At 40.0% G+C, this 72,089-nt stretch overlaps 1 protein-coding gene across 1 annotated transcript; it reads left to right on the top strand.

Annotated features, from left to right (window-relative positions):
• The first annotated feature begins 17,844 nt into the window (after positions 1-17,844).
• On the top strand, positions 17,845-71,154 carry USP26 (ubiquitin specific peptidase 26). The gene is made up of 4 exons (XM_019824317.3): positions 17,845-17,954; positions 21,638-21,733; positions 22,351-22,396; positions 65,891-71,154. Exon 4 carries the CDS (start codon positions 66,154-66,156, stop codon positions 68,914-68,916), a length of 2,763 nt encoding a protein of 920 aa, XP_019679876.1. The 5' UTR covers positions 17,845-17,954; positions 21,638-21,733; positions 22,351-22,396; positions 65,891-66,153; the 3' UTR covers positions 68,917-71,154.
• Positions 71,155-72,089: the final 935 nt, after the last annotated feature.

Here is a 72,089-nt window from a genome sequence, read left to right as displayed (position 1 = left end):
GACGGTGCTTTCAGACCACACTCTGGGGTGTGGTGTGGGGGAGCAGAAAGTGGGCTCTGGGGCCCCGTTTCCACTGAATTAGCGATGGCGCCTGGGCAAATTTTTCCTGGGAGTCCATGTAACTTGGTGCAGTGTCTACAAGCATGCCGTCTGCATTTTCTTTGCGCATCAAAATAACTTGCAAAGGTTTAAAATAAAGTGCAATGGAAAGGCCTTCTTTTCAGATGAATCAGAAGATTTTAATGATAGACAATTCAGAAATTCCAACCTAGCAGGGTGGTTAAGTAACATAACGTTTAGGAATGTGGACTGCCAAGCTAGACTATCTGGGTTCAAGTCTGGATGCTCACATTCACTGGCTGTGTGACCATGGGCAAGTTACGCAACCTCTCTGTGCCTCAGTTTTCTCATCTGTACTGCAAAGGCAATTATAATGTCTATACCCATGGGATTGTTATGAGGATTGAGTGAGTTAATATTTGTAAAGTGTTTAGAATAGTACCTGCATAGTAAGCATTATGTAAGTATAAAATGAATAAACTAATAATTATCTATTCACTGCCTGCTAGGTCTTATGACGTAGATTTTTCTCTTTTGTTTTACTTGACTACACTGAAACATAAGCATCGTTATTCTTCATTTATTGATATGGAAATTGAGCCTCAGACAGGTTACGGGACTTCACACAGGTCGTATGTTTCAGACCAAGGTTCAAAATCAAATGTGCCTCCTTGAAAAGTGAAGGCTCCTATCACACACGGATAACTTTCACTTTGTACCTCCATGAGGTTTTGCTGCCCACCTTCTTGAAAGATGTGGACCTTGAACGAACTTCTGATACCAGCTTTTCTAGCTCTTCTGGCTGCCACATAGCTAAGTATGGGTTTTCTCTGGTTTTGTTACTTCTCATTTTAGGAGCACGCTTCTGGAAAGCCCTGAGTTCTCAGAGTAGGCACACATGAATGAACTGACTGTATCTTCTTTCATTCCCTAAAAGAATTTGGATAGTTGTGTCTGGCCTGACTTCTCAGAGAAACCACGCTGTCCTCCTCAATCAGGTTACATTTCATTACCAGCTCATTATAGCTTTTCCGAATTTTGCCCGTCGGCTTTGCGTTCCGCAACCTATATAATCCCAGCTGCTATTCCTCCCTTTCCTTGTAGACCTCTGAATCCATACTTCCCTTCCATATCTTAGCAACTAAGACCCCTACTCTAGGCCTCGCACTTCAGGGAACCCCCTCCCTGACCACCCTCAGGTGCCATCTCTCCTAATGGGATAAGGGTTCTGCGGGGCCACTCTTTGCATAGCAAGAGTATAGTGGACATAGGGATTTTGGAGTTGGACATACCTGAACTTTAAGCCCCTGTCCACTGACTGAATAGCTGTGATCACTGGGCACGTTCACCTAATCTTTCTGGACCTATATTTCTCCAACTGAGGAATGAAGACAATAAGACAGACCTCAGAGTGTTGTGAAAATTAAAGAAGCTAATGAATGGAAAATATTCAGAATGGTACCTGGTACTGAGACACTTCAGAAAACTTGAACTCCTTTTTGCATAATAACCTTCCAGAATCACAGACTATGCATTGTGACAAACATCACTCCAATTTCTCTCTTGATTTCCTTAAAATCCTCAGATGGCTATTGCCTGGTCCCGTTCCCCTTGATTGAACTACACTGGCATAGTTCATAAATTAAGATCAGAACATCCTGTGTATTTAGCACAGTCTAGTCTGGTACATCTATGTGATCTGATTCAAAATCCAATATGTGAGGAAAACGAGAAAGAAAGCAGCAAAGGGGGGAAAATGATACATTTCTTGACTGTGATAGAATATTTTCCAAAGCTGGCTGTAACATCATTTCCCATCCCACGTGCCCATTTGCACTGTGGTCTTACCATTCCTCCTTTTTCTTTTTTTTTTAAAGTTTATTTATTTTTGAGAGAGAGACACACACACACAGACAGACAGGGGGAGAGGGAGAGAGAGAGAGAGAGAGAGAGACAGAATGTGAGCAGGGGAGGGGCAGAGAGAGAGAGAGGGAGACACAGAATCCAAAGCAGTCTCCAGGCTTCGAAGTGTCAGCAAGCAGCCCAAGGCAGGACTTGAACCCATGAACTGTGAGATCATGACCTGAGCTGAAGTTGGACGCTTAAGTGACTGAGCCACCCAGGTGCCCCACCGTTCCTCCTCTTAACAGACAAATCTGGACAAGCCCCGTGACCTGTTTTGACCAACAGAATGTGGCAAGAGTAACAACTGAAACTTAAGAGATCTTTAGCTTCTGCCTTCTTTTAGCTTCTGGATTCTTCTTGTTGGAACCCAGCCATCATATTGTGAGATAGCCCAAGAAGGCTCACAGGGAGGCTCGCACAGAGGAACATCAAGGTCCCCAACCGATAGCTTCAGCTGAGCTCTTAGCTGGGATCCAGCACCGATTGTCAGCTTTGTGAATAAGGCCATTTTGGACCTTCCAGCCATCCCAGAGACCCAGCAAACACCCCCCCAGGAAGTAGCAGAACCATCCAAACCATCCACATAAGAAATAATAAATTGATGTTGTTTTAAGCCATGAAATTTGTTGTTTGTTATACAGCAATAAGTAACTGAGGCTAGAACATTTTGTAATGATGGTGTATACTATTTACCTGAAAGCATCTTTCAGTGATTAAAAACACAGGGAGAAGGAAACATATCATATTACCTTGTAACAGATTTGAGAAGAGAGCCTCCTAGAAAAATTAATGGCACTTCTGTATTAGGAGTGCATAGACCTGTTCTTCACATCTATAGAAATGATTTTTTTTTTACTATTTTACTGTAATGTTTTAAACAGATATGCATAGTGGTCAGTGTGAAGGACATATATCTGGTTCCTAATTGTGTTTCAAATTGTCAACCATCAAGAAAAAAGCCTGTTGCTGATATGAAGTGGCAATGATTGAGTTCCCATGTGACATTCATCTAGAGGCACAGAGACCTGCTGGGGGACAAGGTATGTTTTTTGCAATGACTTTGGATGCCATGATTTATTTTCTTTATTTTTGCATCACAATGTTATTTCCTGTTTATGTATCGCCTTCAACTGGTGCCAGGCATTGCCTGCTAATGCCAGACAGGTTCTTCTTCTCTCAGGGCTCAACTAGTTTTTTAGTGCAAAAACCCTGAAACTTTAATATACTGCAGTAAGACCAAATATTTCTTGCTTCCACCATTATGGAGCCATTAATGGCTCCACCATTATGGGAGTCCTCAGTCCAAGGTCTTATTGTCTTGAATCTACAATTGTGCAAATGCAAGCCAGTATCTTGAACAATTAAGGTAAAGATGTTCCACAGTATGTTGAAGCTGAGATCATCATTTGGCACTGAACTCTGTGATGACCTAGGTAAGGGGGCTTCTCCTTAGCTATAGCATCTAGCCACCTAAACCTCTAATTCTGCATCCAGCAACTGAGATGCACAAAAGGAAATGGAAATAGTATGTTGTAGATCTACCCTAAATAAGAACCTTCTCTTGGAAAACACAATCCGAATCATGCCTTATTGTTCAGTTCATTATATTTGTATTGGGAAGGTACCTGATCAGAGGTAGCCAGAGTTTTCGATTGCTGTTAACAAATTCTGAATAAGAGTAAATTTGTTTTCAAGGCAAAGGAGCAAATGCTCACTTGATTCAATGTTGCAAATAAATAGAGTATTATACTGGAAAGTAAAGGATTCACAGTGAAAAGGCATTTAAATACTGACCGTGCTTGGTACAAGCCCTAGGCTGGACTGTTTCTTCACTTTGGCTTGTCTCTCTGGGCTACTTCTTTCTCTCTAAAGGACATTTTCCCCAAATGACAGTTCTCAAAGCGTAGATAAAGCAGGTCTGTGATGCAGGCCGTTGCATCCCAATTTCATTTAAACTACGATCCATTATTTTCTTCCTACACTTATTCAAGAACTCATTGTTCATTATTTTTCCACCACTGTGTGATTAGAACAATTTGTATGTGTCTCTTGTACATTGGCCAGATAATGAAATAATCATTTGTGCATCTACGCGGTATTTTATACTTATTGTTCAGTCTAATTCACTCTATAAAGCCATTTTATCATTCTCTAACAAGGATGGGAATCTCTGAGGCATCTGGTCAATGGGGACAGTTCATTTATTCATTCAACAAATACTTATTGGGTAGCTATTATGTGCTAGGCACCCTCTTCTTAGCACTGGAAAAACAGACCAGAATCCTTGTCTTCATGGAACTCACATGCTAAAGAGGAGAGGCAGGCAATAAACAAATAAAGAAGTAAAGTACATGGTGTGTAGGAGGGTAAAATGTGCTATATAAAGATAAATGAAAAAGGAGGAAAGGCGTATGGCCACAAATGTGTGTAAGTTTCAACAGGGTTGTTGAGGAATGCCTAATAATAAGATGGCATTTGAGCAAAGACCTGAAGGATGTGAGGGAGCCAGTAAGCTTTGTGGCTACCCGGAAAGGAGCTCTCCTGGGAGGGAGAATAACAAGTGTAAAGGCCCTCAGGCAGGAATATGCTTGGGTGTGTTTGAGGACGTCCTCTGTCTGTAATGGAGTGAGAGAGGGGAAGAATAGGAGGCAAATTACAAAGATAATGGGCAAGGGTGCAGGCCTTTGTTTTTTAGATGAGTGAGGGAAAACCTTTAGATGATGAAAGCCTAGGGGTGATAGAATCTGACAATTTAGCTGTTTGCCTGTTGAGAATTGACTACAAGGTGGTAAAATCAGTAGCAGGGAGACTAATAAAGAAGTGACTGCAATAATCTAGGGACCAGTTGATGGTGTTTTGGACCAAGGTGGTGGCAGTGGGTGAGGTGAGAAGGGATGGCATTCTGCATGTATTTTGTACATAGGAACCACACGGTTTGCCAACAAATTGGGTGGAGGGCGTGAGAGAAAGAGCATTCGGGGATGACTCCAAAGTTTTGGTCTGAGCAACTGTAAGTATTGGGTGTACTAAGATGGGCAGACTGGTGAAGGAGTCAGTTTTGGTAAAAAGAGGAGGAGGTTCTTTTGGGACATATCAAGGATGAGGCACCTATCAGACTTTCAAGAAGAGATGTCTAGTAGGCGGTTGGGTATCTCTGACGCAGAGAGATCTGGCCTGGGGAGATCTATTATGGAGTCGTCATTGCACAGATGGCTTTTAAACTATGAAAACAGAGGAGATCACTACAGGGGTAAAAGGTGGATGGAAAGACACAAGGTCTGAGCCCTGTGCCCTCCAAGCAAGAGAATCGGGAACCAGCAAGGAGTCCTAAAAAGTATAGCTAGTTGCAGCTGTTTGGATGTTAACACTTATGAATGGACAAAACTATTTATGACTAGAATCTCTTGGTACATCTAACTGATGCTCTAGCAAAGACCCTCTAACATAAGGGAAATGAAAGAAAGGAAGCGACTGATTCTTTGTATTGAATGCCTCAACTCAAAGGAAGCTTAGAAATGATCTAGTTCAACTCTTTAAATGTGTACATGGGGAAACTGAGGTCAAAGTCATAGGGCTGACAGGTGCACAGCTGGAACGCAAACCAAAGGCTCATGGCATCCTTGCACACACTCTTCAGTACATAGCTAGTCCTCTCCCCCCGCCCCCCAGAGCGAATGGGTGGGAATGTTCAAATAGATGCAAACTTGGGGGAAGCAACATATAAAAATTTCCTCTCAGTGTCAAGAGCTGAGGTAAATAAAAGAATGGTGACATCAGAGAGGAAGATTACCTGTTGGTGCTTCCGTTTCCTCTTTATAACAGAGGATTATAAAAGAGATTTCTAGTCAATTAATTAAAAAGACAAAAGTTTTGCTTTCCAGATACCACATATCAGTATGTAAAGGCCGGCTTAGTTCTTACTTAAAAAAAGGTCAGAGTCTGAATCTCAATGCTCTAGTCAGCTATGATTTCCCTCAGAAGCTTTGTAATCACTAATTCATTGAGATCTTATGATGTTAAGACGTTTCAAGGTCACAAGATGAGATGTCAGTGTCTGCTGAGAAATTGCCCACGAATGACAATCTCAATTTATACTTGTTCTTTTTTGAATTTAATTTTTGTTTTCTTTTTTCCTTCCTTCTTTCTTTTTGTTTGGTGTGAAAAATAAGATATGGATTTCATCCCTTTATTCAGCCAAATGGCTAGCCTGTCGTCCCAGGAAATCTGTTTAATCAACCAGCTTCCTTCCTCACATTTCAAACTATCTAACAGTACATTTTGTTCAATGTACATTTGGGCCTACTTGGAGAATTTTTATCATGTTCCATTAATTTGTTAGTATATTCTTGGTAAGTAACACATAGTTTTTATTGCTATATTCTTTTTTTCCCAGAACTAATCACATTTAATACGATGAATGTAAGATAAACATAGCTGTTGAGAATGCTCAAGTATTTCAGCATGCAAAACCTAAGATAATTTCTTCCGTACCTCATCTTTTAACGTTTATTTATTTTTGGGACAGAGAGAGACAGAGCATGAACGGGGGAGGGGCAGAGAGAGAGGGAGACACAGAATCGGAAACAGGCTCCAGGCTCCGAGCCATCAGCCCAGAGCCCGACGCGGGGCTCGAACTCACGGACCGCGAGATCGTGACCTGGCTGAAGTCGGACGCTTAACCGACTGCGCCCCCCAGGCGCCCCCCAGGCGCCCCCCGTACCTCATCTTTTAGAAAATGGGTACTAGGGGTGCCTGGGTGGCTCAGCCGTTTAAGTGTCTGACTTCAGCTCAGGTCATGATCTCACGGTCCGTGGGTTCGAGCCCCGTGTCGGGCTCTGTGCTGACAGCTCGGAACCTGGAGCCTGCTTCAGATTCTGTGTCTCCCTCTCTCTCTGCTCCTCCCCCTTTCATGCTCTGTCTCTCTCTGTCTCAAAAATAAATAAACGTTAAAAAAAATTTAAAAAAAAAATGGGTACTAAACACAGTAGTTCTCATTATATGTGGTAGTTACATTCTCCAAGGTCACCATAAACACTGAATTGGTGAATACTGGAATCCTTGCTTTTTTTTTTTTTCTGCCCTCTTGAATTTCGCACTTTGCTTATTTGCACAGCTATTTGTAATGTCTTTTTTAAAATTTAGGGGCCCCTGGGTGGTTCAGTCGGTTGGGCGTCTGACTTTGGCTCAGGTCATGATCTCACAGTTCGTGAGTTCGAGCCCCACATCGGGTTCTGTGCTGACAGCTCAGAGCCTGGAGCCTGCTTCAGATTCTGTGTCTCCCTCTCTCTCTGCTCCTCTTCTGCACTCTCTCTCTCTCTCTCAAAAGTAAATAAACATTAAAAATATTTAAAAAATAATAAATCAAATTTCAAGTTAGCATACAGTGTAGTATTGCTATATTCTTCTGATGCCTTTTAGTATCCAAAGGTGCTAGGACACTCTCATTTTTTTTTTTTCAAAATTGTTCTGGCAGTTTCCTCATGCTTATTTTCCAGGTAAATTTTGGAATAATATATTCAGGTTCCAAAGTGAAATATTATGTTAATATTTGTTGAGATTACATTGAATATTCTGATTAATATAATTGATTTTGTTAAACCATTTATATCTTCTCATAAAGAATAAAGTATGCCTTTTCACTTATTAGAATCCTCTTTTATGAATATCGGTAGAGTTTTACAATTTTGTTTCATTCATAAGGTCTTGTCCATATCTTGTTATTTCTAGGAAATTAATTTTTATTATTACTTTTACAAATGAGATATGTTTTTCCATTTAACTTATATTAATCACTACGTGGCAATAAGAAAGAATGAAATATGGCCTTTTGTAGCAACGTGGATGGAACTGGAGAGTGTGATGCTAAGTGAAATAAGCCATACAGAGAAAGACAGATAGCATATGTTTTCACTCTTATGTGGATCCTGAGAAACTTAACAGAAGACCATGGGGGATGCGAAGAAAAAAAGAGAGAGGTTAGAGAGGGAGAGAGCCAAAGCATAAGAGACTTAAAAACTGAGAACAAAACTGAGGGTTGATGGGGGGTGGGAGGGAGGGGAGGGTGGGTGATGGGTATTGAGGAGGGCACCTTTTGGGATGAGCACTGGGTGTTGTATGGAAACCAATTTGACAATAAATTTCATATTAAAGATAAATAAATAAAATAAATAAATAAACATATTAATGTAGTATGAGTGTTATTGAATTTTTATTAACAATTCTAACCAATTACTTTATAAATTATCTTCTAACTTAAGTCACTTCTCTGAGATTTAATGGTATATAGCTATTTTCTGTGTTGATAATAAGTTTTCTTCTTTTCTCTTTTATATATCTTATTTTCTTCTCTCCTCTAAATGCTCATACTTCCAGAACAACATGAAATAATAGTCACCACACTGTTTGCCTTGTTCTTGATTTCAGTGGAAATCTATTGTTTCAAAATTAGAAATGTTCTGTTTGACAGGGGGTTAAGAAAGTATCCACCTCTTGGGGCACCTGGGTGGCTCAGTCGGTTAAGCTTCTGTCTTCGGCTCAGGTCATGATCTCGCGGTTCGTGGGAGCCCTGCATGGGGCTCTGTGCTGACAGCTCAGAGCCTGGAGCCTGCTTTGGATTCTGTGTCTCCCTCTCTCTCTGCCTCTCCCCCACTTTCTCTGTCTCTCTCTCACTCTCTGTCTCTCTTAAAAAATAAACATTAAAAAAGAAAGTATTAATCTCTTTCATATTTTAAATATTCATGTTTTATTTTCAAAGAAATCAGTATAGATAAACTTATTCATTCACCTGTTTATTGAAATAACCACATGCTGAGTCTTTATTCTTTTGATTTATTAAGATATCAAACATTAATATAATATAAATAACATAATATAATACAAACTAGCCAATACAATACAAATATTAATATAATATAAATATTAATTTAATATTGAATATTGAATAGTGTTTTACTTCCTAGGGAAAATTCCACTTGGTTACATTATGTCAATGTATTAATTCATGTGAAGACAGATTCTATTTGCTAAAGATTTAGGGTTTTTAAATCAATATTCAGAGATCGGCTCTATCTTCAGTTTTCTATTTTGTCCTTATTATTTGGTTTGGGGAACAATATTGTCTTTTTCCAGTCACCTCCCCCACCTTCACTCAACACACACAAACACACATACACTTTTTTTTGAGTAGCAACTTAGTGGATAGTCTAACTACCCCCCCCCCCCGCCAAACAACTACCTTTCCCTTTTTATCACTATAAAAATATTTGCTTCATCAACAAACAAATAGGAAAATTTATTTTTGCCCACTTGAGAAGCTCTGCGATGGATTGCTGGGGATCTTCACGTATGAGAAATTGGTGTTCTTTTTTTTCCTCTTTACTTGTTGACCCCCTTCGCCCACTTCTCCCATGCCCCACCCAATGTACACTTGTTGTTTTGACAGTTGTTGAGGGAGATGGTTCAGGCCTTCTGCCTCCCAAGAAAAATGGAACTTCTCTTGACAAGTCCAAGCTGGCGTCTTCTGGAACACACAGTGAAGTAAGTGGGGTGGAGCTCCCCCTGCCCACCTCCTCCTCCAGAGTAGCACGTGGTTTTAAATTGGGAAGAGAGCTTCGATGTTCAGAAATAGAGACAGCATAGATGGGTCCCAGTGTTCAGGTCTAGAAATGAACTGAGCTAAGAAAGGCAAACATATGTGGCCTGGGGGTTCCATATGATTTTTGCTTTCTTTCCACATAGTGCTGACCTAGCCATGAGTAGTCCTGAACAATTCTGAAACAGAAGTTTTGAAGTCACCGAATTTTCTCTTTTGGAGATATCAGATGGAGCTGGCCATGGCCTCTTCAGCCCTATCTCCCAGAGAAAGGGATGAGTTAGCCCGAATTCCCTGGGGAGTTATTGCTGTGAACTCCTTGTCAGAACTAGGTCAGAGCTGAGTCTCTGCTGACCAGTGGTCATCTGTCAACTGTAACAGACACTGGAATAGGCCAGGTGAGGGCAGCAAAGGGCTGATCACGGACCATGATTTGTGCCCAGTGTCAAATAATTAACCCAGAAGGCTGATGCAGAGAAGCGCATGCTTGATCAAGTGTATTTATTAGGAAGGCCAAGGTTGCAAGGATTAGATGAGAGTGAGAGGGAACAGAGGGTGTTCCAGAGAAAAAGAAATTCGGGGGTACACGCTGGTAGAAGGAAACTATAAGTGCATGGGAACCAAATTAAGACCAGGAAAGGAGGGAAGGAACTTTCTGGCACCTGTTTTGAGCCAGATGCTTTATCTGTAATTATAACTATCATTTAGTTAAGAATGGATACAGGGGCACCTGGGTGGCTCAGTCAGTTAAGCTTCGGACTTCGGCTCAGGTCATGATCTCACGGTTTGTGAATTCGAGCCCTGTGTTGGGCTCTGTGCTGACAGCTCAGAGCCTGGAGCCTGCTTCAGATTCTGTGTCTCCCTCTCTTTGTTCCTTTCCCACTCGTGCTCTGTCTCTGTCTCTCAAAAATAAATAAACATTAAAAAATTTTTTAAGGGGAGCCTGGGTGGCGCAGTCGGTTGAGCGTCCGACTTCAGCCAGGTCACGATCTCGCGGTCAGTGAGTTCGAGCCCCGCGTCGGGCTCTGGGCTGATGGCTCGGAGCCTGGAGCCTGTTTCCGATTCTGTGTCTCCCTCTCTCTCTGCCCCTCCCCAGTTCATGCTCTGTCTCTCTCTGTCCCAAAAATAAATAAAAAACGTTGAAAAAAAAATTAAAAAAAAATTTTTTTTAAAGAATGGATACAATTTTCAACTAGTCACTATGTGTTAGGTACTATGTTAGGTTGTTAAGTGTTTATATGCATGTATATGAATATATGTACACATATACATACGCACATGTTATATATGTAAATATATTTTTATATATAGTATTGAAGTCGTGATATCAATACCTGGATAAGAGTAGATAGAGAAGAGTCGCAAGGCTTGAGCCCTGGACAATACATTGTTTAGAAGTGAGAGAGAGAATGAGCAAGAAGCCCAAAAAAGCAATAACCACTTGCTGAAGTGTAAAAAAAAAAAAAAATATATATATATATATATAAAATGATATAATCTATATTATATTACATATAATATATAATGCTTCATTATATGTAATGTAATTTATAATTTAGCATTATACATAACATGTAATTTAACAGCTGAGGAAACTGAAATTCAGAGGCCATTTGCCCATGTTCACGGTATATAGTTCAGCTGACCCACCAACTCATAACTTACTGATACAAAACCAACGCTCTTTCTCCAATATTATACTGTCTCTTATGATGGATATAATGAACAGACGCAACAAAATGCAGTGAGGTGAGTATTAATAAATTTGCATTTACCAATGAAGAAACCAGAAGACCTCATCGGTAATATAGAAGTAATGATATCCAAATCATTGGGCTTTTGTGTATATTAAGTTATTTTATTTGATAGACACTTATTGTGTTCTTTTTGTGTGTGTGTGTCCCAGGGACGTACAGATCAGAGGTATAGACACAGTTAAAAAGGACACTTATATTCTTTTTAAAATCACTGAAGACACAGACTGCTCTGAATGTGTCTCTTCCCTTCTGCCTTCAAAGAGTTAATCAACCCAAAGACACTAAGCTGGTTAGCAATAGGCTATGGCTCGAAACCCTGTCGAGATAGTACAAGAGGACATAGGTCAAGGCCACTAGGTTGACAGCAAAAATTAATGAATGTTCAGAAAGCACAGAATTGGTGAAGCATGGCCACTGAGATATCTGCTTCTGGGTTGAGCCAGAACTTGCAGATCAACTCTTACCTGCCTTCTGTTAAAAGACAAGAACAAATAAGGGATCTCTCATCTTGAGATCACTAAGCTTATTCTCAGGAAAATAATGGAAAGTGTGTGTGTGTGTGTGTGTGTGTGTGTGTGTGTGTGTGTGTATTATATTTATTCACTTATTAGGGCAAACTTCACAAAACATAAAATTTACCAATTCAGCTCTGCCATTTTACATTCCCACCAGCAATGTATGAGGTTTCTAATTTCTCCACAACCTCACTGAACACTAGTTTCCATGTCTTTTTAAATTTTTTTAATATTTTTATTTAAATCCAAGTTACTTAACATAAAGTATAATGATGGTTTCAGGAGTAGAATTTAGTGACTCATCACTTACATACAATACCCAGTGCTCATCGCAACAAGTGCCCTCCTCAGTGCCCATCACCCATTTAGCCCATCCCCCTCACCCATCTCCCCTCCAGCAATCCTCAGTTTGTTCTCTGTTATTTAAGAGTCTCTTTTGGTTTGCCTCCCTCTCTGTTTTTATCTTAGTTTTGTTTTCCTTCCCCTATGTTCATCTGTTTTGTTTCTTAAATTCCATATATGAGTGAAATCATATGATACTTATCTTTCTCTGACTGAATTATTTCACTTAGCATAATAGACTCTAGTTCCATCCACATTGTTGCAAATGGCAAGATTTCATTCTTTTTGATTACCAAGTAATATTCCATTATATATTATATAATATATATAATATATCATAATATAATATATGTTATGTTATGTATATTAATATGTTATATATAATATATACACCTTTTTGATTCTAGGCATCCTAGTGAGTACGAAATGGTACCTCATTGTGGTTTTGATTTACATCCTCCTAATGACTAATGGTGTTGAGCATCTGTTTATGTGCTTTTTGGCCATTTGTATATATCCTTTGAGGAAATGTCTCCCTTGCCCATTTTTATTTGGTTATTTCTCTTTTTATCATTGAGTTGCAAGAGTTGTTCATATATTCTGGATCAATTTGTTTATCAAAAATATGATATGCAATGTCATGTTATATGATTTGCAAATGCTTTCTCCCACTCTCTGGGATATCTTTCCATTTTCTTGATAGTGTCTTTTGAAACAGAAAAGTTTTTAATTTTGATAAAGTCCAGTTTATCTGGTTCATAGGCTTGTGCTTCAGGTTTCGTAACTCAGAAACCATTGTTAATCCAAGGTCATAAAGATTTACACCTATGTTTTCTTCTAAGAATTTTATCATTTTAGCTCTTACTTTCAGGTCATTGATCTATATTGATTTAATTTTTGTATATGATGTGAAATAAGAGTACAAATTTATTACTTTGAATGTGGGTATGCAGTTATTCCAGTATCATTTGTTGAAGAGACTACTCTTTCATCCTTGAATGGTCTTGGCTCTTTTACCAAAAATCAATTGACCATGGTTATACGGATTTATTTATGTACTCTCCATTCCATTCCATTACTCTATATGTCTATATTTATGTCAGTACCACATAGTCTAGGTTACTGTAGATTTTCATTAAGTTTTGAAATCAGGAAGTGTCAGTCCTCTAACTTTGCTGTTCTTTTTGAAGAATATATTGACTGTTTTGGGTACCTTGCATTTGCATAGATATTTTGGAATCAGCTTGTCAATTTGTGAGGGAAAAAATAGCTTGGGAATTTGATAATAACTGGGAATTTGATAGTGATTGCATTGAATCTGTAGATCAATTTGGGGATTAAAAATATTAAGTTTTCCAATCCATGAACATGGAATGTGTTTCCATTTATTTAGACCATCTTTAATTTCCTTCAAAAATATATTACAGGGGCACCTGGCTGGCTCAGTCAGTAGAGCATATGACTTTTGACCTTAAGGTCATGAGTTTGAGCCCCATTTTGGGTATAGAGATTACTTCAAAAATGTACTACAGTTTTCACTATACAAGTATCTCACTTTTTGTTAAATTTGTTCCTAGGTATTTTATTCTTTTTTTAAATTTCTTAATGTTTATTTTTGAGAGAGAGAGAGACAGACAGACAGAGTGAGGATGGGGCAGAGAGAGAGAGAGAGAGGGAGGGAGACACAGAATCCGAAGCAGGTTCCAGGCTCTGAGCTGTCAGCGCAGAGCCCAATGCGGGGCTTGAACTCATGAACCAAAAGATCATGACCCGAGCTGAAGTCAGACACTTAACTGACTGAGCCACCCAGGCGCCCCAGTATTTTATTCTTTTTAAATGCTACTTTCAATGGAATTTTCGTCTTTCATTTTTAGATTATTTTTTGCTAGCTTATAGAAATGCAGTTGATTTTTGTATCCTACAGACTTTTAAATTCATTTCTTGTAATAATTTTTTTCTTTTTCCTTTTTATTTTTAGAAGAACTCCTTATATTTTTTCTTTTTAAACATGCTTATTTATGAGAGACAAAGAGAGAGCGAGGGAGGGGCGGGGGAGGGGGGCAGAAGCTCTGAAGCGGGCTCAGTGCTGACAGTAGAAAGCCTATTGCAGGGCTTGAACTCACACACCGTGAGATCATGACCTAAGCCGAAGCTGGACGCTTAAGCAACTGAGCCACCCAGGCGCCCCTAGTCAGGTCATTTTAAAATCTGTTTTGCCCATATTTGCCTTTTTATTGCAATGTTTAATCTACTTACAAATAACTTAATTATTTGTGAGTTAGGATATATATTTTTCATTTTGTATTTACTTTCTATATGCCTTTCTGCCTTTTTGTTCTTCTATTCCTCCATTGTGTTTTCTTTTGTATGAAATAGACATCTTCTAGTATACATCATTTAAATCTTTTTCACTTCTTTTACCACATATTTTTTTAGTTACTTTCTTAGTGGTTGCCCTGGAGATTACAATTAACCTCTTAGCTTATAACAATATAGTTCTGATTAATACCAACTAAATTTCAGTAACATACAATGGGGAGTGATTGCTTAATAGGTACCGAGTTTTTGTATGTGATGATAAAAAAAAAAGTTTGGAACTCAATAGTGGTGATGGTTGCACAACATTATGAATGTACTTAATGCCACTGAATTGTATGCTTTTAAATGGCTAAAGTGTTAAATTTAAGTTATGCTTCCTCCACTACAACAAAGAAGAACAAAAAACGGAGGAGAAATTAAGACATTCCCAGATAAACAAAAACAAAGAATTTGTTGCTAGCAAACCTGCTCTACAAGAAATACAAAGGCAGTTCTTTGTGCTAAAATTAAAAGATATCAGGCAATAACTTGAATTCACATGAGAAATAAAAGCATCAGTAAAGAGATCAAAGAAAGTATACATGTACTCTTTTTGTTGGTAGCTTTATTTTTTTTCCTATCTGATTTAGAAGCATAAACCAATAATTAAGAGTATGTGCTAATGACTACAATGTAGATGAACTTCAAAAACAGTAAGCTAAGTCAAAGGAGCCAGACATAAAAGGTCACATGTTGTGTGATCTCATTTATACAAAATGTCTAGAACAGGCAAATCCATGCACACAGAAAGCAGATTGGTGGTTGCCAGGGGCTGGGGGGAGGGGAAATGGGGAGCCACTGCTTAACAGGTACTGGCTTTCCTTGGGGCTGATGAAGATGTTTTGGAACTACACAGAAATGGGGGTTGCGCAACATTGTGAGCATACTAAATGCCACTGAACTGTTCACTTTAAAATGTCAATTTTATGTTACGTGAATCCCACTTCAATAACAACAAAAAAGCAGCTCCCCTACTGATACGGATTCTGGCAATTTAGGAACCACACTTTGGCCAACCACTTTTCATCACGTAATTTGGGCCTCCAAGGGATGAGGATTTCACTTTTTCTAGGTTTTCTTCACTTGGAGGCCTCTGAAGACTCAGGTAGAAAGAACCAAAATTGCAAAGCATACCATCCCCTTCATACCCCCTAACCACAGGCGTGCACTTGCCTGGTTTCCTTGTCTCACTCGCTCCACCTTGCCAGTGTCCTGTCTTGGTAGTATTTTCCTGTTCAGCCTGAAATATGGTTACCATGTAGGTTGATTTCCTAGTTTTGACTAATCCCAGTAGCTGTTGCCTATTACTTTCTTCATCAAGTTTCCTTTCAACTTGTAGTTTTCATTTAAACTGCTCTGTCCAATCAGGAGACAGCTATGGGTTGTTTTATTGTTTACCTTGAACTCTCCAGAATTTCTACAACCACAACACAAGTGCAGACTTCCAAGTACAAGCCTTGGGGCCGGCCCAGTGCTGACTGATTCCAGAGCCCCCAAAATTCCCCTGGACCCTGGCTCTGCAGTTTTCCCATATTCCCCACCCCACAAGAGCAGAAGAGAGCCTATTGCCTGTGGGAGTAGGATCAGGAAGGCTTCATGCAGGAGGCTGCATCTAGGCTGGCCCTGAGGGGTGGGCATTGCAGGGAAAGGGCATTCCAGGAAGAGGCAACCGCACAAAAGGTGTGATTAGTCTCGTACAAGAGGCCTAAACTATGGACATCGGCGCTAGAGAGCTAGGAATTCAAAGTCTAGTCTGGCTATTTCCTAGTTCTTTTCACGATCCCATTCCTCAGGCCTCTCTCGCTCCTACACGCATCCTCCCTGTTCTGTGAATGCTCTCCTAACTGCCCGTGCACAGTTACGGAGTTGCCTATTCTGTGTATCCGCTATTCAATGACTCGACAACTCCCCACTTAATACCCCTGATGCGTATGTGCATTTGTGAGCTGGGCAGCTGTTTGGGCTCACTTTTTTTTTTTTTTAATTTTTTTTTCAACGTTTATTTTATTTTTGGGACAGAGAGAGACAGAGCATGAACGGGGGAGGGGCAGAGAGAGAGGGAGACACAGAATCGGAAACAGGCTTCAGGCTCCGAGCCATCAGCCCAGAGCCTGACGCGGGGCTCGAACTCACGGACCGCGAGATCGTGACCTGGCTGAAGTCGGACGCTTAACCGACTGCGCCACCCAGGCGCCCCTGGGCTCACTTTTTACTCCACATAGATCCCTGGCAGGCTCCAGGCTCTGAGCCATCAGCCCAGAGCCTGACACGGGGCTCGAACTCACGGACCGCGAGATCGTGACCTGGCTGAAGTCGGACGCTTAACCGACTGCGCCACCCAGGCGCCCCGGGCTCACTTTTTACTCCACATAGATCCCTGGCAGGCTCCAGGCTCTGAGCCATCAGCCCAGAGCCTGACGCGGGGCTCGAACTCACGGACCGCGAGATCGTGACCTGGCTGAAGTCGGACGCTTAACCGACTGCGCCACCCAGGCGCCCCTGGGCTCACTTTTTACTCCACATAGATCCCTGGCAGGCTCCAGGCTCTGAGCCATCAGCCCAGGGCCTGACGCGGGGCTCGAACTCACGGACCGCGAGATCGTGACCTGGCTGAAGTCGGACGCTTAACCGACTGCGCCACCCAGGTGCCCCTGGGCTCACTTTTTACTCCACATAGATCCCTGGCAGGCTCCAGGCTCTGAGCCATCAGCCCAGAGCCTGACGCGGGGCTCGAACTCACGGACCGCGAGATCGTGACCTGGCTGAAGTCGGACGCTTAACCGACTGCGCCACCCAGGCGCCCCTGGGCTCACTTTTTACTCCACATAGATCCCTGGTATCACCCCTATGTCTCTTTCCCAATTTTAGTAAACGTGATATCCAAGTGAGCACTCCCAAATATACTTGCTGTAGGGGTTGAATTCCCTGCCACGGCCAATCAAGTATCTGGTTCGAGTTCGATCCCAAGACCAAAGATGGTGGAGAGAACTTTCCAGAAGGAAGCAGTGACATGAAAATCTGAAAATAAAATGGTTGAGGCATTGTTTGAATTCACACTGGGACCAATCAGGGAGTCTGGTTTGAATTTGAAGTGGCTACTTCATTCCGTACTTGGAATTCTCGCAACCCCGACTCAAACACACACAATGCCAAGCGAGAACCCTTCCCACCAATAAGGAGCTGACATCTGGAACATAGAGGTTTTTCCACAGAATGAGAAGAGTGAGTGGATAGCATCCCCGTCAATCATTCCCACACTAACCAATCAGGACCTTTGGGGGCGGAGCCATAGGCTGGCTATAAAAAGGGCCCAAGGGGTTGCTACAGTCCCCATTTTGCCTCGGGTCGTGTGGTGCGGCTGGCGTTGGTCCTTCTCCTCAGGGGCGAGGGAACGTGGCGGCTGGTCCCACACAGAATCGGAAGAACGTAAGATTGATTTAATTCTGAATTGTCACGCTAGTGGCCTATTTGTAGTACACCTTTTATAGGTGGGGGTATGAAATGTGGTACTATGTTTTGCTAATTAAGAATTTATTTTAATAGTCTAGCGGGCTTTATGCCTGTGACAGGGTGGGTCCCGTAGGTGAATTTGGGCACAGTATTGTGCCCTGTGATGTTTTTACCCGTTTAAATACTGGTCTTGGTCCCCTCTTCTATGTGGCGTCAAGGTTCTCTATGGTGTTTGAAACTTAAAAATGAGGAGATGGCGCTGCCGCCTGAGCGGTCGCGGGACAGCTTCGTCCGTCGCTGCCTGGGAGCTGGTTTAGCCTCCTGTTTTGCATTTTGGGGTGCTTATTGCCTGTGTGAATTTGTTTGATTCGTGGCCCTAGTCCCTTTGTCTCGGTTATTTTCCGCCTGACGAGAAATTTCACACGCTGAGGGATCGTGCGTGGGATTAGGGCAGTTGGGGGGGGGGGCGGCGGCTTCCTTCCAGGGTCATTTGGCGGGGGGGGGTTTCCCCCCTTAAATATCGTTCGTGTGGTGAAATTTCGGAATCGCTCGTGTCGTACGCTAACTTAATTTAAAAAGAAACAGAAAGTCCCGCGGTGTCGTCGACTTGAACGTGAGCAAATTGACGACCCGATTCACCTCAGGACTTGTGCTTTGACGGCCTTAATGGCCTTAAACGCCAAGAGCCTTCAGGAACCTTAACGCCGGTTTGCATTTTGCTATCGTGATACTGAACCGAGAGCGGGCCTGGCCCTTCTCCCGTACCTCGCTTTCCAAGTTTGGTCTTGTTTGCGCCGGCTGTTTTCCAAACGCTGTGGGTGCTCGTGAGCCTCCGGTCAGCCCATACTGGGTGTCCTTCCACGTTTAATTTTGGAGAACAGTTGCTCGTTCAGCCTCGTTGCGTTCTGTTAAATTTCGGTATCGGGGGCTCCGCGGGTCTCTTATGGGAAGTGGGGGAATTAAGGGTCAGATCGAGTGCCTTTTAGTTGGTAATATACTTGCAGATTTGGTATAGATTTATTTGGTTTGGATCCTGGTTTTGTTCTCACTTCATGAATTCTTAAAAAATATATATATATAAATATATGTATGAATATATATAAAAATATATAAAATATATATAAAATAAAAATATATATAAAATATATACATTAAATATATAATAAAAATATATATAAATATATATATATATTTATATATATATATATATTTTTTTGAGGTGCTCCGAATTTACAAGTGCAGAATTTAACCCTCTGGCTCAGTCCTGTAAGTTTCACGACAGTGAATGCAGTGGAGGGTCTTGTCCGGGCGGTCATTTAACACAGTTTGGCACTTGGTTTTACAGAGAAATTGTAGGTCTAGTATCATTTTATTACATTAAAAGCAGCTCTTGGTCTTTTTCGTAAGCTTTGTGTAAAAGAGTTGGGTGTTATCTTTGATTCGCAAATAGGGTAAAGAGTTTTCTAAGGGAAGGAAGGTATTGTGGTATTTTCGGTGTGAAAATGCACACCACTTTCACAATCTGCATGGCCGAGAGTGTATTTTAGGACAACGGATGCCCCAGAGTGCCGGTCACTGGCCACCACGAAATGCTGTTTGCGATTTTGTTTTCACGTTATTGAATTCATTTCTGCTAGTCTTTTGCATGCATTTCCCTTGACAAATGTGAGATATTTCAGTGTATAAATTTGGAAAGGAACGTCGAGACTGCTGTGTTTCTGGAAGTGAACAGCCATTGGAAATCATGTTGCGTAGTTCTGAATCTTACTTTACAGTAGAATTGTGTATTTAACATAATGGGAATGTACAATTTTACCCCTAGCTCCTCTTTCCCGAGTGTTTTTCCACAGAAAAGCCAGATTTCTATGGTCTCCAGTTACGAACAAACAACATTGTTTAGTAGCAAGTTAGCACCGAAACTGGCGGGAATACAAGGCTCCGCCTCCTGCTGGCGCGTGCTGGCCCCGCCTCTAGCCCACGCGTGCCTAACTCTGCAGTAAGCTGGGTTAAACCTTTAAATGGCAAGTGCAGGCTTTTGAAATGGATAGAGATGGCTTATTTATATCCATGCTTCTATTTTGTGAAATGTAATGTGTATTAACTAAATGAAAGGAAAACTCTGGTCTCTCTCAAAGATCTGAGAACCCTAACCGCCAAGAGGAACCTGATTCTTGCCTGAGGTAAAGTGGTGCTGGTTGAATTTGTCTGGTTCATCCTTAATTTTGACTTGAATTGTGCATATTGTTTACTATGTAAATGACTTATTGATACCTTTATTGGTGGAACGTTGTTATTCTCCAAATATTATCTTCCTGGACTATATTGAGAAACCAGAAAGATCGATTGTTGGTAGGATTGAAGGCTGCCTCTGCTTTTGTTGCCATGAGGAACCAAGGTTTGGGGAATGGGGACATTAACTAGCTTCACAAATACTACTGTTTGAAGCAGAGCCCTAACCCTTGAACAATTTCCAACTGTGGGATTTAGGTCCAGGTGTGGAGTTTGAAGGCATTTTATTGTATCCACCTTTCTCAAGAGAATCCCAGAGGGAGAGGGGACATTTTCTAAAGACCACATCCACAAAAGCCAATATTAGTAACTGTCAGATTTCTTCCATTGTTACTTGCTGTGCTCAGTGTCAGATGGTAACACTGCTGCTTAATGGTTGAAATTATTCATGAAATTACTCTAAATGATACTAGCTTAATTCTGATGTCCATGATTTTGTAAGTTACTGCATTACCAACTACTGACACTAATACACCATGAAGTGCTGTTGTGTAACCTGGTGAACAGCCCTGCCAAGGGTTTTATTACCCAAGGTATTGAATAGAATAAACGGATTCATTTGAGACCCACCCCTAAAGGAATTAAGAGATGCTGTGTATCAGTCTAACATTTCATAATGCCCCCGTGATGTTTGATTAAAGCAGAGTAACTGGATCATTTTGAAGGGTCAATAGAAAATCTGAAGCAGTAGTCTTATCTTGTAACCACAGGATGAGTGTAGGTGCTGTTTTACATTGTCTTTCATTCTTTATGATTGGGTATCCTAACCTCACCAACCGTTTTCAGAAGTTCCTCTGGATAAGTGAAAGAGTATAGGTGTCCCATCCACCCACCCGAGTTTCCAAGTTAAGTAACTCTCTGCCCACAGGCAGATCTCCTTGCAGATTCATCACCTCCTTCAGGACCTGTGATAGAAAAGTCCAGTATTGATCAGTCTGTGGGCCTGTAATGTGAAGAAAGTGGAAATAGAACCCATAGTCAGAACCAGCCAGATGAATAAGTGCATCTCTGTGTAGCATGAGCTGAGGGGTATTGGGCAGAGAGTGGCCCCCCTCTGCTGTCCTCGTGTCATCATTAAAGATGGTGTTGAAATGTTATCCCCAGGTCTTTAAAAGGTAGGCATGGTGGCAGGGTCACTCCTGGGCACTGCCGCCTAACTCCACGGTAGAGACCACGACCCTTTATTAGGCAGGACCATCTTTTCTCCCACACATATTTGTGTTCTTCTCTACACTGTGGTTGCTACTGTTAGAGTTTGGCATAATTAGACTGCGCCACCCAGGCGCCCCTAGACTGTTGTGATTTTAAAGAAACTTCACTTTGACTTTTTAACACCAGAGTTTTAATCTTTCTTTTTATTCTTTTTTCAGATCCAATAACACACCGGAACGAAGGAACGAACTAGATTGTAGAAAACAAACTTCGGAAGTCAAAGCCAAGTGGGGTGCTTAGCTTTGTTTCAACAGGTATGAGAACATGGATCTGAATATAATTTTAAAGCCAACCTCTGTCTATGAGAAAGAGGGAAAGATGAGACCTATGGACCAAGTCAGGGGCAGGGAATGGTAGTCGGCCAGCCAACCCTCCCTGTGAGGTTTATTTGGTATGGATCCTGAAGGCATAGGCCAGCAATTAAAGTAATAGAGGTCAATTCTCGTCTAAATCTTTACTCTTCGATACACTGTTGGCCATTTTATTGGTTTGCAGATGTTGATGGAACCACATGCCCCACATGGTGTGTTTCATACTCAGTAAGCCTGTTGTCTCTGAGTCTGAGAGACACTCTGCTCATTGTCACTCTGAGGCAATAGTCTGTCAGCTCAGCTGACTTCTAACATATTATTTCAACACGTTGTGTCACTGTTAAAAATTTTTCAGTGAATTCAGGTACTGGAAGCTGCGGACGGATGAGGTTTGAGATTTGCATGCTAAGGCTCCCTGACCCCTGTCTTTCCTGTCACATTGCACAAAGATGTGCAGTGGGATGAATGGACTTGGGTGAACTGATCATGACAAAAAGTGCTAATGTTGATTGGGTTACATTTAATGCTCCTGTATAATCCTCTGTTTTGTTCCTGTCCAGGTCACAGTTTCTATCAATATAGTGGCCAAACCACAAGGCTTGATTGGTAAGTGTTCCCCTTATTTGGTGCTGTTTCCCCAAGATTGTTACCCACTGTGCTTCTTCAAAACACGTAGAGGTTCTGTGTCTGAACTTGATTTCACTTTTGCTAACTGTCAATTTTCTGGCAAGGTATATGCAGTAAGTGGGTCAGGATTTTTTTCTGGTGAGTGATGAGATTTCATATTCATTTGGGGTTGAAACTTCCAGAACGCGGGAACACCAAACCTCAGAGTGGGGACATCTTCTGACCACAGTTTACACTTTAAGAGGTGTTGCTCACTTTGGCATATGTTTTGGAATGTGACCTTCCCCTGCAGTCCTGGAACAGTAAATCTTAGGAATGGTACTTATTCCTACCATCTGTAGAGTAAATGCCTGCATTATGCAGCTCTGAGGCTTGGTGCTTTCTAGCTTGCCTATTGGGGTCAGTCAGACCTCAGTTCAAACCTGCCTCCATCAATAACTATTCTTAGTCCTAGCTAACTCTTTGAGCCTCAGTTTCCTTATCTGCAAAACAGCAGTCATACTTTGCCATCAGCGATGTTGTGAGAATTAAGTGTGACACTTTTTGTAACGCACCAACCACACAGGAGGTACTCAATGCATTAGTCCCCCATTTTCTAAATGTATATATCTGAACAGGACATTGTACTGCTTGGGGTAGCCCCCTTTCTGCCCCCTTCCTTTAATTATCTTCTTTGCTTTCTCAGCCACAGCGCATTCTTCATAGGTTACACTGGCTTGTCTCTGGAAATTATACCTCTGTGATCTTGCTTTGAAGCAAGAGGTGGCCCAGGGACCTGAGATTTTCCTTGTGCTGAGCCGGGTTCTTTTCTGGCCAATTTGAACACCTTACACCGAGGCTGACCTGGCTCAGCACCCGGAATGACATCCTAGAATTTGTCAAGCTGTGCAGGCTGGAGGGTACCTGTTAACTGAAAGTCCTAGAAAGTTCTCCTCTCATTCCTCCCCCATAACAAGTGTCTCCTGGGCTGCGATTAGTTCATTTAAGATTAGGTGAAAATCTTGACAGTGTGAAGGATGGGACAAAATGCTCAATATAAATATGCACTATCCTAAGATGATCTCAAAGAGACTGTTAACTTTTAGTCTCAAAAGATATCTCTGGTTCCGCTACTTTTATATTAGCACAAGTTATATTTTGGTAAGATTATGGAACCTAGAGTTCACCCATTCAAGATAAAAATCCACATTTCTGGGGCACCTGGGTGGCTCAGTCAGTTAAGCATCCAAATTTGGCTCAGATCACAATCTTATGGCCCGTGAGTTCGAGCCCCACTTTGGGCTCGCTGCTATCAGCTCAGAGCACACTTTGGATCCTCTGTCCCTATCACCCCTCTCCCACTCATGCTCTCTTTCTCAAATATGAATAAACATTTTTTTAATCCACACTTCTTTTTGATTGGAAACTAAAGTGTCTAGCTGTTGCATAGCTCGTTGACATTCCAAAGCCTTTTGATTTATCCCTGTAATTGATGAAATATCTTTAAAGCCCTGGACCCTGGGGTCATTATTATTTCCCATTAAGTGAAAAACTAAGGCCTGAAGTATTTAGAAAAAGCTTTACCCAAAACCACTTAGTGGTGCAGCACCAACCAAGTTCCCTCACTAAGCAACATGATGGTGACCTTAGCTTAAGCATGGTTGTCCAAAAAAGGTATGAAACTTTATTATAACTCTGCCACCTCATCCCCATTCCATACACATTTGTACCCACTGCAGATTTCAGTCATCTTGAATCTTTTCATTGGGGGCGGGGAGGTGTGGAGAAGGCCTAAATGAATGGTTTAGTGGGTAATTTCACTAAGCTTTGGCATTTAAAAAGTGGTTACAAGGCAGAGAAATCCAAAAAGGTTAATGTCCATTTGGATGGATTATCCCCAGAATTCAGGAACCTAGGAGAAGTGAAAGGGACTCTATTCAAAACTTAAGGTGGAGCCTGGCTTCTTGAATCCTAACAAGTTCAGTCTTTTGCCCTTCTACTCATCTGGGGCCTACGTGTGAATGGTTGCTAATTATTTTGAATTTTAATGGGCTATAAATTCTTGGTTTGATTTTTCTGCCTCAAACTCATGCTTAGGTTAAACGTGTTTTCATACTTATATGTATATTGGAGACAGATTGGAAATTTAATGGCAAGTCTATGTGGATTATGGGTCTTTTATGTAGGAAAAAATCAATTTTCTTAGCACTTGATGAAAAAGCACCATGTACACAAAGGTTAATATACTCACATTTTATTTCCTTTAAAAATAACTTCAAATTGTAATTATAATGCAGAGAAGGTCTAAAGACTACAAAAAGTGGTATGCTAGTAAATGTTTAACAACTGGCTCTCTAAAAGAAGAGAAAACACTCTGATATATAGCACTTTCCAATTTCGGAGGTGAAAAATATCCCATCATGGCCAATTTTAAGCTACAAATATGACATCACAGAATGCAGATTTAGGAAGAACTGTACACTCTCCACTCCTATGAGGCAGATCTTACACAGAACTGAAAGAATTTAAAAATCACTGATGATCCAATTACGTAGAGTTACAAGCACTGCCAACATTTTGGTGTTTGTGCCAACCAGTCTTTCTGTGAAAATACCCATACTGGTGATGATGGAGAGTCTTGTCATTGGATTTTGGTAAGAAATCTGTGTTTTCTCATTCAGATATTTGACTCCCATTTTGTTTCCAAATATTATGTACACACTTAGGAAGCGTGTGTACATGATTCAGTGAATTTTTTTATTCTAGTTTTTGTTAAGCCTAATGTTCCACAAAGCATTGTACAGTGTGACATTTAAAAAGTTGTATGATTGCTGCAGGTGTATTGCTCCTCTACTTCAATAACAGCATATGTAGGGATGGTGAGAAGACCATGATCTTCATAGGGAGAGTTGTAGTTCATTTGCATGGCTTGATGCGGACTGATTATAGGTCCGGCCCATGGGACTATAAACACAAGTGAGCAAGAAGCTTTCTCTGTGTTGTTGATATTTACATTCTCAGTGGCTAGAATTGGTTCTAGGAACAAACTGCCTCCTAGTTAAGGACCTTAGGTCTTAGGGAAAGTGTCAAGAGGGACAGGAGGCATTGCTACATGTCTATGTGTAGGTACACAATTTAAGCAATCCTGTCCAAGGTCCAGAAGGAGCTGATGAGGTTACCACACTGTAGCTGGACCAAGCAGAATCTCCAGGTCAGTCTGGTAGAATACAGTAAAAGGACTCTGGATAATCATGGGTGCCTCGGGAGAGCCTCGTGACTGCTAGATCCCCAAAGAGCAGACCTGTGAGCTTCTGCCAGAGTTCAGAGTAGAGGTTCTGCCCTTCTTGCTCGCATCTTTGTTTAGCTGATGATGCAGTGATTAATGTCTGGGGAAGGACGTCACTAGAGGCAAGAGAGGCCAGCTGGAAGTGTGGTGGGAAGAGAACGAAGAAAAAAAAAGGATTGTCCATGGTGTACAAAGAGGCATGTGCAGCCTGCTGCTCGGAGAGTAATTTCTCTAAATTTGATCTCAACAGATCTAGTTTCACGGTTTCCACCTGGGCTGATAAGTGCTTATATCTCTGTCCGGATCCTTGTGGAAGTGAGAATGTATAGGAGTCACAGAAGAGGAGCATTTTTAATAATATATTGTTTTGATTCACAAAACAAACAAAATGGCTGCAGGCGAAGATTTTCACAGCTGGCATAAGTGTTAATTAGAACCAGTTAGAAGCCTTGGCTGTGAGAGGGCTTGTTTAATTTAAATATCTATGCAGAGAACTGGTTATCAGTAAAAGGCATGGCTGGCACCCAGCCATCAGGAAACCCCCAAACCTATCTGTTTCCTTGGACTTTTGACCAAAACAAAGTCACCCTCCCCCCTCCCCCCCCCCACACTGAGTACTTCAACCAGTGAAAATTTTCATTCTTTTATTAAGCAAAAACACTCTCCAGTTGCCTATTGTCAGCCTTTCTAATTTTTGGCTATTCTATAAATATGCCCTCCACTTGCACATGTAGTTAGGTTGAAATGTCAAGGGACCACAGGGGGATGTTTATGAAATTCCATAAAAAAAAAAATGTTTTCACAAAACTGAGGTTTATTGGTATTCCAGAGGAGCTAGTAATGACTTCTTTTCCATTTGAGTCTGCTCCTTGCCTTCTCCCCTTCACCTTGAACTTTTGCTTGAATCTAGGAATCAATTTTGCCTAATTTCCAAATGCTGCTTGTCAGTGTTTTGCCTGGATTCATTATATATATACCCAGAGTGGAAGGTAACTTGGTGCATCTTAATAACATAAAGACTACCCTTCTCCTGAAAAGCATCTCTTCTCTTCCTGCTATTTTGTTCTGTCATTTCTTGGCAGAATTGAGAGATATAATGTTTCATTAAAATGAGGGGTTCTCTTAACAGTACATTGACTCTTCTATCTCATTTCATGATAAACTCTACTCCTCACATGCAGGAATTTGCAGGAATTCATATTTTTCATGGTGTTCTCATGAATCAGAAAGGACTGTTCCTTGGTCACTGTCCAACTGTGGAGCCGACATGCATTCCTTACAGTGTCTCTGTGCAGGGCTCCTCCAAGTAGAGTTTAGCTAGCTACTCACTAAGTGCACAGACCAGTCAGGAAATAGAAGTTTGTGTTTTGTTTTTATTTCTATCAAACTTATACAAGTATGACATCTTGTAGGATAAAATAACTCCATGAGGTTTACTCACAAAATCAGTAGTCCCCCCAACCTACCACCATTCCATTTCCTGTTCACCGTGTTTATCCCGAAGCAGCACCATGTGATCGTGCGATGGTAGAAATAACTGGTGCTAACAACTGCTCAGAAAAACATAAGAGCTCTAAAAAAAAATTGAAGATGGGGTGCAGTGGCCACTTTGTGGATGTCTTTGTGCTTGTCTATCTAAAGGGAGGAGAATTACAGAGGATAAATCCTCAGAAGGGGGACCAGGAGAGGGGATTAACAAATAGGAAATGGTCTCTCACCTTCCAGGAGCCTACAGCATGGGCATCTGGGAGGGCTAGGAACAACAGCACCCGATAGAGCTGCTCCCGAGGATGAGGACAAAGCAGCAAGTTAGAAGGACAAGGGCTTTTGGTGTGAAAGGTATCACGGGAATTGTGTGTTCAGGGGAGTGTCTGCTGCTCCCTTCCCACCCCCCCCCCCATGCTTTAATATCTCCTCACTGGACAAGCAGCCAAAGGGATATCACAGAACTGGGAGTTACATTACCATGGCCCAAGATGTAGCCAGCAAGTATGGAAGGAGATAGACACGTACCCTGAGGGAAAACCACCACGGTCTGCAAACACCACTTATCCCTATAGGTTTCCATTTCAGAATATGGACATTCAAAAGAAATGCATAGCACTGTTGTCATCTGATGTTTTAAAAAACTTCCATGTGTCTTCCCACCTTTTGCCTTGTGGCTTGCTTCAATTGATAATGAGTAATACCCGAAGATGATTTTTATTGGGCAAAGATATTTGTAAGAGACACTTTAAATTTTAGTATCCTTGAAGGTGCTGAGTTTGAGAGGCATCAGTTGCTTTACGTGCTTCATTTAAATACATAGTGCATCTATGGTCCCTTTTTAAAATATGTGGGCAATTAGCTGGTGGCTCCATGCTTTTAATATTATCCCCTTTCTTGGTCTGTTATTAAAGTGACAGAAAGACTGATTGCCCTTGATACATGAGGTAAGGATGGTAAGTAGTGTTCATCATCTCTTTATCATCTAGAGTCTGAGACTGATTCCTTTTAGTCCTGAAAATCTATTGTATTCACCAAAATGCTGACTGATATTTGGGCTCCGCTGTAGGTATTCTAAATACTAATTTCTTGGTGGTAGTTTCTCAACCTGGAAAAATGATAGCTGAAAGTCTTAGGTATATAAATATACTTCAGGAGTGCACTGAAGGCTGGAAGAAAACTGGCCACACGAGGCAGTGTGGAAAGGAGTGAGGGGAAAGTGTGTGAGCTGGGAAGTACTCAACAATTCACAATCAGCCCATTTGTCAGGAGACCATTATCTAAGAACCTTTCAATTTTCAGAATTAGTTTATATATTTGATTCATTTCTTTCCAAGCACCTTAAGCTCATTGGAAAATGAGTAGTTTGGAATTGGATTGTCTACTCAAATCTGCAGTAATGTGGGAAGAGTATCTAAGAATTATAGAGATTTAAGGGTCCTCAAGACAGTGCTCCAAATATGTGTAAAGAAGAAGCAGATACCAACGTACATTTTGAGTACAGGAGAGAGTACTGCCCTTTGGCAAAGCTGAGAAATTGGTGAAATTTATTTACCATTTTCCCTGTGAATTCTGTACTAAGTTGCTGTAGGCTTCGTGGTCTCTGCCTCTTGTGGATTTTTCTTGGGCCTGTGAAAAATGGCTCTGGGATGAAAAATGGCTCTGGGGATAGGTGGCCTCTCAACTTCTCATTCGTTTAGAGAGTTGGGTTATCTGGGACAGGCTTTTGCACATGAGCCACTTTTTGAGGGTGAGGTTGCTCCAATGTGTTTTCCTTCAGCTTTTCTATATTGCACATCTTTCCTGCTGTACTTTAAAGTGCAGTTGTGGTTGCTGCCTGCAGCAGTTCATTCCTCGCTTGGGGTCCCGCGTTGTGATTTTCAGGAGGGTTCAGCTAAATTTCTAAGTTTTAACTCCTTACATTGGTCCATTTCTTTTTCTTTCTTATTTTGGGCAATTCTGTGTGCTGGGTTTCAGTGCCTCTTTTTTTTTCCCTCCGACTCTCCTTGTTTTTTGGCTCAGACCTTTGTTTTCTTAACACATTCTCACTGTAATGACACTTCTGAAACTGATGTGTTTTGTGTCTGTCAAAAAGCATCCATTCTTCAACTAAATCCTGTCTCTTTTCCATGAACGCCATCAGGCTATCTGAAATCCACTCCAAGGTTTGGTTTTCTCAGTCCTTGTCTTGCTTGGCTATACTCTATCATGTTTCATCTTTGGTGTGCCTTTCCTAATTCCATAAATTTCTCTGCCATGTGCCTTTAGGGAAACTTGCAGTTCCTATATGCCAACTCACTTACAGTAACTGTCACTGGAAAATCATGCAGTAAGTCTGTTAGTATTTTATATTGATATTGCTGGATTTTTCTTCTAATCCATCCAGATTTTTTTTGTCTTGATCTTTAAGAGATAGTTTCCTAATTGCTATTATTACACACTTTGTGCTGCTTAATCATTTTCTGTCTCTTGGGTCCACTCTGACTACTGAGTTCTTGTCTTTCATCAGTTCTCAGGTTCTTGGATCCTGGTCACTCATGTGATCTTTTACAACTTAAACATCTTTCCTAATATAGAATACACTCTTGAAGAGAATGTAGACCTGGATGTATGTCCTTTTCTCATTTTGTTTGTCCTTCCTGGTCTTCAAGATCTAATATTCCCCTGTCTGCACAAGCTGACTTCTAAGATCTCGTACTTAATACTAAGATCTCTTACATTGAACTTACTCTGGTGTTTTAATTCTACTGCTCATGTTCTTTGATTTGGCAGATTAGTTAACTTCTCTGAACTTAAATTTCCCTAAGTAAGTATAAGATGCAGATGATAAGATTTGCCCCAGCTTCTTAAAGGGGTTGTTAATGAGGGCAGAAGTTAAAAGCATTCTTGAAAGTTGGGTCCCCAGAAATACCACCAAGATAACTTGTTGCTAAGGCAAAGCTGAGTCTGTCCTTACTCTGGTAAGGAAGAGCGCTACCTTGGTAGAGCCTTAGTAGCATGTCAAGGGGGAAAGGCAAAATGGGGATAATTGTGAAGTTTGGGAATCTGAATGAAGGTGGCTGTTTGAGTATGAAAGCTTGGTTAGGATTGGTTAAGTATCATGATATAATAGTGTAGGATTGGTGGGCCCAACAAGGGGAAGCTTTTGAGACAAGGGCTTTGGTTTTAATCCTATCTGCTTGAAAACCTGTTTGCTGTTCATCTGAATTTTTTTCTGGGAGCTTCTGGAATAAGCAACAGAGTTATTTGCTATGTTTTTCTTCATGAGCGAGAGTTACCTGGAATAGTAAAGTCATGTTGATGAATACAGAATAGTGAAACGATGTTTGATAAGACAGAGTGAAAAAAATCATGTTAATGTAGGCAGTTCAATGTGAGGGGGTAGATGCTTTTAGTTCTCAGTATACAAAAGCACTTTTTAAATGATAAGTACTACATAAATGATGGTGGTGGTATTGATAAAGTGAGTTTAACTTGCTTTTGATTCTTATACTTTTTAACCTAAATGCAGTATTTTTTCTTTTTAAACTTGGTAGGAAAGGGAATCTTTATTCAAAATACTAAGCTTCTGAAATGCCATTTAGTTCTACTTCCATGCCTGTCCCCAGCCTCACTTGAAAAAGTCAAGTGTGTAACCACTATACGATTTTCATCTATTCTTCTAGAAAACAACCAATTATGAATGATAATGAAGGGCAAATTTAGGAGGTTTTAATTCAGGTTAATCCTTCAAAACTAGATAAAATTATTGAAGGCAGATATACGCCAGCATGCTGGGTGAAACAAAAACTCTCCTGGCAAACTCAAGGCAGCCTTCTGCCTTCTCTATCTGAAAGCGAAATCTATCGTGGTAGGTCTTTTCTTTCTAGCTTCCATTATGGCCTTAACACTGGCTCACGAGTTAACTCCAGTTACATGGTATACATAAACTGTTTTTTAAAAACTCATTGGCCATAAACGGGAGAATAGGTTGCTTTACACATATACTGATATAGGTACAATATCATAAAAAGATTATGTTAACATTGGACCAAAAGGTAAAATTTGGAGGGCGCCTGGGTGGCTCAGTTGGTTAAGTGTTTGACTTTGGCTCAGGTCATGATCTTATGGTTCGTGAGTTTGAGCCCCTCATCTGCCTCTCTGCACAGAGCCTGCTTCAGATCCTCTGTCTCCCTCTCTCTCTGCCCCTCCCCTGTTCGCACACATGCTCCCCCGCCCTCTCTCTCAAAAATAGATAAACATTAAAAAAAGGTTAAAATTTGGTTCTCCCAAGATAGTTACTACAGAGTTTATTATCTTTAGGCTACATAAACATCAAATCAGTATTATTGGATTAATCTTTTAATTGTGTGATTTCTTACTAATAGTTCTGACAGGGACAGGTCTGACATTGTAGAAAATAAATGGACATAGAGGAAAGAGCTTTGTCCTTTGGCATATATTATAGCTTCTTAGTAACCTAGAGCTTGTATATTAGTTTATTAACTTTGACAAGTTCTTGAGTGTTTGGAGTGGAGGGGGAAATGGCTACAGGAAGCTGTTCCCAGTGTTTAGTATTGATTATTGTTCCAAATGGATGCCTGTCTATAGTAAATCTCTGTCTCTATCAATCTATCTATCTGGAGAGAGATGGATAAGAAATCATTTAAAACTCTAGTGGCTTAAAACAAAATGTTATTTAAAGTTTCTGTGGGTGAGCAGTATAGGTAAGGTTTATCTGGATGGATCTGGGTCAGGGTCTTTCACAAAGCTGTTATCAAGTTGTTGGCTAGAACTGTTTTGTCTCCAAGGCTCAACTGGAGGAAGATCCGTTTTCAGGATTACTCATGTTGTTGTTGGCTGGCTTCAGATCCTCAAAAACTGCTGGCTGGAGATGTCAATTTCTTGCCACTTGGGTCTATCCATAGGGCAGCTCACAAAATGGCAGCTGGTTTTCCTCAGAGTGAGTGACAGCCAAACAACATGCCAAAGATGGAAGCCACGGTCTTTTGGTAACCCAGTGTCAGAAGTGGCATCCCATTACTTCTGCTGTGTCCTCCTTGCTAAAAGCTAGTCACTAAGTGACCACTCTCAAGCGGAGGGGATTACACAAGGTTGTGAATACCAGGCAGTGAGGATCCTTGAGGGCCATCTTTGAAACTGCTTACTACGAAGCCTGACTTAGTCCTGCAGTTACTTCAAAAACCCAGCAGTCATGAATACTGTCTTCATTATGAAACCTTGTGAACTTGAGGAGGTAGCCTTTGTATGAGACTGTCACCATTGTGTAAGAAGGAAATGAGTAGAATTATAAATTCACCCTATTTTCCTGCTAGAAGGACTACAAGTATCATCTTGTTTAATGCTCTCTTATATATAGAGCACCAAAACACTGATTTTTGGAGGTTGTATGAACCAAATAAATTGCATTTAATAATATAGTAACACAAATAGTGTTAATTTGGTTCCTCAATGCATGGAAATTTTTGGCATTGGAAAAATTTTAAGCTAGTTTACTACTTTATTGTATATAAAAGGATAGAACTCAGGAACAGCCAGGTGGAAGCAATGCATAGGCCAAGGGTATACGGAAGGGTTAAAGAGTTTCCATGTTCTCTGAGTGCCCCACTCTCCTTGAATCTCCACCTAGAAGTTACTAATTAGGGCTTCTGATAGCCTATGTTAATCCACTGAGTTGATAAATTCCTGCCTTTCTGCCTTTCTGCCTTTCTGTGTGGCTATATTTATGTTCTTGCACATGTTTATCTGAAACTCTCAGACCTGGGCAATGTAAATAGTCCTTGACTTAGTCTACCTTGGTTCTGATTTCACAGATAATTCAATAGATTAACACAACTCAAAAGAAAGGAATAATGTAAGTAAAGGTACTCAAATAGTCTTGATTGCCTATTATGATTTTTAAAAAAATTCCCTTCCACTATGGGATTTTCTCATTTCTCTCTCTCCTGTAGGTGTGAGGTGGTGGATAGAACAACTGTGCTTGAAAGGTAGCAACTGTTCATTGCAGGGCTGTTTTGTGCTGGTGAACTGTGACAACCTTTTGATATAATTTCTTTTCTGATTCCTACCCTTTCCCATGACTCTGGGCCTCTTTTTTTTGGTTTCATACACAAGACAAATGCTTTATTGTCTCATGGTTTTTGCTCTTGCTATCTCGTCTGAGTGGAATGCTGGTCTTAGCCATCCTGGTCTGCTGATCTCTGAGTCTCTCTAGTATCACTGCAGTGTGTAATTTGACCATTGGACTACCAGTGTGGACCATTATGAAATAGGAGAACTGGAAGGGTCCTCAGAGGCTTCATAGTAATTTTCCGATTTCATTTGGGAGATAAAAACAGTGAAGAAAATAGATTTGCTGAAGATTCAAAGAATACATCACATACTTGAAATAAACTCAGGACCAAGCTAGACATTGAAGGGGGTATAAAAACTCATGGCAATAAAAATGATCCTTTGCCTAGTTAGAGAGGCAAAACTAAATTAAATTCACTTAATCCATGTCATAATTGAGGGGAAAGAAACATTGCACTTTAGATAGAGAAGTGTTAGAAAATATTTTTTTAGAACTTTTTTTGTTTATTTGTTTTATTTTGAGAGAGAGAGGAGAGAGAGAATCCCAAGCAGGTTCCACACCATCAGCATGGAGCCTGACATGGAGCTTGAACCCATGAACCATGAGATCATGACCTGAGCTGAAGTCAAGAGTCAGACACTCAACCAACTGAGCCACCCAGGCACCCCGAGAAGTCTTAGAAAATCTTAATGGTGGGATGCAACTTGTTTTAGCTTTTCAATGATAGAACAAAAGTAAGAATCCACAGAGGAGAGGGAAAGAGTACTCAAAACAAGAGAAGAAATGTGTGAAGTAAGGGGATAAAAGTAGGAGGGCACAGGTAGACCTTTGATCTTTAAAGCTGAATTGCTAATTGAAATCTGCTTCTGCCACCAGACTTACCTTTTCCCAGCGTTGGTGTTACTTGGCCCTGAGTACACAGGCTTTATTGGATTATTACATCTGTGACACTACAGCTGTTAGTCACACTCAGCTATAGGACCTGACAATATAATGATCTGTTTTTATTTCTGTTCTGATAGTGCCCCAGAAGTACTGAAATTATGACCAGAAAATTAATTTCTTTGCATTTGGACAAGTAAAAGAAGAGGGAATAGTTCTGTATTCAGCCTATAAATCTCCAGAGTTGTTTAGAAACAACTCTTTGTGTTAAGAGTTAGGGCTGAATTTTGCATTAAACTTTGCACTCTTCCCCGGAGGAATTGGTCAGAAAGATGCCTGATCAGAGCATTTTAATATTGCTCAAGTCTATCAAACAGATGCTTGTGCATATATGCACACATAGTTGTAACATTGATTATTTTGCAAGGTCAGAAATGGAAAGGCTGTGGAGCCCCTGGCCATCTCGGTCAGTGGAGCATGCAATCTTGATCTCAGGGTTGTGAGTTTGAGCCCTGCATTGGGTGTAGAGATTACTTTAAAAAATCTTCAAGAAAAAAGAAATGGAAAGGGTGTTCTATGCCACATATTAGTTACTTTCTTGAGTACGAAATCAGCTATTTTAAACAAGCTTCTTTCTCACAGGAGATTTTCTCAGAGGTGTGTGTGTGTGTGTGTGTGTGTGTGTGTGTGTGCGTGCGCGCGCGCGCGCGCATGCATGATCAATCCCTCAACAGAGTGTTCAATCAACTTTTCCAGTGCACTCTAGAAATGAAAAAGGTACAGGGTGCCTAAAAGTTAAGGAGGTGTATTCATGTAAAGAAGAGGCATTGCATCCAATACTGGAAAGTAAGCACACAGGACCATTTATGTTCTTATTCATATTGAACTCCTCCTAAGATCAGTTAGGGATCTTAGGGTCTACTCAATACTCTTCCCTAATGTTTAGTCCTTACTCTCACACTGTCAGAGACAGGTGGGCCCGTGGAGCTTACTCTCTACCGTATAAGTGAAGAAATGGCAACTTAGCCAGACAGTGACAACACAGATTGTAACTGAACTGACACTGCAGTCCTATCCCATGTTTTGTGTTATTTCCTTTTTCCGGTGTGCCTTATCTCTCTGAAGACCTCAAAACTCATGTTTCCAAGGAGTTTATAGTTAAAGGCAGTAGATTATCCTCTTTTCTACATGGAGGGATGGAATCGTAGTGAACTTAAATGATTTATCTGCAGTCACAAGAACAGAGAGAGGACAAGAATCTGTGTCACTATGCTGTGGCCACACCCTTGTTTGATAACTGCATCCGTATTTAGGAAGAAATGTCATGTAATTAGGTGGTTAGTTTTTTATTGTTTAGACCAACTGGTATGTAGTGCATGTGACATTCAGCCAGTAGGAAGGCTTTGCCATCCTTCCAGAATCCAAAGTTTTATAGCGATTCCTTATATGCCTGTGTCTATAGTTAGATTAGGCATAGGTTTGAGGTATTAAGGATGGAAAGGGCATAGTGATGTAGTGTATATAGTTGAATCCCATAGGAATTTAGCCTTCCAGGAGTTCCTTAGCATGTAATAAGCATCCTTTATAATTTACATGCTTCTGATTCCTTCATAAGCATGTAATTAGAAGGTAGAAAGTAGTAAATGCTATGATTGAGGTCTGGATCTGGATCTAATGCTTTAAATCAGCACTCAAAATTGTTACTAGAAGGCATAGACACAAGGGAGTATCTTTCTTAGGCACATGTATTCTGTGAAGTTGGGGAAATCACTGGGCAAGATAGGAAATAAATAAATAGAACCATTAGATGCCCTGGGAGAAAAGTGTATTATTTATTTTTTTTAGATCCCACAAAACAAGATGGGACGGCCATCTTTCCTTCCTTCATTAGCTTGCAAACAAGTATTGAATTCTATTATATTAATAAACTGGGGACATTTAATAATTCACTAGAGTATGTATTCAAATGAGCAATGATAGTGAAGTACAACGCCAGTGTTAACTCTGTGGCTGGACTACCAGTTTGCTATTTAGAAACCGTTTCCCATCTCAGCTTTCCCACTAAAACCTACAATTAGTTTGAATGTTGTTGTACACTGATTACCATACTGCTTACAGTAAAATACCACCCTTCCTTAACTGCACTTTCTTTGACAGTCTTTGCATTTGAATTACTCAGCCTGGTTTCAAAAGAATCCTATGCAAATCAACAATATAAGTGCTCGTAGTACATTTTTCAGAAAACTATATTCTGAATCATTTCATAAGATGGTGTGAAAACAGTCGCAACCAAGTTCACTGTTTGTCATTCGGACTGATTTTCTAGTTCAAGCCAATCTGTGTTCACAGGCTGTCAAGAATGGTGTGAAACGGTCTTCTGAAGAGGGTGGGAGGTTAGCCCAGATGACCTATGAGGTCGCTCCCAGCTTATGAGTATATTATTCGGTGAAAGGCTAAATTGGTGGTAGATTGGATAGAAGCCGTCTGCAAATGACACTTAAAGGGTTTTGGATTTTTCTTAGAGCCAGTAAGGACCAAAATTCTTCTTGCCAAAAAGGAAAGCTTACATTCCTGTTTATGGTAGTCATTATTCATTTGTCACGCGATTTGAAATAATAGAGTATTATGTTCAACTTCATGATGCTATTGCTTTAAATTGTAATAAGTTTTTCTTCATGTGCCATTTACACAATGCACTGTCATACCTAACCCTTGTGATATGGAAGGACAGAAGTAGACAAGGACTTCACAGAGGTTCTATATATGTGAAAGTATGTGTTTGTAATGGCTGTGTATGGGGGTACAATTTGCCACCCCAAAATGTGTCTCTTTGGCATGTGGATTATTTTAAGCTGATTATTTTTAAGAAACAGAAGGCTCAAGAAGAACCTTTGCCTTTCCCCTTAACTGCATAAAAGAATTTAGTTAAAGGACCTGCTCCAGGAAGAGAGCTATCACCCTAGATAACTACAGTATAATATGAACTAGCCGTGTAGACAGAGGAGAACTTAGCAAAGTCTGTTTGTTAACATTCCTCTCTGAGTCCCATGGTTTTGGGATGGCCCAGAAAACATTTGTTTACCATTTACTCTTTTTCATCTTCTTGTGAATTATCCTTCCCTTCAAGACCCCTGTGCTCTTTTTTTTAATCTTTTTAAATGTTTATTTATTCTTGAGAGAGACAGAGACAGAGTGTGAGCAGGGGAGGGGCAGAGAGAGAGGGAGACACAGAATCCAAAGCAGGATCCAGGCTCTGAGCTGTCAGCACAGAGCCAGATGTGAGGCTCTAACCCACAAACTGTGAGATCATGACCTGAGATGAAGTCAGATGCCCAGCCGACTGAGCCACCCAGGCACCCCTCCTGTGCTCTTTTTCTTAGCTCTGGATGGCATATAAGCCTCAGTTTCCTGACTGCCTACCTATGGGCTTCATATTCTTATGGAGACCTGTAGGTGTGTAATTAAATATGATTTTTTCCTCTTAATCTGTTTCATGTCAATTAATTCTTAGATTAGCCAAAAGAATCTTAAAAGGTACCGAGAAATGTTTCCTCCTCTTTAGCTGCATGGCAAGTTAAAGGAGCTGTGATAGTGTGCTTGTTTGTGGAGAATGCTAATCCCCATCCAGTGTCTGAGAACCTGTGTGCATGCACATAGACAGCAGGGTGACCACGTGGTAGCCCATACCATCTGTAAGGCCAAGAATTCTATTTGTAGGAATGCCTTTTATTTCTTCAAAATAGTGGTTCTTAATTTTTTTGGTCACTGATCAGTTTGATAACCTGTTGATATCTTATATCATCTCTTCAAAGAAATAGGCTTTTGCACGTGTCCACAGACTTTTATAATTTTTTTAGGGGTTCAAGGACTACCTCAGGAGTCCAACATATTACCCAGACTAAGAATTTCTGTTATTTTTATCTAAGCAATTATTTCCTTATTTGATTATAAGATATCCGGTTGCCTACCATGTACTCTGGGCCTTGTTGGATGCAAGAACGTATCTGGTATCAATTCCCTCCTGACCAGCCACGTGACCTTTGGACCATCCCTTTATCTCCCCAAGTCCAAGTTTTTTATTAAATAAAACTAGAACGTCCTGAGGGATGATTCCTGAAGCCCCTTGTAGTGCCTTATTTACTCAGCCTTGCTCTACGCACATAAGGCAATGTGCAGTCCAGGCATCCAACAAAGTAAGCCAGTGACCAGAACCAGGCAAAAGCAAAAAACAAAGGTAACAAAGGCTCCTGTTAGGCCGTTTGAAGTCCAGACAGTTAGGTAAGGAAATTGTCTCACTTATATGAGGGACAACAGCACCATCTGTGTCTGCATATGTGGCATTTGATATTCGAATAAATAATTCTCATGTCATTAATCTTTTTCGGCAACTGCATGGTTGTTTTATTGTTGGGTTGCTTTTAAACTTTTTTTTAAATTGAATCCTTTTCAGCTAAGTATTTAATGGGCAAGGTTACTGCTTTGGACTTGGAGGAGGTTGGGGAGATGATACCTCATGTGAGGAAGCAATGAGTGGTTTCACACAAACCTTTTCAAGTAAATTATACTTAAAATGTTTATGTTATTACAGACCGTACTGAAAAACCTTTCAAAAGCTCTTAGTAAACTTGTCTCTAGGCTGCTTGTGTCTGTATTTATTCAGCCTTCAAATATTCATTTGAAGCCTTCAAATATTCATGTTGAGATGGGTGTTTGTTTTAGTTTTTATCCAATATGATTTAATTTTACATTCAAGGTTTGTATAACTGAGGCTTCAAGCATGTATCAGGATGTCCAAATAGGTTCATTAATTCTGGGAGATTTTTTCCAAACAAGTCGAAATTCATCAACATGGAAAAATGACATAGTCGACTTATTAAATTGAAAATATCTTTATACTCACCCTGGAGCTTCAGTTTGTCAGCCAATAATCATCAAATGACACCCAAACACTCATAATTTTCTGAGAAGAGAAAATTAGCTGGTTTTAATATGTCTGGAAGATAAATCAGACTATCCACATTGTACCATTCATAAGAGAAATTTATATAACTCACATTAAACACATAAAATCAAGTGGAAAATTAGAGTAATTAAATGTTATAAGGGGAAGAATTTTATTAGAAGAGCAACAGACACTCTTGACACACTGAGTGCTGCCAACCCCATGTCCTAAAGACCTTTGAGAAAGGCCAGCAGGTGTGATGAGTAAGATTCCTGGAGTCCTTAGGCATAAAGAGGGACAGCCCACGGTGTCCAGATTCATAACAAGTAGGTGGCTAGGCATAGCACACTGGAGAAGAGGACAGCTACCAGAAAAGTTGACCTTACTCCTTTTTATTTGAATTAAAAACAGTTTGGGGAGTAAAATATAGAAATGCTTTCAGACATAGGGATGGGTTTGTGATGTAGATCTAGAGCCTTCAGTCCCATGTTTCTCTACCTGCCCTCCCTGTTTTTAGTTGTTTTTAGTCTGTTTTTAGTTGTTCTATTTCCCTATCTACATACACTATACTTAATAGCCATTATTTAGAATTCAATCTTAGGAAATTGTCTACTGTCTTCTGTTCTAATAGCTCAGTTGTCCTACCCTCATCTTCTTTCTTGTCTTGTTCCCTGGAATTTACAAGACTATTCATTTCTCTACTAGTTACCTCTGCAACTTTGGCCACTGTACTTCAGTGTCCATCTTTTGTTGCTTCAGGACTCCATAGTTGACTGGGACATTTATTTTGCACTTCTGTCCCTCCTTTCATTCCCCTCCCTTTTACATTCTGCATTTTGTCAGACACACTTTTGTTTTCCATTGTCAAGGTTGTTGAAAGCACTCTTTTGTATTATAACTTTATTTTGTTGGAGTAAATTATTAAGTAAGCTCCCAAGAAAGGTATGCATAAGGCAGAGTTTCTGAACTGTTAATTACTTGAAAATCTTTTGATTGATACTTGGTATACAATTCTAGGCTCAAAAGCATGGGCCCAGAATTGGTTATTTTCCATTTCTTCCACCTGTTTGGATCTTCCATTAGGTTGATATTGGGTCTTCTGGACCAATCTTCTGTGGCATTTATATTTCTTTTTATATCTGTCTCTTTGACTTTTTGCTGTATGTTCTGGGAATGCATTCTCAATATTGTGAAAATCATGATTCATTGGACACCCTTTGTGAGGCCACAGTAGACCTTGTACTGCTCATTCCCTTGGTCTTTCCTGGGTCCTGTTCTTACTTATGTACGTATGTATATATGTACGTATGTACGTATGTATGTATTTTTAGTTAAGTAGGCTCCACACCCAATGTGGGGCTTGAACTCATGACCTTGACATCAAGAACCGCATACTCTACTGACTGAGCCAGCCAGGTACCCCTTGATGGACCCTGTTAACCTTCTTACTTATAATGGTGACTGCAACTCTGGTGATAGTAGACATAGATGTCATTATTTTTAATCTTCAGAAGTGTTCTCTAATAAGTAAAAAAACCAATCTTCCTTTCCTTCCTGTCATCCCCCTTAATTTCTCATGGAAATTTACACTCTCCTTCCTTTGGAATGTCATTATGCAACATAAGTCATCAATTAAAAACTTCCCTATTTAACAAAACATCAAGAAGGTTGCCTTTCACAATGCCATACCTTTTACTTTTGAATCTGGGTAAACAAAAATAGTATAAGGTCATGCATTAAATGAGCCATTTAAAAACTTCTCAAGTAACAAGTGAAGGAAGGAGGGAGGTTACTTGTGTAGGAGTCTCCATATCCAGAAAAATGTAAATTTAAAAATCTATAGTAAGTACTACATTCACATGAGTTGCTAATTAGTTCATTCTTAATTGTCAGAATACCCTCAAAATACCGCCTTGATATTCCAAATAGTTTTGCTTTAATATATATGTCAACAAGTCACTTAATTTAAGCTCTGAACTTAACTTTACTCCTTGAAATATATAGCATTACTTATGTCACAGAAATTCTTGATGATAATTTTCCTACAATAATATGTTTTGTGCTAAGTGGAAACTTTCCAGATGATGGGCTCATCCAGCCTCCCACTTGCTGCAAGATTGTTGGCCCACTTAGCCCTACCAGTTCCTACTGCCTGGTAATTAACCAAATTTTTCTGCTTTCAAGCAGAGGGTCCATATTGTCAGTGGGTACAGGCAGTTCGTAAATGAAGAAAGGTTTATCTTTTTTCTTTTTTTAACCCTTAAAGTATCTTGAGATGCCAAAGCAAGACTGTAAGATTAAAGGTGAGGCTTTTGATCTTAGAATTTGGAGCTAGAGGGCACTGTTTCTTTGAAGAAGTGTTTCCGTTATCTTCTTTTCCATTCATTGTTCATTTAAACTGCTTTTATTAGGGCAAAAGTTTCACATGCCATTCCTCACTTCACAACCTGTGAAAGCATACACAGATTGTAATTTTGGAAGTGACGAATGGGGTTGTGTCTTTCATACTTACAAGTGACTGAAGGAAATAAGACCCTCAACACACATTACTTGTTCATTCTGTCTCATTGGAGCATTCATGAAAGACTCTCAAAGAATGTGCCTCTGTATATCTGGATTTAAGAAGCAGAGAAGGCATTCCAGAACAATATCTTAAGAACTGAACAACCGTCAACTCCAATTAGTTCACAGATTCATTCTATAGTTTCCTTTTAACACATGTCAAAGTTAATAAGAGAGCAAACTTTTTGTTGTACTTCATATTTAGAAAACCTCCATAATTGTGCATTTTTACTGTTTTGAAGCTGGATGTTAAACCATCCTAGCAATGGTAAGATAAACTTTCTTGTATACGGTTGGACATGGTTTGTCTTTAAGATTACCCCAGTAAATTTATTAGTGTGTTTTCCATGAATTGATGCAACTTTACAAAAAAATCACTAATTTTTACTCTAACCACAAGGGCAGTGTGATAAGCACTCAAAGCAACTATAAGAAGATTCTTATAATCCATGAAGAAAAAAGTAAATTATTAGATCGTTAACATTAGGAAAACAACATTTAAGTACAATCTTCATGTTATAGTGAATAATTTTTTTTTTTAATTTTTGACTGATTTTAAGGCAAGACCAATATCTGGACTCCTGTCATATTTTTGTGCTTTTATGATAATCTGCTGAACAGACTGCATTTCAACACAGAGCAGAACAATAGAATGTTAGGCATTATTAGGGCTTCTGTGGGTCATACTGTCTCTTGCCACAGCAGCAGAGTGATTCAAGCTCTTAGAGAAATGCTTGCATAAAACCTCAAACCTCTCATGCACTAAATCTCCATTTCACTGCAAGATTGAATTCCATTTTGATTGATACCCCTTTCTGTCATTACGACAGTCAACATCTCGGAACTGGGAAATGCTGGGTCACAAGGAAGGAATTGGCCATGGCCTGTTGTCATTCTTGTGTGTTCTTACACTAATCAGCTCAACAGGATGCATTTTCACAGAGCAGAATGGTGGAGTTTTACGAATTATTAGGACTTGTGTACTTCTAAAGGCCTCTTTCTTGTATCTCCTGTCTTGTATCATCATTCTTTGCTTTTTCACGATCTCTTGGAGATTGTCATCAGTGCTTATAAGGAAGAGGAGGCGTGGGGGTCAAGCAAGCAAATGTGCCATGTGCTTCTGTTGAGAGAAGTCCTTAGCTAGGTCCTGGACTCTTTTGTGGAGCAATCTTGGCTCTTGCGGCTTGATGGCACTCAAACAAGTGGCAGTTCCAGGTCCTTGCTTTAATGGGAGAGAAGTTACAGGAACTAACTTAGTGGACTGTTTCTGTACTGCAACCTTCCTGGTTGCAGAACGTCCAAATCTGTTTGGATGCTTGGAATGTAATTTTTTTTCATTGTCACCTTTGTCCCCAGATCTTGGTTCTGTGAATAGTGGCACCCAAAACATTAACAATTGGTATTTGTTGAGTACTTACTATGGTCCAGCCAAAGTGTACATAGCATTAAATTCAGACAGCTCTCTGGGAGAAGAGCAGTGATTCTCACTGCATAAATGTGAGATAAAGATAGTGAGTCTTAAAGCAGTTCAGTTCTTGATTACCAGTGGAGCTTGGATTAAAGCCAGAGCACTTTGGATTCTGGAGCAGATGCTCTTTTTTAATTTTTTTAATTTTTTCTTTGAATTCTAGTTAGTTAACATACAGTGTCATATTAATTTCAGGTATACAATTTAGTGATTCAACACTTACATACTAGAGCAGATGCCCTTAACTCCTAGATGTGTTATGGTATCTCCTGCCACAGTGCAATGCTTGAGAGAGACTCAACTTGTAGAAGTCTGAGGAGTTTCTGAAGTTTTTAGTCTCATATTGCTAGTTGGCCTACCCCACAAGGAATATTAAAAGAAAGTCTTCAGGGAGAATGAAAATGATTTAAGTAGAAAATCAGATCTACGTTAAAAGGGAAGAGTATTGGAGCAGGAATAAATGAAGATAAAATCTTTTAACAAATATTATTAATTAATAAGTAACTGTTCTGATAATAGTAATGGAATAATGGGTGATTACAGAATTTGGATAAATGAGCTATTGACAGCAATACTGTAAAGGATGAGAGTTTGGAATTAGGAATATCTGTTATAAAGTGTCAGCACTACCCGTGAAGAAGTATGGTGTCATTAGAAGATGAAATTAGATTTTTTAAATGTTTATTTTATTTTTGAGAAAGAGAAACAAAGCGCGAACAGGGGAGAAACAGGAGGAAGACACAGAATCCAAAGCAGGATCCAGGCTCTGAACTGACAGCTCAGAGCCTGACACAAGGCTCGAACTCACAAAGCACGAGATCGTGACCTGAGCCGAAGTCAGACGCTTAACCAACTGAGCCATCTGGGTGCCCTGAAGATGAAATTAGATTGTGAATATATATTGTAAACTCTGGGGGAATCAGTAAATTTGCTTTTAAATTATTGTTGATATGCTAAAAGAAGAGATTAAATGGAATTGTATAAAATGCTCAGTTAAAATCAGAGAAGGCACAAAGAGAGGGGAAGGAAAAAATAAGAGCAGGGGATAAAAATCATTACTAACATAGTAGATTTTAATCCACTTATATCAGTAACTGCTTTAAGTGTAAATGGTGTAAACACATCAATTAAAAAGCAGATCTTTGGAATGGATGGAAAAGTAAGACCCAACTATATGTTGTCTATGAAAAACTCACTTTAAATATAAATATTCAGGTAGTTCCTAAGTAAAGGGATGGAGAAAGATGCTATTACTAAATAAAAACAAGCTGGAGTAGCTGTGTTATTTTCAGACAAAGTAGACTTAAGAACAAGGAAAATTACCAGGGATAAAAGGGAATCTTATATAATGATAAAAAGGAGTCAATTCTCCAAGAAGACATAACAATCCTTAACGTGCTTGCACCTAACAACAGTTTGTCAAAATATGTAAGGCAAAGCTGATAGAACTTCAGGGAGAAATAGACAAATCCACTATTAGAGTTGGCGGCTTCAATGCCCGTCTTCCATTAATTGATAGATCAAGCAGGCAGAAAATCAGTAAAGGTATAGTTGACCTGAAAAATACCATCAGTCAATTTGATCTAATTGACATTTATAGATTAAACAACAGCAGAGTACATATTCTTAAACTCACATAGAACATTCACCAACATAGTTCATGTTCTGGACCATGAAAAACACCACCTAAACAAATTTAAAAGAATAGAAATCATAAAGTATGTGCTTGGACCACAGTAAGATTAAACTAAAAATCAGTAACAGAAAAATAGCTAGAAAAGCCCCAGATATTTCAAAATGAATCAACATGTTTCTAAATAACACATAGATCAAAGAAGTCTCAGAAGAAATTTAAAAAAATATCTGGAGCTAAACAAAAAAGGAAATACAGTTTATCAAAATTTGTGGGGATGCAGCAAAAGCGGTGCTTGAAGGAAAATTTAGAGCATTCGATGCATATATTAGAAAGATTTAAAGGCAATTAATTCAAGCTTAACCTTAGGAAACTAGAAAAAGAACAATTTGAGCCTCAAGCAAACATAAGAAAAGAAATAAACAGTAAAAATTAGAGGAGAAATAAGCGAAATTAAAAACAGGAAAATAATAGAAAAGATCAAGGAAACTCTTTGAAAAGAACAATAAAATTGATAAATCTCTAGCCAGGGTAATGAAAGTAAAAAAAGAGAAGACACAGGGGCGTCTGGCTGGCTCAGTCAGTGGAACAGGCGACTCTTGATCTTGGGCTTATGAGTTCAAGTCCCACGTTGGGCTTAGAGCTTACTTTTATAAAAGAGAGAGAAAACACAAATCACTGATTTCTGAAATGAAAGAAGAGTATCACTACTGATCCAATGACATGAAATCCAAAACTTTCTAAAATAAAGTCTATTCAAAATACAATTTAAAAATGAATAATGATTGGGAGTTTGCTGAAGGCTGTGGGTTTCTGTGCAGTTGATCAACTTACAAAAGTCCTGGGAGTTTAGGAGTCAGTTTCCAGTCGGCTGTGGCTGCAGTGGATAGTAGGACAAAGATGCCAGAGTGTGGCTTAGCCAAGCTTGTGGCTGCATTTGGGGGCCACATTTAATTGTCACTTACTCATCTCAGGAACACTGTTGATTTAATATGGGTGTTCACCTCAATTGAGGCAAAATTTTTCAAGGTTGAGACTGAATTGCTTTTTATTTTCTCTTAAGGCAATATAATAATGATTATTTATTATTAATAATAATAAATATTATTTATTAGTATTATTATTAGTGGTCAGTAAAAGGCAACAAGATTGAATATAACGATGACAGTCATATTAGCAGCTAATAATAACAGTGCATATCTACTGTTTTTAAGCTGCCTAAGCCAGGGTCCTGTCAGCACATCCCAAGTGCAAAAAAGAAAATCACTTATGAATGGCTTTTTACATTTACCTTACGAATGGTTCACCTGAGGCAAACCTTATGATTATATGCAATTTCAAATGCTGCCGTTCCTGTCCCAAATCTCTGCCTCTGAGTCACTGTGTTGCTAGTCTAGCTCCTAACAAAGAGAAATTCCTTAATTGGCTCTTCTAGGAACCTCTAACTCTTGTTTTCAGAAAATAAATTCATAGGGGTCAGAAAGTAGTAAAGGGGAAGGATGTGAAGAGGTTCAGGCAGGAGGGGGGGAAAGGCCCAAGTCAACTGTCACCACACCTTCCCTATTGGCAGCAAGGGATTGTGACAGAGAAGAGGTAGAAAATAGGAGTGCTCAGATATTTGGGAAGGAGAGCTCATGTGTCCACATTTTGATGGCCCCTTAATGCTATTGCCAAGATTCATTCTAGGTACAATGTTTTCAAAGATTGCTACCAAATGCTGCTAGTACTTACTCATTACTGTTGTGAATGGACAATGTCTTTGATAGATATCTGCAGGATGCTGATTATACCTCCCTTTTGCTTAATTAGATGCTGTAGATTATTCCCATGTGGAGAGAACAGGTCTCCTTGGAAAAAAAACAATCATACTTACAGACCCAAAGAGCGTTATCTCTGGTGTGGACTGAATTGTGTCTCCCCTAAATCCATGTTGAAACCCTAACCCCCAATATGACCATTTGGAGATAGAGCTTTTTAGGAGGTAACTAAGTTTAAATGAAGTCATAAGGGTAATAATCAGATAGAATTGATGGCCTTTTAAGAAGAGGGAGGCAGAGAGAGAGCTTTTTCCATGTGCATATACCAAGGAAAGGCCATGTGAGAACATGGCGGGAAGGCAGCCATCTGCAAGCCAGGAAGATTGCTCTCTCTAGAAGCCAAGCTCTGCTTCTAAAACTGTGAGGAAAGAAATTTTGGCTTTTTAATGTATCCAGTTGATGGTATTTGTTATGGCAGCTCTGGCTGACTAAGACATCCTCTATCCTTCTCCTGATGGAGGATCAGTGGGGCAATAGCCAGAGTATTGCCTACATGTAAAGCACGGATAAAGAAATCTCTGTGTGGAAGTTTGCTGTTTACAGTTGTTTAAAAGGCAATTCGGCTTGTGTCTTTGTGTTTTAATAGCAGAAAGTCATTTCATGTAATAGTTCAGTTCCTTGGCCGACTCTCATCTAGGTTTGTTGGGGGGGTTGTGTTCTTTGCCTGTGATTTACATTGCCTGACACCTGATGTAATGACTTCCACTACAAGGGCCATTGCTGTGTCTGCGGAGCTCCAATCTGTCACTGGCAATGTTCTGAGATCTGGGGTACCCCCATTCAATCAAGAAACTAGCTGTGTGTAATTAATTACATCCTTTTACCCCAACCTCGCCAACTGCTACACATCACTTCTCTTAAAAACTCAGTGAAAGCAATATTTTTCCTATACCACATGCAAACTTGGCTGTGCAATCAGTCATTGAAACTTTTGGCTTTTTTTTTTTGTTTTCATTTCAAGTATTCATGAGCATGTCTCTGTCATTCTTTTAAGGAGCTCCCTAACTAGCTACTGTACTTCGGGCCGATCTTTGAAACTGGAGTCTCAGCCATCTGTGTATAAGCAGCAGCCATCCTTGTGATTGTCTGCTAGGACTATAACAGATGATTTAGCTGATAAATAACACCTGTAATTTTATTGTCAACATTGCAGTTCAATGACAGTACCTAAGAACCAGTTATTCTGTGGGTTAGATTGGATGGGAGAGTGGTGGACTAGGATTTCAAGGGTAAGGCTATTTAGGTTGTGTCATTAAGCATTATTACACCAAATAATTTATCTAAGTGGATGGTCTTCAATTTTCAAGTCACTCAGATTTTGAATGACTGATAAATTAAGAGAATGAGGTTCATTATGGGCAGTGAGAAGAAAAAAGTGCATCAGAAGCTTGGGAAGGAACAGAATCTGAAAACCAGCTAAGCCCATAATGCATTCCAGTGAATTGTTAAGATGCTATTATTATGTTAAGAAGTTCTCTGCTTTTCTATAAAGGTCTCTGAGAGAATTTTCTGTTGGCCATTAAGACAGAGCTAGGCAAACCAGACAGCAATTGTGACTTGAATGCCTAGTGCTGTAAAACTATTATGTGAATCCATTTCAGTTTAGGTATGGAAGATGATGGTGCCTTGGTGCTGTTTGCATCATTAAAACTCAGGAGGGAAAATGTAAAGTGAGTGGAAAGAGGGAGGTGGGAAAAAAATTAATTGGAGCTGTGTGACCAATGACACTCCCACCCGGTCGCCTCCATCCATAGCTTAAGAATTAAATGCTGTCTAGAGTACTCTGAATGAGTCACTTCTTTTGAATCTCTAGAAGGCTGTTAACCTCTTGCCTGCATGTAGGAAGTGTAACCCCTGGAACAGACTCTAACTCTGTGCACTAGAAAATAGAAATCAAGATAAGGCAGAAGTTCTTGGAGTGTATCTGGGAGAGTTTAGTTACCAAAATAATGAATATCCTTATTACCCCAACTCTCTCCTCCAACCTAACATGACTTGTGCTTTGACCCTTTGTGCTACTTCTCATCCCCAGAGTGCGTCCCCTCATTTCATTTAATGAAAAGACTGGAAAGGAAGACACTGTACTTAGGTAGGTACTTAGGTAGGATCTTTGGACTCTAGACTGGACTCAGACACTTAAAATCTCTACGACCTGAATGTCCTTCTCTGATCTTGGCTGTGAGGCTGAGGATCTTTTATGTCTCACAGCACCAAAAGTCCTTAAGTCTGTGTACTTACCAACCTCAGAGAGGTTCCTGCTGTGTGACCCATTGGCATGAGGAGTTGGGATTTACTTAAATCTAGGAAATAGCATTGACCGGCTTTTGAATTTGCACATTAAAAGATTAATCCTTGCTTACTTTTAGCTTGTCTCAAATATGAATCTGTTTTATATCAGCAGTAGAAAATACTAGCTTTCTACATTTTTTCTATGCATATTTTAAAGAAGACATGAGCTCAGATTATATTCGTGGTTAAATATCCTGTTTTAACATACCCCTGTCCTAGGCTTCGTATAATGACTATACATTCTGAACCAAATACTTTCTGAACGTGTCAGAAAGAAAAGCAATTCAAAGTAGCTTTTAAGCAAGAAAGGAAACTTATGGCATGTTCCCAAGAAATCCTGTGGTAGTCCTTAGTTTCACATCTAGTATTCTTTTTCATTCTACCTCTCAGCGTTGCCTTCTCTTGTTCACTGAGTCTTGGCTGTTTCCAGACACAGAAGGGCCTTCTCCATGTGGCAAGAGGAGACAGTTACCAGTGCTTCCCCCTTGTCTACAGTGCAACAACAAAAGCTTAGACTCAGGGGATCCAATTGTCCCCACATGGCTTATGCACATCACCTTCACGGACCTTGGTGGAGAGAGGCAATGGGTTACCATGAATGACAGAGTCAGCAGTGGTCCATGGCACTCTCTTCCTAGTCTGCTCAGCACTCACACCATCACTGAAATGTGCACACCAGTCTCCCTCCTTTTCCTGGGAATCTTTGTGGAAACAAACCCCTGGCTGGAATCACAAACACACTGTCTTTCCAGCTGAAAATAACCAAAAGAAAATCAAGTTGATGTTTCCAGTGACATCTGTGGAGGGACTTCTTTCCCCAATTGTGAAATTCATTTTGTGAAGTCTTTAGCAAGAATAAAAATCAAATTTTATATTTTTTCACCTTTTGTTAGTCACAGACACATTCACTCCCTTTTCTGCATTTTTAAGTCAGCTCTTCGAGTGGTTCTGAAACGCTGTAAAAATTTGAACCTCTACGTTCAGTTGGTCATACATATGGCATCAGATGCCACTTGCGATCTGAATGTCATCTGCATTCCCAGCTAGGTGTGCTTCTTGAGCTGCCTAAATGTATAACCAATTATCTACTTCAGTCTCGCTTGAACTCACTCTCTACCATCATAAAACACTTTTTCACCTTCCGTCTCTGGGACCATAATTTGGACTCACTCAGTTACACATCCTAATGACTTGTAGCACCAAGCTATCCATCCAAAGGGGATATTAACTGCTCTTGCAACATGCTTTATGCTTCGCCACTGCCTTACCCTGGTTGATGCCGATCATTTGTTTCTACGATTTCATCTCTATATTTTTTATCACCCCACCACTGGTCAGAATCCCATGTATTTCATACTAAAAGCAGACACGAATGTGAAATGCTTAAACAGATTATTAGGAAACCATTCACTGGAAGTGACTTTAGTGGCTTAAATAAGTAGGAATTTAATTATTTTAATTATTTTTTATGTAACAAGTATATCTTGAGCTGTCAAAATTTCTACTTAAGGCTTCTTTGAAACTTGAGTATGGAATTAATGATTGAAACTAAATATTAGCACCTGGGTGGCTCAGTTGGTTGAGTGTCCAGCTCTTGATTTTGGCTTAAGTCATGATCTCTCAGTTGGTGGGATCAAACCCCATATAGGACTCTGCACTGACAGCACGGAGCCGGTTTGGGATTCTCTCCCTCTCTATCTGCCCCTTCCCTGTGTGCGCACATGCTCTCTCTCTCTGAAAATAAATAAAAAAGCCAAAACCCAAAAAACTATCAGTCATGTTTTCATGTAACAAAAAGTTTTATTGCATGCAACCACAACTACAGAGTCCCATCACAGCAAGCGTGTTGGTGGTAAATTCACTCCTTGTGTAGCAGCTCCAGATCATTAAGAATCGATGCTTTTAGGGTATTCCATTTTATTCTGCCATCCTGAACAGGTTAGCTTTCCAATTCCTAAAATTACTTTTCTTGGGGGCACCTGGTTGGCTCACTCAGGGTATGTGACTCTTGATCTCAGCGTTGTGAGTTCGAGCCCCACATAGGGCATAGAGCTTACTTAAAAAACTAAATACAAATAAAAATTAAAAAAATAAAATTACTTTTCTTTTCCCAGCCTTTGGACTTAAACCTCATGGTATTCCATAACCAGTAGTCATGGGCTTTCAACTGCAAGTAACAAAACAACTACAGTTACTTAAAATAAATATGATAGTTATTGCAGTGGCTCAATGACATCTTCAAGGAACCATGTTTTTAAGAGATCTTTTCACTATTCAATTCTGGTTATATTTCATCTTCATACTTGTTGTTTACTGGAACCAGTAAGGCTTCTTTATTGCAGTGTTTATCTTCATACTGGTGTCCTATGAGATAGGAAGTCTTCCTTATTCTACCTGTCATATTTGTATTCAGTTTGTGAAAAGGGAAGGAGTGAATGTTGAGTGGCAAAACTGGTCTTTCCAGCCATTCTCTTTTTTTATCAGGTACACAAACTCAGTAGACTCTTGCTGCTATCTGTTGACAGCTATGTAAAATGTCCTCGACACTCCGGGAGAGGGATTGGAAAGGGAAATGTTGTGGATGAGGGTTGGGTCAGCCCACTTAGCAACATTTGCCATGTGGAAGTAATATATCACAGAATTCCCATAACTGGCAAGGTATTAAGCTATGTTTACAATGACCTGATTTTATAGATCTGTGTCCAGTATGGTAGCTAATTATAGCTATAGCCACTTTAGCTATTAAAATTAAATACAGTGAAAAATCCAAGACCTCAGTTTCATTAGCCACATTCAGGTATTTGATAGCTACATGTGGCTGGTGGCTACCATAGTAGACAGCACAGATACAGTACATTTCCATCTCCGCAGAAAGCTCTATTTGCACAGTGCTGTGCTAGGTGAAATAGAGTCAGTGAAGGAACAGGGTTAGTTCCTGGTTTTCAGAGTTGGTCAGAGGTGAAGTAGGGACCAGGTACTTGGGTTTCTAATGTTCAGATTATTATTCTTTTAAGTAGAGAGCCTGGCTTTGTATACATTTGTATTTTTTCTTAATATTGCTTCTTGTTTTCAAACAATTATATCTACATTTTGTCATTCTTTTATGCTATAGTGTAAGTGAGACGCTGAAAATGCCAACATGGATATCCTGTGGTGTTTCCCTTTGTAATGCATTTAGCCACTTAACATTACAATATAGCAAGGGCCTAAATGACCTTAAAGAAGTCAGTTGAGAGTAGGTAAGAATTGTAAAAGATTTCATTCTGTTTTACTTTCTGTGGTAGCTACAAGGCATTGCCCCTTTAAGAAACCATATGGTAAAATCGGGAGCTTCTGAGGCTTAAATGAGTGAATGAAGAATAACTAGAGGCGCAAAATGTTGCATATCCTTTACAAAGCTTTTTAGATCCTCAGCCTGGATATGGGCTGGAGGAGAAAAGTCCAGAAGCCAAGATGCTGTAAGAGTAACAAAGAGGAGACAGGTTGGTATCACCTAGATTCTGTGTAATAGCTACAAAGAGAAGGAAACACCTGGTTTCAAGCATGTGTAAATAGTCTTGGGTGATAGAGGGGGACAAAAGAAAAGCCATTAGCTAGAAAAATAGGGAATATTAGAAGTAATTAAGAGTAGCCATACATTTGATTTTTTTTTTTTTGGTGGGGGGAAGTCATCATTTATTTGGCTATTCCAGAAATAGTACATGGAAACTATGCAACTGATAATAAGTATATAAGAGCACATTATCTGCTTTATTGCTTTCTTGATTTCTTAATGTAAATTAAGTTGGTTTGCCTGTACTGCCTCAATAAGCCATCATTAATCGCCTTGTGGCTGTAGCCAGAGTTGAAAGTTGGCATCTGAGAAAAGTACACATCTCTCTCTGGTAACAGACCTTCGTTTCGAACTCCCTTTTTGTAATCAGAAAACCACACGCTGAAAATCAGATACTTGGCAGCAGCCCACTCTGGTGCGTTAGCAAGGAAATACCTGGTGTTCTTGTGTGTTAGCCTCATTTTTTTTTTTTTCATACCGGAGAAATGCAGCTTTTCCCATAACTCATTTCCCTGGTCCCTTCAGTCTCTGTGCATGTTTTTCACACCTTCAGCCAGGAAGTAAGTAACCATCATAAGCATCTCTAGGTTGAGAAGATAGTGGTTCTCCTTCTAGATACGTGCTTTGTTTTTACATACCCAGAAGACATAAGTGGAAATCTCTTGTGTCTTGGAAAAATACCACACAGGTGATCAGTGGTGAATCTGGGTTTAGGTCTTAGTAAGGAGGATGTGTGTTTCAACAGCATATATTACTGATATTTTAAGAACATTAGGGAATTTGTGTTCTTCAGCAAGTTATTTATCTATATAGGTTTATTTTCCTCATTTGGAAATGAGCTTGGACACATTTTTTTGTGGGACAAATTTTCTGATTCTGTGTGGGAAATATCCCTTCCCCTCAGTGTTTGGAAATTGTTAAAGATGCTACCTCTCAGCACAGATTGAAAAAATACACTGGAAATTGCTGAAAAAACTGTAGTAGAAAACGCCCCATGCAACTCATGGTTTCTTTCAATGAGAAAATTTCAAGTTCTAGAGGAAAGTCTCATGAATGCTGACCTTCGTAAGGAAGCACTGAGCAAATCAATGTATTATTGATTGGTCTGCTGTCACAAATTTTTCTTTCCTTCGTTCGGTCTCGGTACCTTGTGTGGTGAATGACACGTCTAGCAAACACCTGCACAGTTATGCAGCATCTCCTCAGAGAAATAAGCCTAGGTGGTTCCCCAAATTCCAGAGGTGTTTTCCTCATTGAGCTGAAGTAAGTATACTCTAAAGAAAAGAAAGCAACTGCTCTACTGAGGTATTAGCCACTGCACTAGGGTAGGTAGACTCTGTCACGTGTGCTCTCATGTATCTAGTCAAATGCATGGAAAAGTAAAACTCTATAAAAGTACAATTATTAAAATAGGGACATAAACACCAATCAGATTCAGACCCCTTTCAGTGACTTCTAAGTCAGCCCCAAAATAAGAGCTCTTTTAACAATTGCCCTATGCCTGCCAAATCCAACCCATTGTTTCACCCCGTGAATTAATTGCTTGATTTAACATTTGTCAAATGGGCATGTTGAATACCTGCCCCCAGATATCACCAGAACAACTTGTCAAGAAAAAACCAGCTGAGTTTATTGCTCACCACTATAATGGAGAATTTCATGTTCACAGAGTTTAATTATGTTTTAGAAGAAGGGAAAGGCTGGGATATTGAGACTTTGAAGTCTGTCCTGATGGGAGTGGGGGACTTGAGGAGAGTTGGGTATAGGTGGGCATGGCAAAACGGATTTGGATGCAAGAGGTTCAGAAAGTCTTAGGGCATAAACTGTCAGTTGATGTTTTCTATTGAAGAGTTGCTGGAATGAACAGTGAAGCTATTTGCAACTTATATCTTCCTGCACAAGATTCTTTTAAAATAGTACAGTCTTATTGATGAAAATAGTGGAATAGTAGACCCTTGTTAATGTAGACAGTAATCTGTGTGGGGTACGTGATTTTGGTTCTCAATGCCTACATACTGGGGGAATACACGTCTCCTGCGACACTCCAGGTGCTTATATATTTTAAAGTTCACAGAGATAAGAAGCAAGAATTGAGGGAAGAAGGATACTATTAGGTTGAGAGAATGTTGGACAAATTCATGGAGGGCGGTAACATTTGAGCTAAACACTGATCCTCGGTTATAAGTTCAGAGAGGTCTTTCACGCTAAAGGCTACTGCTGCTTGGCTACTCATGGCTTCTTTTCTTCTGTAAGAGTTCATTCAGAGCATGTATAGGTGTTGGCGAGGATGAGGAGAAAAAGGGACACTCATGCATTATTGGTGGGAATGCAAACTGGTGCAGCCACTGGAATACAGTATGGAGGTTCCTCAAAAAGTTAAAAACAGAACTCCCCTATGATTCAGCAATTGCACTATTGGGTACTTACCTAAAGAATACAAGAACACTAATTCAAAGGGATACACGCATCCCTAAGTTTATAGCAGAATTATTTACATTATTTACAATAGCCAAATTATGGAAATAACCCAAGTGTCTATCAGTAATCAATAGATGAATGGATAAAGAAGAGGTGATACATGTATATATAACGGAATACTATTCAGCCATAAAAAAGAATGAAATCTTGTCCTTTGCAGTGATGTGGATAGAGCTACAGAGTCTAATGCTAAGCAAAATAAGTCAGCCAGAGAACGACAAATACCCTATGATTTCACTCATATGTGGAATTTAAGAGACAAAACAAATGAGCAAAGAGAAAAAGAGAGACAAACCAAGAAACAGACTCTTAACTGTAGAGAACAAACTGATGGTTACCAAAGGGGAAGGGGTCAGGGGGATGGGTTCAATAGGTGATGGGGAAGCAGGGAGTGCACTTGATGAGCACCAGCTGATGTACGGAAGTGTTAAATCACTATATCACACACCCGAAACTAATAAAACACTGTATGTTAAACTGGAATTAAAATAAAAACTGAAAAAAAAAACAGTTCATCCATTGGAAGTAAAGACTTTCCCATTTTGCCATAGTTCTGTTGGGGAGAAAATGGAAGCATAGTCATTGGATGAGGTTCGGCACCCTATTTTTGAAGGTCCTGGGCTCTCTGAAGCTAGGTGGCGTGATTCCTTGTCTATGCTTTTTTTATAAATATAGCTCAGAACATGGAGCAAAGCTTCTTAGCTCTCTGCTTTCTTTACTTTGAGGATGGTCTCCATTAGCACCACATATACCTGACTCAAGTATCAGTAGGGAAATGAGGGAAGGGTGATGTGGTTTGTTGAATTCTTAGAGACTGTTCGAGGGTACAAGTCCAGAGCAGCTGCTCATTTTCTTATTTGTGCACTGTGAGCTCCTTTTCTTTCCAAGATGACCAAGCTGATTGCAGAGTCTGTTTTTGTCAGACAGTGGGGTAGGGGCCCCAGAAGCTGGAGCTGTGTGGCTCCAGATGACTGGAAGCACTACTTTTTTTTTTATTTTGGACAGCTCTCTCTTTATCAGTTTCTCTCTTTCTTTCCCTCTCTTCTCTCTCTCTCTCTCTCTCTCTCTCTCTCTCTCTCACACACACACACACACACACACACACACACACTTTTTTTTTAAGGCAACAAGGAGGAAACAATTCTGGTATACAGAATGAGGAAGAACTTAAGTAGGGGGATGAAGGAGAATCACTTTTTTAGGGGTTAGAGGTATGACTTGGGTTTTGGGAATCCACTCTTAAGGATATATCAGAATAAGTTAAAAAAAAATAAGGAATGAATTCAGTCCACTTTGTATTTCTCCTGTTGAGGGAACTAATCTTTCAGGTAAGACAGATTGTGTTTTGAAGGCATTGTGAGGGATTTTCATTCCAGCACTTATGGCATTTAATGCATTTTCAAGTTCATTTTTCCTGCAGAAGTGGCTGTGTCAAATTCCCTCACAGCTCTTTCTAGGCTTTATTGTGTCACATGTATCCTTAAGTGAGCTGAAGATGCTTAGAATCACTGTCCTCCTTACCTTGGAATGGAAAATGCTGTAGCTCCCCCTTGTGTCGTGTGAGGCCAGAAACATCTCTGATGAAGCCACAGCAGCAGAAACCTCTTCATTAGTTTTAAAAGTATCTCCTCAAAGCTTTTGGGGGGATGGTAACATTGCTATACAGGAAAGTACCAGGGGATAGAGCTAATCTTTTTGTGATTCTCCCTTATTTCCTACCCTCCTACAGTGTATCCAGGAGCCTCTTTCTTGCAGGGTCACATTTTTCTGACAAACACTTCCTTTGGGATAATTTTCCTCATGAGGTTGTAGTGTTGTTGTATTCCACTTAGTACATCAAAACTTGTACCATTTCCTCTCCAAATAGAGGGAGTGGAACTTGATTCCACTGTTGCCTCCTCTTGCCCTGTCATGGGGGCCACTTCATCCTGTGTCATGTGATTTCAGTTTGAGTCAGGCACCAGTTTCTTTGGCCCCCACCACCTCCAGGGGAAACATGCCAAGTTTTCCCAGGTGTCTCACACCCTCATATGTGAGCCTGGACTTTAACATTTTGGTTTCTCAGTAAGAATGCAGCCAAGGGTGTGAGATGCAATCACATGTCTCTGTTGGAAACAACTCCCCAATCTTAGGTCCCACCACAAACTTGATTCGGATGCAAGGATAGGGGGAAATGCCACAGTGCTCCCTATTAATGCATTTCCTTAGTTCAAATCAGCTTTGATGATTATTGAAATTCTTCACATGCATAGCAATTCTTGTATAATGTGGTTCTTGATACCGATTTTGCACCTTTGCCAATATAGCAAGACAAGAAGAAAAGGTTTCATTTTATAGATTGTTTTTAAACCTTTTTTTAATGTTTATTTTTGAGAGACAGAGAGAGCGAGCGAGTGGGGTAGGGGCAGAGAGCGAGGGAGACCCAGAATCCGAAGCAGGCTCCAGGCTCTGAGCTGTCAGCACAGAGCCCTATGTGGGGCTTGAACCTGTGAAATGCGAGATCATGACCTGAGCCCAAGTTGGATGCTTACCGACTGAGTCACCCAGGTGCCCCTTATAGATTTTTTTTTTAAATTATATAAGTAAAAGGTCCTGATTGTTAAAAAGATTTCCACAGTTTTGCAGTTATATCTATAGGACAAAACTTTAATAGAATTGCTTCATTAAAGTGTGTGTGCATTTTATTTTTATCTTAAATTTTTATTTAAATTCCAGTTAGTTAACATACAGTGTAATATGAGTTTCAGCTGTACGATATAGTGATTCACCACTTCCATACATCACCTGGTGCTCATCACAACAAGTGCACTCCTTAGTGTGTGTATGCATTTTATTTTTTTATTCTTTTTTTCCCCTTTTTTAAAAAGTAATCTCTGTGTCCAATGTGGGGCTCAGATTCATGACCCTGAGATCAAGAGCCACATACTCCACCAACTGAGCCGACAGGTGCCCCTGTGTGTATGTATTTTAAACGTGATAGATAGATAGATAGATAGATAGTAGTCTTTACCTGTGCAGTATCCTGTCTGCCTTAACCTACTCTTCATGTCCAGGTTAACTTGCTGTTCAGGTAACAGTTCCATCTAATTTCATTTCACCCCTTCTTGCACAGTCAGTCCTTAGTTTAAAACTTTGGACACTGTTGTCTTGAGGAAAGTTAGAATTTTGGGGGCCCAATCCTTAAAGGACTCCTACTTGTCCAACTTTATGAGTCCCCTTGGCAAAGGAAAGTTTCACTCCACACAGATTGAGAACAAACTCACTGTTCCCTGCTGCCTGTTAACTTTGTGATCAGGTCACAGAAGCAGCAGCACAAGGTAGCACAGGCTAAGTGATGAGTCTTACAAAGAGTGAATGCTTTGTGAATTCTGAGGTAGGAAAAAGTCAGGCCTGGAAATCTTCTGAACGAAGTGAGACTCAGACAGGTCTTAAAAGGAAGGGTAGAACTGAGACAAAAAGGCAAGACAATTATGAGGGAATTCCAGGCAGAGAGAAAATGCTACAAGCCTCTGAGGTGGCAGAAAACACAAGGACCCTTCGGTAACACTGACTCTTCTTATCTTAATACGTTTCCCCTTGTGCTGCCATTTTTTATATATTTGTCTTCCAATGGATCTGAAGTCAAGGATATTTTATTGCTTCATCTTTGGATCTTGGCCATAGTTGACTAGGTATCAACAAATATTTTGGCTAATAAGTGAATAATCAAGTGAATGCAGTACTTCGCAGAAAGGATACAAAATACTAGGAGGGTTGCAGTAGGAGAAAAGGAATTAATTTCCAGAAAGCCTCATTTATCATAATTTCAATGTAGCAAGCATGCACTTTCTCATGAGAGACCACACTTTCTTAATGAAATCATATTTAACTTATGGAAAATAATCTGCATTCTGTTTTCCTAATCAACTATGTCTTATTAATAGCACTGACATAATCATTCTAAAAGAATGGAAAACAAACAAACAAAATATGCTCTGCCAGAGCTGTCTCTCAGAAAAGGTTCAAAGCCTAAATAGTTCATGGAAACAATTTGCTAGTCTGGAGAATTCTTCCCATTTTGGTCAGGGCCTCCTATAGAGAGATTTATGTGCAGTATATGTCAAGAGGCAAAATAATGGCATTTCTCTGCTTTACAATGACTCGGACATTTGCTGAGTGCAGAAATGCACCTTTAAACGAGAGAAAGAAGCAGAGTCTGCCCTGATCCAATCATTTTGAAAAGCCATGCGCACTGAAGCTGGGACCAAACATAACGACAGGATTTAATTGCTAATTCTCTAGAGGCAACACGCCTCTTGATGTGTTGACCTTTAACCCAGACTTGGGAGGGTGAAAAAGAGAGGGGATGGGTGCCCTTCTCCCTACCCCCTCCCCAGTCTGATTGTGCATGCCTCTAACCCTGTCCACATACCCCTAACACGCAGCTCCCCCCACTTACCCATCAGTTACTTCCCACTTTGGGGCCAGGTTAGGAATAAACAGAACAGAAAGGAAGGCAGGAGCAGAATAGAAGAAGGAAGTCTACAAGCAGTTGACAGCTGCTTAGAAGCAGGGGGCAGGATTACAGCTACTGAAATGAGAGCTGAACTCCTGGCCCCCTAATGCTTTTGCCCCACCCTGCAATATTTCATGATATTAGTCCTTTCTATTTTTCTGTTTTCTGTCTCTATTTACGCTTTCTGGGCCATATTTGTAATTACTCCCTTCTCTACACCTTTGGCTCCCTTACTTCTTTTACGTGGTTATTTATGAATGGCAGAATCGCAAGGAAAGTTAAATATAAGGTTCTGCCTATTACACATCTGCACCATGGCAGCTGGGCTGCTAAATATAGCTGGAGAAAACCACAAATCTGCTGATCGGTCTCAGTGTAAATTTGTGACCACTAGCCATAAGTTGGCCCTTTGTGCTGCTTTTGCAAGGGTTCTGGTCCATTCACTCTCCTGCTCTTTTACAAAACTTGCACACCTTCTTTCTCTTCAAATCTCTTAACTGTTCTCCAACCACACTGGTCTGCTCTCTGTTTCTAACATGCCAAGGACACTCCCATGTGAGGGCCTTTTAACTTACTCTTCCTCCTGCCTGGAGCATCCTGCATCTATCTGTCTGCTCGCTCAATTCCTTCAAGACCCTGCTACATAATGTCATCGTCTTTAGTCAGGCCTTCCCAGGCCACTCTATAGAAGGCAGTAAGCACATCCCTATCACCACTGGCACACCCTGGTCCCCCTAACTTTATGTTTTCTTTACCAGTTACAACCATCTGCTAGAGTATGTATTTCTGGTGTGCACATTTTCTGTCTTCCTGCTAGAGGAAGTCTTTTATGAGACCATGGGTATTTTCCTCCTTTTCATTCTTCCATACCTAGAGCTTAACATAGTGCTTGCTAGTATGCCATACATATTTAAGGATTGAATGGATGGATGAATGCCAGTTGGGTTTTGAGAATCCCCTCTTCCCATTTGCCAAAACCAACATATTCACCTACTCCCCATACAGTATTTTTTGTATGGTGACCGTAGTTTCCAAGCCCAGATTTGATGCACATCATTCTTGGGAAATCCAATGTGATGATTAAGTATATCCTACTTAGAATCATAGTCTCATAGAATGGAGTCCTCAAAGGAATCTTAGATGATCACTTTCCAGTTAGTTGAATGGGCTCTGATAGTGGAATTGGCTTATCCAAGGTCACTAAGCTATGTTGAGTTTAAAATAAATGTGAGTTGAAGTTGTTTGGCTTTTTAGAGCTCTTGCTTGGGATTATCAGAGATACCCAGAAATTATTGGAAACCTCCATGGTAATTATCTGGCCCTGTCTTTTCTGTTTACTGCATACAGAGACTAGCACACTACCTCATGGGTCCTTCATTTCTTTCCAGTGAGGCTTGCTAGGGTAACTGAGCAGGATTTCTCACCATGTGCTAGGTATGTCTTTGTTCTTTCACTCCACATGTTTTCAGATGTAAGAAGTTGTGAAATGCAGTGCTATTTAAAACTTACCACCTGTGCCAAACCACCATCTGCACCTTGACCTCCACCTATTCAGTGAAATAAACACATACTTGAGTTTACATAGATGATCACAAGTATAATAAGATATCAGTGGAAAAGATCTGACAATAGAGATGTAACTTTCTTGCAGTCATGAGCCCAAAGGGCCTTCTAGGGTTTATTCTTCTGCCTCCAGGTTGTAATACCTCCAAATTTTCTCCGTTTGTAATGAATGCCTTGGGAATGAGAAATGCGTATTCATATTTGAAGGGTGCGTTCTCATTGGCTTTCAAGTTTTTCTTGCTCTTGAAATAATGAAAGTATGAATGGTAGGAAATACAAATACATGATATAGAGAATAAATACTCCAAAAGCCTCACAAGTCCTCATAAAGTTATCTTAATACAAAATTATTAACTGGGCTTCTGGGTTCCTTGGACTTGCAGGCATTTTTCCCAAGGGCCAATTTCTTTGAGGCGGGGCTTGGGAAATCTCACTCCAGAAGATCCTCTCTTACAAAACAATGCTCCCACCCTGACTTTGTGTCAAGCTCTAGAAAATGGCAGTGGAAGGATATTTTCCCAGATCCTTTTCCCCATTGGAAGCAAGGCCCTTTTCAACTGTGATGTTTACACAATGATGACATTTACAGTCCATATTGCTTAGGTACAGTGAATACTCACATCCTTTGTGTCCCTGAGAGCACTGGCCACAATACACAGCACTGGGAGCACACTCAGTAAATCACAATCTGCAGTGTAGAGCAGATGCTCAGCAAATACTCAGTGACCAAGAAGATCAATGTAAAGTGAATGTGAATTAACAAGGAAGCACACGTTTGTACCAGGAGTTTTTTAACCTTATGGTCAACTTCTTGACACCATAGGTCATGCCTCCAAATCTGACCAGAACAGTGCAGCTTTATGAGTTTTCTATCTGTGCTTTGAGATCAGCTAGTCTGGTGTGTTGTGCTAGTAGGTGACCAAACAAGTTGAATGGACTGAGTTTGTGGATAAAACAAGAGAATAACACTTCGGCTTCATAACTTTTGAATGCTGTTGGAGTATCAATACTGCTGAAGCCTAGTTTAGTCCACATGGAATAGTCACATAGTGCTCTTCAGTAGAGTCTTAGAAAATGGATACATTTTAGTGAAAATCTTCTAAAAATAAGCAATCAAAGAAGCCCTAAAAGCCTTTGACTGACAAGGCAGAATCAAGAAAAGGATTGAAACTTAAGATGCACTAGCCAGGAAAATGAATGGTGGTTAGACTCTTTAGCTGCATGTCAGCAAGATGGCTCCTAATCTTTACTTTCCATGCTCAGGGGGCTCAACGAAGTCTCCTTTAGTCTCCTGGAATGAAACATAAGCACGTTGAACTAGGAAGAAGGAATGATGCAGGGACACATCAGTTTGGAAATACATGTCTCTTAACTGTGCTCTTGAGTTAGAAGGTTGAAATGCCATCAGGGTTTTATATTATTTCAGCTACCCTTAGAACAGACAACAGTTTTTGATAAATACAGATCAGCTGGGATTGCAGAACTTTTGAATGCAGCCTGGAAGTCGTTCTGGGATTGTAGGTTCTCTCAAGTGGTTGAACTAGGAACAATGAAAACTTTGTCTTTCTTTTTCTTTTTCTTTCTTTCTTTCTTTCTTTCTTTCTTTCTTTCTTTCTTTCTTTGGAGAGGAGATAGTTTAAACTCTTACTTAGCATCTACACTAGGATAGTGAACTATAAATAATCCAGACAACTTGAGTCTGCTGCTGTGCTTGAATGTTTTTATGGTCCCATTTCCACTGTGATAAATACGATCATTCTCTCACTTGGATGCGTATGCACTTTTGTGTATGGATAGGTGCAATCTCCACTGAACAGAGGTTGATAGATAAAGAATTGATAAAACAAGAATCTCACTAACTTATGCTCCACCAATTTTGAGTTTTTGATAATTTGGATAGGGACCAAGCAAAAGTTTCCTTTAGTATTACCATAACGACAGTGTTTACTGAGCAAGTAAATAACATCGATAAGATTCAGGAAGAGTATTTAACTATGTAGGAGAAAACATAGCTTCCCATTAATTTTGGACACATGCTTTCTGATGCAAATATCTGTAGTGCTAAGTGCTAACCTAACCTATTCATTAATTTGGATTGGTCTCTTATAGAGTTATTCAGAAATTTTTAATTTTGAGTGGTTAAGTACATCTGATCCTTCCTCACTGGTTTCGAGTTACAGGGACCTAGCTCAAATTATGTGGACCCCGTGGTCAAAGCTAGCTATAGGAACCTCTCTAGCCTACATACAATGGGCAGGAAATTTTTAGACTTAACTTTTGCCAGTGAGCCCAATACTGTAGAGTGTTGATTGTGGTGTTAGTCGAATGCTAGTTACTAATAGAACTTCTTTGGAGTCACTAGTGTGTATTGTGGAGGGCTAAGCGTGGAAAAAGCAGGTGGGGGTGGGAGGAAAAGCACACTGATCTTTGATACCTCATAACCTAAGGTCTCGACTTGGCCTAAAGGAAAATATTTGTCAGGAGAATCACTAAACCTTGTATTTTTTTTTTAGCATATTTTATGCTGTGGTCAATACCAGTGGGCATATACTGATTAGGAGGATCCATTCAGTTTTAGAGAGCAGTGTTCATTACCAACAGATGATGTCTTGGTTGTTAGCAGGCACTATATCTGAAGTCCATTTTAATGCCATCTTAGAACATTTAGGGTTTGGGGGAATGGTTTCTTCACTTAGTACTCAAGAATTTGTCCTTGCCTTGAACACAAGCTCATAAGCTTAGTGAATGTTTACATAGGATGTTCGAGACATTTTTGGAAAGCTGGGACATTTGGCTGTATTTTTTGACTGTTTGTAGTTGATACAGGATGACCAGCAGAATTATCCATAGTGGGGCTTTTTTAATTGACATTTTCCTGTCTTATTTTAGAGCACTTGGTGATAGGTTTTCAGTTCTACTGTAACTTCTTCCATGGAGGTTGTGGAGATCTTTGTGCACCGTCCTGGTGTTGTTCCTCACAACCCAATGGGAATGTCTCTTTCCTTACATCAGTGATTTGCTGTCCGACTGTCGCCTTTTACTTACCTTCTGCTAGGGTGATGTTAGGGACCCTACAGAGTACTGAGCAGAATCTCCAGGGATATTTGGCTTGTTGCAAAGCAGACAGTATGTGCTTAGAAGTGTTAATATGTAAAGAATTGGGGTTATAGATTTATAACTTTGTGAAACTAATTAAAAGGAGCTAAGATGCTTTCATTAGTGATGTGTTTGCAAAACCTCAGAATTTGTTTGGGGAGTTCTTGGACTGAAGTTCAAAATGGATGGCTGTGAAGTTCTCAAGCCAAAAATGACCTGAGTCAGGTAAACTTGGTACACCTAATTTGTTGAAATACCTATCTCATTTGTGGTTTAGTAGGCAAGGCACCTGGGGAGTAGAGAAATGGGATTATTTCAAAAATTAAACCTATTTAGCTTGTGTGAAATGCATGGCAGGCATTTCATGTCAGTTGCAAGAGGTGATTAATTGGAGGAGAGTGTGGAAGCAATTCTAGCCAATCAGAAGGACAGTGTTAGACTGTGATTATAAAAATGGTTACTTTACAGTCTTAATTTCCATGTAGTCTGGAACACAAACAGATCTCACAATCACTTGTCCAGGTCCTATATTTAACCCTGGATGAAAATGCCTTGTATCTGTCCATGGATGGCTAGATAAGTCCTAAAGGTGTCCAGATAGTATTTTGTGGAAAAGAGCATATAAGACCGAAAGCCTACTAGAAGTTGTTGCATGTGATTTTTCCATTGCCTGTATTGGCGACCCAGTTATACTGCAAGGTCTCATGACAGTTCTCCTCAGCGCAGCTGACCTAGAGAATCTACTCGTGATTCCACTTTAGACAGGGAATATGAACATAATTGCAGGTATGAGGAAAACAGGACTAATGACCCAGAAGATGGTGTTGTTTAGTGCATAATTCACCCATGTTGAGCATTACCACTTTTTCTCTAGGCCGTATGATGACGCATTAAGAAATAGAAGTAAAAAATGTTAATTGGGACTTAGTAAGAAATTTATGTGTGTTAATAACAGACCCTTAATGCTGACTTGGTTTTACCCTTGGTATAATGGCCAAAAGGGCACCAGACTATTGGTTTCTTAACTTTTTTAGCCTGGGGCATTCTTCACTCTGTATGGATTATACCAACCTTGAAACTTTAGGCATACCTCCAAAATAACAGTGAAACCAACACTGGAGCCAATGGGAAACTTTCCAGTCATCATATCCTGTTTCTTGTAAATTGTTTATACTACCTGCATTTGTTTGTTCAATAGTAAAGCATAGTAAACACAGTCTTGAACTTGGTCTCAGTCCTTGTTTTAACCACCTTTCAAAATTGTAATGAGTTTTTTATGTTCTTGTTCAGCATGGCTTTGAATTTTCAATTACCCCACACTTACCAGAAGAATCAGGATTGCTTAGAGTATACCAGGTCATCTTGGCTTGTTGGGGCTGGAGATATTTGCTTTAAGCAGTGATAGGTTAGACCCTCCCACATGGGATATAATGTGTGGACTTCACATTATGCCATGTGAAAGAAAGGAGCATAACTGGATTTGGAAAGAGGTAGATTGACTTACATTTAGTGGCCTGTGTATGAAGTCCTCTAGATTTCTGGACATTAAGAGCTATTCATCTATTATTGGTTTGAGGGCCGCCTAGTGCCTCCACTCTCTTATTCACTTATTATAGTTGCCCTGTGGGGTCATTCTATGACAGGAGGATTAGCACATTATATGCATACACTTGAGACACTGTTCATTATGCTCTTCAGCTATTTACTGAAAGTCTTCCAAGTGTTTAATGATTTCAGTTTAAGTGGGGAAATTAATCAGAATGGAATCTAGTATTGTAGTGTAAAGATTTAGTGTATGGGAGTAGAATTTGAGTTCTATCCAAGCATTTTCTCGGATAGCTTAAATGATTTTTCTTGATTTTTTTTTTCCAGTAACTGCCTTGCCGTGGAAATCAAGATTCTTCCCTCATGGTAACCATGGACAGCTCTTAAAGGGTATTGGTTTTATTACTAAATAGCTGGACATCCAGAACCTGAAGAGGCTCTAGTATAAAACCAACACTAGAAATAAGGCCATCCTTACAGAGAACTAAAGAATCATTGCTTTGGTGTTGTCTTCAGAAGTGAGCTTGCAAAACAAATTGGAACTTCAAGATTGTCAATAATTAAAGATACCTGTATTTTATCTGTAAAGTATGGCTACTCTAATGGCACACGGTTTTGTCCATATATGGAGCAAGAATGTGGGGATGTCTAAGCCCAAAGAAGCATACATTGGAAAAGTGGAAAGAAAGAAGAATATTAGACTGCTGGTCTATTTCAGCACTGGAGAATCAACAACTTTTCAACTAACTAATAATATTAAAAATGTGGTGCTTAGATCCTATGGAGGAAAACAAAATCACCTGCATTTAACTTTCCAAAATAATAGCTTCTTGTTTATTGAAGGATTATCTTCTGCAGATGCTGAAGAGTTGAAGATGTTCTTGGATGGATTCCCTCAAAATAATCAACCATCCATGAAGCCTGTTAAGGATGGAGGGATCTTTGCCTGCACAACAACACAGAAGGAAATCAACAAAAGTTCATCTCACGAAATATGTAGTAAGTCAAGTAGTGGATCTTTAGAGACAGGAGAAGGACATGGAACAGCCGACCTTCAGCAGAAGCCTTTGTGTGCATCAAAGTCATCAACACTTACTTGCAATGATTTACCAGAAAATGGACAGGAGAAGAGAAAAAGAATGTTATCATCTGGTTCAGGGATGGGTGGGAAATTCCTGCAAAAGAATAGCTCTGTAAGAGATCAGAAATTCGAGACAAATCTCTTGAGGTATGTAAGCCACAATAGGAAGAAAAAGTTGAGGTTAAAAAATAAGAAGAAATTAGCATTTGAACACTTATTCGAGACCAATTCTACTGGAAACCCTTACCTTGAGGGTGTTAGTGTTCTTCAGGTGCTTTGTGAGAAAATATATTTGGCATTTCTGTTGGAAGCAAAGTATAGTGCAGATAAGCCAGAGTGGGACAGACTCAAGATGACCCTTGACTTGTACCCAGATAAACTATTGCAAGGCCTCCCCAATTTGGGAAACACCTGTTACATGAACGCAGTTTTACAGTCCTTATTTTCGATTCCGTCTTTTGCTGATGATTTATTCAGTAAGGATTCCCCATGGGGTAAAGTTTCCCTTGATGCTCTTAGCATATGTTTAGCACAGCTGTTTGTTTTGAAAGATATTTATAACATAAAAATCAAGGAGAGGTTACTTGCGAGCCTTAAAAAAACCATATCATCAGTTGCAGAGATTTTCTCTGACAACGTACAAAACGATGCTCATGAGTTTTTAGGTCACTGTTTAGATCAGATGAAAGAGAACATGGGGAAATTAAACACCATATGGAAGGCTAAAATTGAATCTGAAGAGGAGAATCCAGCTCAACAGATCTTTCCTGGAAGTGCTGCCACTGAAGTGCTCGTTTGTCCCATCATCAATAATTTTGAGTTTGAGTTGCTGCGCTCTATTACTTGTCAAACCTGTGGTCATGTTGTTCTCAAGACCGAAGTGAATAATTATCTCTCCATCAACCTTCCACAAGGAACGAAATCACTTCCTTTGTCTATTCAGTCTGCTTTTGATCTCTTCTTTGGAGCGGAAGAGCTTGAATATAAATGTGGGAAATGTAAGCATAAGAGTTCTGTTGCAGTGCACAAATTTAGTAGGCTACCCAGGGTTCTTATTGTTCACCTGAAACGTTATACCTTTGACGAGTTTTGGTCGCTAAGGAAGGATGACCAGGAAGTCGTTATTTCCACACATTTAGATATATCATCTCATCGCAATGAAACTACCAAGCCACCTCCTCCTGTGAGCAAGAATGTGCTTACTAGGGATTTCCAAATCCTAAAAGTCTTTCACAGCATGAAATTTGGAAACTTCTTTCTATCAACACCTTCAACAAAGCCAACCTTGGCATCCAATGATTCTCTGATTCCACACATTGGACCAGACAAAGAGTCTGAACCACAAAAATGCCAGATTCCTTGTGAAGGATCATCAAATGGAGAACAGAAAGAAGACCTGGGAAAATGTCCTAAACTGAATATAACTGAGTCTGAATTAGTAAACTTAGGAAATGGAGCAGTCATTGAAAAAGAGCTATTAGCTGCTGGATTAATGATGGATCTTGAAGCAACGTCCCTTTCTCAGATCCAGAAAGATGAAGGTAAACCCACCAGTGGTCTAGACAGGTGTCTTGCCGAAGTTTATCTTCAAGAAATGTTTGAAAATCTAAAACAAAAGAAATATGAGACAACTAATACGCGTGTAGATTTCAAGAGTGGCACTGAGACTACTGAAGATACTTATAAACATGAAAAAAACAGAATTCCAAAAGAATTCCAAAAACCGACTAAACAGACCCAGCAGGATGAATGGATGAAAATCTATGAACAAGCCCTGCGGCAGGCACTGCTTGGAGCCCTCTTGAAGACACGTACCCGCTGGTATGCAAAGAACCTCAGAAAACCTGCAAAATTACGTCTCCAGGAGACCAAAGCAAATTCCCTAGGGGCACCGGGTTCCAATAAAAACCCTGGAAACAAAGAATGTTTAAAGAAGGAGAAGTCAGAAACTGAAGCCACAAAACCAAAAAGAAGTGGTAAGATGAGTGATCTCGATTCCTATCGGCTCATTGCTGTTGTCAGCCATCTTGGGAAGACCCCAAATTCAGGCCATTATATCAGCGATGCCTATGACTTTGAGAGGCAAGCGTGGTTCACTTACAATGATCTACAGGTATTGAGTATCGAAGAAGATCTCATGCAGGAGGCTAGGCTTTGCACCGGGTACATCTTCTTTTACATGCACAATGATGTTTTTGAAGAGCTGTTGAAAAGGGAAGAGAACTTCCAGTCTCGTAACACAAAGGCAAGGAAGACCGCTCAGGAGAAGTAAGCGGAACAGGCTCCTGGTTGCACACATCTGCTTGACTACCTCATTGGTTACCACTTCCTCTATGAAAGGAAAACTCTACTCTAGCCAAAGATGAAGAGGCAGATGGCATCCAGGGTCAGAATTTAAGCAGAAACACTTGGGGAAAATCTCTATTCTAACCCTAATACAGATAGGTCAATCCCACAGTTCAGCTGATAAGTATTCCTTTCTATTAGACTAGAATTGTGTTCTCCATATTCTGGTGCAGTGGATTTTAAGTGCAGTCTTTAAATCAGCAGCATCAGGATCGTGGAGAAACTTCTGAGAAATGCAAATTCTTGGGTCCCACCACATAAATGCTAATTCAGCAACTCTGATGGGGGGGGGGTGTCAGGGTTGTTGGGTGTAAGTAACAGCAATTTGATGGAGATTCCATCAGATGCTTGAGAACTTTAGAGAACTATTGTTCTCTACCACCACATAACTGCTAGTTCAGCAACTCTTTTGGGGGGTGTCAGGGTTGCTTGGGGTAGGGAGCAGCAATTTGATGGAGATTCCATCAGATGCTTGAGAAATTTAGAGAACTACAGTAGTGTGTTAGATATCTTGGTGGATTTTGCTGTTGTATATTTAGTTACATTTCTAAAGGAGTTTGATTATAGTTTTTGTTTCTTATATTCACATATGCCTTTCCTTCAGAAACTTATTAAAAACAAAAAACACACAGAGAAATCACTCTTCTGCCGATCATACTTAGTGATTTGACTTAAAAAAAAAAGTTTCTGGAGTCCTGACCAAAAACAAAACAAAACAAACACACACACACACACAAAAAAAAACACAAAACAAAACAAAACAAAACAATTGCTGAGGTTTTGGCAATAAAAAAAAATAGTTGCTATGGTCCTGTCAATAAATAGTAAATGAATCTGGTAATTTATGAATCATCTTGGGCATATGCAAATGAGACTATAACACCAGGTCAAGTCTCCAAATTGTTTGCTAGACTCCTTTTGCTCAGTATCAAAAGGGTTATATACTCTCAAGCTTAAGGATGGAGAATTTATTTGCCCTCAAGAAATTGACCCACTTTTCCTATTTGCTAGCCAGCTGTTCTTGGTGTCATTTTAGTCTTCTCCAAGAGGCACTTGATTTGCCTCAAAGGAACATTGATTTGCCAGAACTTTATCTGAAGCCTTGAACAGTCCTCTGCATTCAATATTATAAGACTAATTCCAGATTTCTTTTATTCCTCCATATCTTATAGCAGTGGTGACCTTATTCCTTCAAGGAATAAACACACAATGCACACTTTAGAGTGGACCTATAGGATTTGAAAGTGTTACTTGTCACCGATTTTGTATAATGTTATAAAAGACCTATTTGAGGTGCCTTTGAGGCAGGTACAGTAACACCTTGTACCTTTGTTAGGAACAAATTACTTACACTAAAAGGCTTTCTCACATCACATGAAGGGACTGAATTTTTGGTTCCACCTTTACCAACATGGGTGTCCCTCCTTGTTTCTAGGGGGTGGGCTCGGTATGGCTATATTAATCCAACAGCTTGTTGGTACTTTAAATCCCAGAGGCCTTTAAAGAGGTGAGTTGGAGTGTTGTGGTGTGGGGAAGTTAGAAAATGCCCTTTAAGGGGAAAACAGATTCGAAAGTTAGGGAATTCTCTTGCTCGCAGCACAGTGCATCTAGGAGGAGGTCTGAATGAGACTTGGAGATTGCAAGGTAGATGGAGGCAGTTTGTTTATTCAAGTTGTGTAGTACTTCAGCAGCTGTGGTGGTTGAAGGATGAGGCTGGAGTTACCTTTAGAGGAGGGGAGGGACAGTTCGGTCTCACAATTCCAGGCTTTTGACCTCTCTAGAATAGTTAAGTGTGAGCTCAGTTACATAGGCATCAAAGCAAGAGTTTTGGTAGGAGTGAGAGAAAAGTTATTTTGTTTTGAAAGGAGAATGAAGATGCCAGTAGCTTTGAGATTTAGAAATGTCTGGTGTGGAGTATAGAATATTATAATCCTGAATATGCTGCTCTTCAGCATGGAGCACTTCCAAAATGCAGGCTAAACTAAAAGGTGAAGAAGATGGTTGGGATCTCCAGGATGGGGAGGGTCTATCCTCCTAGACAGATGGCTTGGGTGGAACCCTTCATTGCCCTGTGAGTAAAAATTTGAGGTGCAAGTGAGCAGCTGCATACCATCTGTGTGTTACACTGTTATTTAAATAAAAGATTAAAATAATTCTTAGGTGACTCAGTGGCTGTTGTTTATTAATGGATTTTAATTAATTCTCTAATTTACACATCAGATTTCTCAGTAATCAATGGATATAAAAACTTTCTTTGACAGTGTATTAGTTTTCTATTGCTCCTGAAACAAATTACCACAAACCTAATGGCGTACAACAACACGACCTTATTATCTTACGGTTCTGGAGGTCAGGAGCCCAAGATGGGTATCACTGGGCTCAAATCAAGATGCTGACAGGGCTACAGTCCTTCTGGATGCTCTGAAGGGACAGTCTGTTTCCTCGTCTTTCCTAGCTGCTGGGGCTTCCCCACATTCTTTGACTCATGGCTTCAGCCAGTGATGTGCCAGCGATGTGAGGCTGAATCCCCATACTGCCATCTCTGACTCTTCCCTCCACTGCCTTTCTCTTCCACTTTTAAGAGTTATGGTGAGACTAGGCACGACCAGATAATCGAGGACAATCCCCTACCTTAAGGTCAGCTGATTAGCAACCTTAATTTCCACTTGTTTTGTAATAATAGATTGACCGGTTCCAGGAGTTAGGATATGAACATCTTTGTGGGACCTTTACTCTTCCTACTAATAGTAAAGTTAGCGGAAAACTATTTTGTCACAGCAACAAAAGAAGCAGACTGATTTAGGACTCAAACACTTGGGAAATGGTTTTGGTCACTCCACCAGGTAAAGAACCCAAAGCACCTAAGGTTTTGGCTGAGGCCGAGGGAAACTTGGTAACTGAGGAACTAACACCTTGAGACCAATTACATAAACAAGGGCTACAGTGGCTTTGCACATTTTCTTTATTATATGTATGTGTCTATTTGTCTATACTCACCATTCCCTTTTTCTTTATCCTGCTTCATCTATTTTATGCCCAAGTTACTGGAGATAAACTTTACAGTTTAGTTTTTAGGTAATAGAATATTTGATGGGTGCC

This window comes from Felis catus, chromosome X (genome assembly GCF_018350175.1).
Source record: "Felis catus isolate Fca126 chromosome X, F.catus_Fca126_mat1.0, whole genome shotgun sequence".
In the NCBI taxonomy this organism is placed as follows: Eukaryota; Metazoa; Chordata; class Mammalia; order Carnivora; family Felidae; genus Felis; species Felis catus.
This window is presented reverse-complemented; position numbering and strand designations above follow the sequence as displayed.

Bases quoted from the DNA above. Each gene is read 5' to 3' on its own strand.
- USP26 (XM_019824317.3), top strand. From the start codon at position 66,154: ATGGCTACTCTAATGGCACACGGTTTTGTCCATATATGGAGCAAGAAT.